Source organism: Moschus berezovskii, chromosome 7, assembly GCF_049115385.1.
Source record: "Moschus berezovskii isolate FMDL1 chromosome 7, NW_MosBer_1.0, whole genome shotgun sequence".
Lineage (NCBI taxonomy): Eukaryota > Metazoa > Chordata > Mammalia > Artiodactyla > Moschidae > Moschus > Moschus berezovskii.
This window is the reverse complement of record NC_142466.1, coordinates 104692610-104764698: the sequence shown is the minus strand read 5'-3', so window position 1 is coordinate 104764698 and position 72089 is coordinate 104692610. Positions and strand designations below refer to the sequence as shown.

The 72089-nt window shown below is 44.7% G+C and overlaps 1 long non-coding RNA gene across 1 annotated transcript; it reads right to left on the bottom strand.

Annotated features, from left to right (window-relative positions):
• Positions 1 to 19136: 19136 nt before the first annotated feature.
• Positions 19137 to 62903, bottom strand: LOC148777490 (uncharacterized). Its single transcript, XR_016037778.1, has 4 exons — positions 62867 to 62903; positions 21890 to 22082; positions 20863 to 21120; positions 19137 to 19384 (listed from the first exon to the last, which is right to left on the bottom strand). It is a non-coding gene; the product is annotated as an uncharacterized LOC148777490 (long non-coding RNA).
• Between the last annotated feature and the right edge of the window lie 9186 nt (positions 62904 to 72089).

The following is a 72089-nucleotide window of genomic DNA, read 5'->3' as shown; positions in this document are numbered from 1 at the left end:
TTTAAGGGAAAGTGTTAGTCATATCTGATTCTTTGTGACCCCATGGACTGTAGCCCGCCAGGCTCCTCTGTCCATGGAATCCTTGAGGCAAGAATACTGGAGTGGGTTGCCATTCCTTTCTCCCGGGGATCTTCCCGACCCAGGTCTCCTGTGTTGCAGGCGGATGCTTTACCATCTGAGCCACTAGGGATAGGTGGCTAATTTTGATTGAAGTATTTGGGGAAGAAATAATTGGGCCATTTCCTTTTCCTTTCTTTGAATCACAGTGGATCTGTACAGTTTTGAGGACATTTGAAACTTTCCTAGGGAGCCCCTGAGCAGAGTGGGAAGTCGGGAGCACTGGCTCACAACGCAGCATAGAACACCCTCTGTGTTCGGATGAGAGCTGGAGTTTTGAGCTGCTTCTTTTGGAATCACCGCTCAGAAGTCCTGGTAGACAGAGCTTGCTGAGTTGGGTTATTTGGCAGAAGTGGGCTTGACAGATTAAAACAAGAGAGAGTGAGAGAGCACACGTCCAGAATCACTGGAACTACACCCAAGACATTTCCAGAAGTAGGAAATGCGAAGATGTCAGGAGTTGAAAAGTCATGGAACTAGATTGAAAGGAGGAAGCAGGCAAGAATGAACAAGAGCTCGTTGTGAACACGACCACGTCTTGTCGTCTGGGGGTCCATCTGTTTATTTTAGAGGCTCCAGGTGAGTCAAAAATCAGATGAGTGCATTTATAACCCCACTTTGAAAAAGTCTCTAGGTCTCCTCCCTGAAACCCTGGCCTTCTGCGTAACCTGAAAGAAAGAAAAGTTCCATAGTGTGAGGCAGAAACCATCGCGCTGACCCTCCTATGCCAGCACCGGCGGGGAGAGAGGTACCCACGTGCTCACGCTCCGCCAGCTGCAGCCCTTGTGAGCACTTACCCACTGCAAAGGCCAGTCCTCAGCTTTGTCCCTCCGCGTGTGGAGACCATGGACTGGAAGCAAGGCAGAAAGGACACGACGTACCTGAGGCTGCGTCTACAAAGAGACTCAAGGTGATTGCTTTCTAAGCCACACCGGGCCTGCAGACCCTGGGCAGAAGCCGCTCTGTGCCATACTGCACTTAGCTCGTGCTCTCCGATTTCATCATTTCTGGCTCAACATGGGCCTGCAATTTTCATTTCTTTATGGGCTTAAGTAATCTATTGCAAATGTCACCGGCAGGCTGTAATGCATTCTTGCTGAGGAAACTGTTCTTTTTCTTCAGTAACATGCTGGTGGATTTGCTTGGCTGGGTAACTGTTTTACATTAGCTATAATGGTGTTTACATTGGATGCACCAGTGTTTAAATCACTGGACATATTTGTTATTAGTAGGGAGGCAGTGGCATTGTTTAGTCCGGGTATCAGGGTTGGGGTGGGGGTAGGGGTTGCTTCTATTAGTATTGATAATATTTTACAAGGGACCTTGCAGGGATGTTTATAATAATAGCAATGCTGTTTATCTTAACAGGATTATGTTGAAGCAACTTTAATTGTATTCGTATTAAACATATCAATGTTAGAACTGATGTAATGTGTTTAGCATTAATATGAAGGTTGCTAAGTTGGGGGCTTTCGCGATAGAATTAAAGGGCCAGGAAGACAATGGGACATATGGAAAGCATTTGGGGGGTTTCTGTTCTTGTCTAACAAGAAGGATTAGTGAGCTTGCCGAAATACAGTATAAGATGTACAGTGGGCTGTAACGCCAGCATGTGTTTTCCTTACGATTGTGTTCTCTTGGCTTGAGTGTGTGCGCGATTTCTCTGGAGTTCTCACTCCTCGCAAGTTCCACCAAAGCCCAAATGTCAGGGATACTTCAGATGCTTTGCAGCTGGCTGTCGCACCCAGAGATGTTTCAAAATGGATTTTGTAATGGCTTATAAAAGTCCCACACTGTGCACGGGCGGTTATTGAGTGTGATATAGTGTGCACAAGAATGCTCCAAATTCCCTCCGCGCTCCATCCATCAATCTGGCTCTATTAGGGCTGGCAGGATAATGGCTGGAGGGAGGCTCTGGACTTTATCTTCAGCTGAAAGAAGCGTCCTAATTATCTTCTCATCAGAGCTACCCCACTCCTGGCTCGGGGAGACCCCTGCCAGCTCAGGCCCCAAAATTCCAGATCATCACAGTCACCAGCCAGGCCCACAAAGGCCGAGATCCGAGATTGTGTCCAGCCCAGCTGGGGAATGGAGGTCCCAACAAATCCTGGAAATCCATCTCACTCCCCAGCTGGAGGCACCGTCCAGTTAACCCATCACGCCTCAGCTTCCCGCTCCTCCTGCTTCCAGTCGAGTTCCGGCCGAGGCTTGGATCCAGTGCAGGCAAGTCAGGAGCCCTGGTTTTCTGTGACACGAGGACAACATCTGCACCTCCTCCCTCCAAAGGCTGTCGGGAGGATTAAATGGGGGAACATGTGACAGCACTTAGCAGAGTAACAGAGCACATCATGCACTTATTATTGGCCAAATAGAAAACTTAGCGGAGCATTAGGACTTTACAGGAAATGAATGATTTTCTTGACAAGATACATGTCCGTTTTCTATTAATAGTAGAATACTCAAATAATACTTATAAAGAAATTTCTTCTTGGGACTTCCCTGGCGGTCCAGTGGTTAAGACTTCACCTTTCAATGCAGAGGGTGCAGGTTCGATCCCAGGTCTGGGAGCTAAGATTCCACATGACTTGTGCCCAGAAAACCAAACAAAAAAAACAGAAGCAATATTGTAACAAATTCAATTTAGATTTTAAAAATGGTCCACATCAAAAAAGTCTTAAAAAAAAAAAAGAAATTTCTTCTTTACCCATTACTCTTTACAAGTATTATCCTGTAAGCTTATATTATTATCATCATTTTCCTCCCTATTTAATTGGTGAAACTAAGGCGCAGAGAGATGAGATGACTTGCCCCTTTGCTCCTTGATTATCTCCTGAACTCCTATGCACTGGCCGTTCAGGCTGCACAGATAAGGGTCCCTACCCCACTGCAGTTACCAAGTGGCTAAGAGAGGTGTAAATACACAGGTTCACCAGCTCCGCATGCCTTTCCCTTCCAAAGCCACCATGCTGCCTCCTTTCCAGAAAGTTCCATGGATGTCTGCAGATGTGAGAAGGGGTTAGGAAGAGTATATGGATAAATAATCATAAGGACTGAGAAGCCATGAGAGACAGTGTGGTGGGATTTAAGATAAGAGAGAGAGAGGCTGATTGGTAAGAGGCAAAGGCTTTGTGGAGGAGGTAGAATTTGAGCTGTGCCTGGGAAATCAGTAGGACCTGAACATGCAGAGGGAGAGAAGGACATTATGGGCAGAGGGGACAGAGTGAGCGAAGACGCAGGGCAGCAGGAAGAACAAGCAGGGAATGGAGGTAGTTTCCCTTGAACTCCAGTGATGGGTATGGAAAGGGATATGGCAAAAGATCTCATTGACTGCTGATGTGTGGTGCACAAGCTTTTCCCTTCAAGAACTGGGGAGCCACGGAAGGTTTCAGAGCAGGAACATGACCTACGTGATCTGTGTATGCCCAGTCGCTCAGTCTTGTCTGACTCTTTGGGACCCCACGGACTATAGCCTGCCAGGCTCCTCTGTCCACGGAATTTTCTAGACAAGAATACTGGAGTGGGTTGCCACTTCCTACTCCAGAGTATCTTCCTATTCCAGGGACCGAACCTTGCATCTTCTGCATTGGCAGGTGGGTTCTTTACCACTAGTGCCACCTGGGAAACCCTGGGTTTTCAGAGGTTTAACTGAAAGTGTGGATGAAGTAGGTGTTAGGGAGAGGGACAGGCTGACCAATGGCACAGCAGTTCAGGCTAAGAGAAGGGGAGTCTCTGAACAGGGAAGAGTAGAGAGGGGCAGAAAATATCCTTCCAGAAAGATCAGATGGTAGAAATAGGACCACAGATGACCCTTTCCTCCCTGTGCCCCTTGGAGGAGCAGGAACAGCAGCTCAAATGAGAGAGGCTGCAGGGCAAGCCCGGTGCCAGGAAGGGTCAGCCCTGGTTGTGTTTCCCAAGTGCTAGTGGGTGCTGTCTTCGTGTCCCACCTTAGATATAGGCTTTAAAGGATGTAGTCGTTTTCTTGAGCTGCCACAGACTAGATAGCTCAAACAACAGAAATGTAGTTGTACACAGTTCTGGAGGCTACAAGTCCAAGATCAAGGCGACAGCAGAACTGGCTTCTTCTGAGGCCTCTCTCCTTGGCCTGTGGACGGCCGTCTTCCCTGTGTCTTCGGATTGTCTTCCCTCTGTACTTTGTGTCCAAAATTCCTCCTTTATAAGGACACCAGTGATGCTGGAGGAGGACTCAACCTAATGGCCTCATGTTAATCTAGTCACCTCTTTAAGGACCGTGTCTCCAAGTACAGTCAGATTCTGAGATACTGGAGGTTAGGACCTCAACAAACTTTGCGAACACACAATTTAGCCCGTCACAGAGGAACTTGTAGATTTCTCCCCACCACATGTTTAGTATCCTGTGAGCCCATCCCAATCCAGACTGAAACCAGGCAATTTCCTGGACTCTCCCCTGTGGTCCAAGAACTCGCCTCTCCCCAGCAGCAGACAGAGCCAGGAACGGGTGGTGGGTGAGCTCTTCAGCCAGCCTGGCTGGGTTCAAGTCACAGCTCTGCCACTCACCACCTGCATGACCTTGCAGGGATTACTTAATGTCTTTGTGCCCGAATTTCCTCTTTTGTGAAGTGGAGTCAGTAGTAATTGCCACCTGATAGGTTTGTTATGAGGGCTAACGGAATGAACGTGTGTATAAAGATCTTAGATGGTGCCTGGTGCATAATAAATGTTCAACACGTCTTAGTTGCGATACCCATTAACACACAGGGTCCCAGCTGGGTTGAGGTGTAGAAAGAGAATGCAAATTGCTGTAAGACTCAGGGAACTCAAACTGGGCCTCTGTAGCAACCTAGAGGGGTGGAAAAGGGTGGGAGGTGAGAAGGAGATTCAAGGGGGAGGGGACTTTTGTACACCTGTGGCTGATTCATGTTGATGTATGACACAAATCAAATCAATATTGTAAAGCAATCATCAATCAATTAAAAATAAATGAATAAAATTATTTTTTTAAAAGAGAGAGAGAAAGCAATGGGTCAAGAAGGGTTTTACCAAGGAAAAATAAGGTCTACGAGCTTTTATCAGCATATTACAAAGACCACAGGCATGTGTGCCTTTATTCTCCGAACGGCTGTAGACACACACAAAAAGTCCAAGACCTTGCCTTGGGTTCATTATTCAACATACCTTGAGTTAGTAGCACAGACCAGGCTCTGGGCAAGGAGAGAGAGCTGGGTACCGATAAGGGTTAGCACAGGAAGGGAAGCCTGAGACCTGACCACGTGGTTTATTAATGCAAATCCACTCTGGCCTGGGTGGAGGGAAGGGTGGAAGGGGGTTGGGGGGATGCAGGTGGTGAGTGAGTATGTGACATAGCAAGTCAAATGCTGCCTTTAGAGGTGTCCCCACAGGGCTGGGACCAAGGGTAAGGTGAGCGAACACTGACCTTCAGGCACAGAATTTAACAGGGTTGGGGGAGGTGCTCAAATTCAGTAATAAAGATTAAAATAATGTTTTAACCAACTCCCTTTAAAAATCAAGGTTAATTTAATGCAAAAAACAAATTCATGATGAAGAAAATATCAAAACTTTAAATAGAGACAAGATCGGACCTGCCCTTGTGTGATGACCTTGCTCACCTAACCTTGATCCTGATGCCAGGATCCCCAGGTTTCACCTGGTCCCCAGGTTTCTTCCCGAGTCCAGCCTTACTCTCTGGGACTTTGGCCTAAGTCTTTGCCTTAAGCTTCTCCTCTTCTGGGGGTAGAGATAGTCTGGCTCTTTCTGAGAATGAAACATGGGGGATTTGTTTCACTTCATCTGTAAAATGAGTCTAGCACCATCTACATGGCAAGGGTATTGTGAGGCTTAAGATAAAAAGGCCTGCATGTGTTATAGCCCCTAGTTCAGTGCTCAGAGCACAATCAGCACTCAAGAAATGCTTCCTGGAGCTAGAAGAATCTTTTTACATCAGTTTTCATTATTATGTGTGGACACTGAGTGGGGAAGTTGATGTCTAAATTCAGTTAAACATCTTCATAAATGGTGCAATGTAACTGAAATACTCTGTAAGGATTTGTGTATTGAAATGAAGTCAGAAATGGAAAAGCAAATATTATATCTTAACACGTATGTATGGAATCTGAAAAAATTAGTATAGATGATCCTATTTACAAAACAGAGTATAGACAAACATAGAGAATAATCATATGAATACCAAGGGGGAAAGGGGAAGGCAATGGGAAGAACTGGGAGATTGGGACTGATGTATATACATTACCATGTATAAAATAGATAACTAATGAGAACCTACCATAAAGCACAGTGAACTCTACTCAATGCTCCGTGGGGACCTAAATGGAAAGGAAATCCAAAAAAGGGGGATATATGTATACGTGTGGCTGATTCACTTCACTGCACAGCAAAAGCTATCACAACACTGTAAAGCAACTATACTCCAAAAAAATTGTTTTAATTTAGAAATTAAAAAATTTAATCATAAGGTGAGTTTGTAAAACTTATAATAGATATTTGAAAAGAATGTACGTGCAGGCTTATTGTATGGAACGTGACCATAATATCAGGAAGTACAGTTTTTAAAAAATGAAATGCAGGCATTAAGTTTGGACCTAGGAGGAGAAAACATGTACATCTAAAACAAATCTAGGGTTCGGGAGGGGGAACTCATGTACACCCGGGAGGATTCATGTCATTGTATGGCAAAACCAACCAATACAATATTGTAAAATAATTAGCCTCCAATAAAAATAAAAAAAATTTTTTTAAAAGCTGAGAAAATAAATAAATAAATAAAAATAAAACAAATCTAAATGACCCCTTCAGACCCACCAAACCTCTGTACGATCGGAGTACCATTTTATGGAGAAGACAGGTGAGGGTCTGAAATGCTTTGTACCCTGTGCCACCTTGCACGGAACATCAAGCAGAGCCAGGAACAGTGGCCAGGCAGAAGCCTGGCTATTATATCTGAGCAGCAGAGTCATGTCTGGGTCCTCACTGGGGTGACATGGTGCTCTGTGTGGGGTTGATGCTAATTCTGGGAGCTGGTATAGGAGGAGCATGGTACATACCGGGGAGCCACAACAGGACAGCATGCCAAGTGGGGTCTAGCTCCAAGTTGCTGAGATCTGACTGCTACCAACCAACGCTGCCGCTCCAGCACAGTGTGGACACGCCTACTGGATCCCCATGAGGGTCCTAGTTCACACTTGCTGTCCTGGCGCGACTGTTAGTAGCTCACAATTTTACTGTCAAACATGTCCTTTTGTGGATGTAAAAGGACCATCACCCTATTTACAGCAGCTCTCAGGCGGAAGACATTGATCCACGGAATTTCCTCCTCCCCCACTAAATCCTTTGCACCTGAATGAAAGCTTCCCAAGGGCCAGCTCTGTGTCTGTCTGTTTCCCCAGTGGTGGCCCAGAGCCTGCCTCGGAGCAGACATGCTGAGAATAATGTGTTGACGGGAATGAAACTGAGTAAGCCAGGTGACTTATCTGCTCTGCTGCAGAGCCAGCCTTCCCTGAGCTCCCCATAAAGGCAGTCATTCCCCAGCACTGACTCTTCCGGGGAAAGGACAAGTGTCTCCGGAGCCCCTGTGCTGGGTGTGAGTCAGAGAGGAAAGCAGAAGCGAGAGCTGGCCAGAAGCACAAGCCCTCCCTAGCCTGCGCTCGGTGGGGAACAGGGCAGAAGGCACGCCCTGCCGACTAGGAACGGGATCCCACTCTTTCCACTACGAGGGGAGACTCCAGCTGTGTTCCTCAGGCCACTGAGGGAGCCCCAAGCCCCTGCACAAATGGAGAAGCACTGATGTGTGGCTTCCTCCATCAGCCACTCAGTGGAGAAAACCACACTGCCAGGAATGGGGGGCTGAGAGGCAACGGCAGGACCCGGGCTGAGAAGAGGACGTGACGGGCATCACTCTGTGCCCAAGTCCGGACTTCCTAGATCTTTCTTTCATTTCCCTCAGATGCTCCCGTCGAATGTGAAGTCCCTCCTTAGAGAAAGTCCTCCCAGGTTGGGGTTTTGCCTCTCCCCTCAGCCATGAAAGGAACCTGCCTTCGTCTCTTGGTTCACCATTATGCTCCTTTCCCAGCATCTCCTCAAGGCCACCTTCCCCTATGTAGGTGGTTTCAAGACTCAGTGCATCAGAGTCACCTGGAGCACCTGATCAGTACAGATCGCCATCTCCCCAACCCCAGAGTTTCTGATCAGGAGGTCCAAGTGGAACCCAAGACCTTGCATTTCTAACAAGTCCCCAGGTGCTACAGCTGCTTGTCCAGAGAACACACTTTGAGAACAAGAGCTCTTGACTTTCTCTGGGAAAAGGCCTGCTCCCTGGGTCTGGAAGATCCCACGGAGAAGGGAATGGCTACCCACTCCAGTGTTCTTGCCTGGAGAATTCCATGGACAGAGGAGCCTGGTGGGCTACAGTCCATGGGGTCACAAAGAGTCGACATGACTGAACGACTCACTCAGCAGCTGGACTGTTTTCTAAAACAGCAACCTTCCATCTGGCCACAGGCTATCATCAGCTGAGGAGCTTGTAAAAGGTCCCACAATTCAGTCCACACCCTGGATCAATTACATTTGGATCTGTAAATGGGATCTGTACAGTGGGACCCAGGCCATCACTATTTTCAAGTCTGCTCGGGGATTCCGAAGTGCGACCAAGGTTAAGAATACTGCTCTCAAGCCTATTTTCTGTGAATCTGAATTTCCTCAGCCCTTCTGCCAATCACAGCTGTCCTTCCAAACTGAATCAAGCGAGTCCCCTTCCTCCTCCCAAGGTCTCAGCACGATAGTTTCCTCATTGCAAAGTTTCCTCACATTTAACCCATCTACATGGGGTGATGGGGAAGGACTGGCAGGATCTTCACTTGTGACACCTTCAAACAATATTCTTTGAAAGTTTGTTTAGCGTTTATTTAATGGGAATGGTGAGAAAATTATTTTTTCTTAATACAAGTTATATTCAGAAACAGCTTCTTCTGAACATTTGCTCCCATGGTGAAAAGATGGTGAATGTTCTTTAGAAAAAAAAAAAAAAAGCAAAAGAAAGAAATTCTCATTTTTCTGTGTTTCTGGCCCTCCCTTCAGTTGTCTTTTGTGATTTTCTGAATCAAAGACTTCTTGGGAGGACTCATAAAGTGTTTATATTTAGATAACGAAATGAATCACTAACATTACGAACACCATATTGACACACTCTTCGTTTTCAGTCTCAGCTGACAGCTCTTGCCCGAGCATGACACAGAAATATGCAGCTGAACAAGGCAATTGCTGGCAAGGCTTTTTTTTTTTTTTTTAAACTCCCACTCAAAGACATTTTGTACTTGGGTGAGAGAGGGCCCAATTTACATTTTGCCAATTATGTAAAGTGTTATACAGAATTTCTAAATAAACTGGCTCCATGTTTCCAATTCATTCCCAGGAAATTTGGCCTGCAAAGGATCGGTGCCCTGGGAGATGGTCCAGCTGGCCTTTCCTTCAATCTGCTTTCGTGTCCAAGTTGTTCTTTCCATCACAAGCATTCACAGAGGTGGATACAATAACCAAGTCGGCTCACCAGAGGGATGGCTCTCAATAAAAATTAAGGGAGAGAAAGCTGAAGCTCCAGAAGCTGTCACCAATGTCCAGTGCTACTGAGAGGCCAGATAAGATGAGACTTTAGAGATATGGAGGGGAAACGATCCATGGATTTGAAGAGCGAATGGCATGAAAGAGTGAGACAGTTAGTTTGGAAAAAGTTCCTTTTTTGTGTGGATTTTTATTTTAACTTTTTAAAATTTATTTTAATTTTAAATTTTTATTACTTTTATTTATCTATCTATTATTTTTAATTTTTTAAAAAATTAGGGAAAAGCTCTTTTGAAAGTTTGGCTTAGGAGAGGAAGAGGGAGATGAGAAAGCTAGAAAGAAGGCAAAGCCCAAGGGGAATTTGGTTTATTTGGTTTTTTTACCTGCTTTTTAAGATAAAAGAGACTTGAATTCATCTTTACAGGTTGCAGGAAAACTGGTACAAGCTAAGAGATGAATATATGGTAAAGAGGATGCTGGTAACAGATGGCATCTTGTCACTCAAGAGATGATGAGGGTGACTTCACTTGCTTTGTCTTTAGTTGCTGCCTTTTTCGTTCTCATGCGCCAGGGAGTACTTTGTCTCTGACAAACTCCCGAGAAGGTACACACTACTAGGTACAGAAGGGCTGACCACAGGGAAAGGGGCTTCTTGGGTTATAATGGCAGATATAACAACCAGGTTTCTAAAATTCTGTCTGGTTTTTTAAAATTTTTGTTAATTTTGTCTTTTCCTTTTTTTTTTTTTTTTGACTGAGTTAAAACATTCAATAAAGTATACTAATCTCATATAGAGCCTGTTGAATTTTTACATACATATACACTCACATAAGTGCCCCCAGATCAAGAATTAGAATACTCCCAAGCACCCCAGAAGGCTCTTATACCCTCTCCCGTCAATACCTACCCTCCATGACCGCTGTTGAGACTGCAGGCACTATCAATTACGTCTCCTATTCTTAGACTTCATATAAATGAAATTACATATAAATGGCTTCTTTTGTTCCCCATAATGTCTGTGAGATTCATCCATGCCTGGCAAGTGTCATTATTTTGTTCACTTATTCATTGCTGGCAAGTATTCTATTCTATGAAAACATTGCCATCTATGTAGCCTTTCTTCTATTGGTAGACATTTGATTGCTTCTGGTTTGGGGCTCTTATGAATAATAGTGCTGTTGAACATTGTAGAACGTCTTTGGTGGTCTTATGTACTTTTTGCTCTGGATGGGAATTCTGGGAGTAGGGGGAGTGGGTCTTAGGTTGGTGTATGTTTAGCTGCAGGAAAAAAGAACAGGATAATTTGAAGTTGTGGGGCTTCCTGTGACTCACAGGATGAGGGCTTTATAAGCAGGAGGACCTTCCATTCTATTCCTCAAGTCTTATTCTCTGAACTTATCTCTCACCACGGCCCTCCTGCCTGTCCAGAGGCCACTGAACATTGTACATTTCCCTCAACATTCTTTGTTATCTGCTGTCTCCATGCCTATTCTCTCTTCATCTCTGTGATGTTTTCTGCCTCTTTTCCTTGTGGAGAACTCCTATTTACCCTCAAAGACTCTAGGCAAAAATTACTCCATCACCAGATCTTTCCCCTGCCTTTCCAATATTTTCGTTTGTGCCCACTGGTCTCCTGTGCTTACGTTGATTAGTTCCAATCCCTGTGTTGAGATTACTTGGATATAAGATGTGACCTCCTGCAAGGCAAGGCCTGCATCCTGGCCATTGTTGTGTTCTCCCCTCATGCATAGGACCTCAAACTCAGAAGTGTCTTAAAAATTATTTTTCCGACTTAATAAGTGAACTGGAATTTTTTTTTTTTTTAAAGAAGATGGCCTACTTTTTCCTCTCCCAAGATACAACAGTAAGAGATGAACCATCCAGTTCTCTAACATTTCAAGTGGAATTGCTTGTCATACCTGCAACAAACAGGGAAAATGAAAGTGAACAAGCAAAAAGCTCTAAAAGTTATGCTGGTGATTCAGACTTCATGTCCCAGAATACCAAACACTTGGATACTAAGTTTTTGTGTCTTTTTTTTTTTTTTTGGCAAGCTATGCAGATGTTTCCAAACATCCAGATGTTCTCCCTGATATAACCCAAACAACTCTGTGTCACATTTTATTAAGCGATTTAATACCATGGAGACACAGCTTGAATTGAGTTGAAAATTCAGTAAAAGTAGAGCCAAGAGCTCACTCTCCTCTAGAAAAGACCTGTGGGGTGTGGCCCAGAGATAAATCCAGAAGAGATACCTGAGATGTGCAAAGTCGTCAAAATCCAACCATTCCAGAGAGTCCCTGGTCCGTGTGCTTCCACACAGTTACGTGAAGGAGCCTCCCAGCTCACTGTTCTGATCCTTCTTGGCCATGCTGAATAGCAGCAGCCTTCTCCAAACACGCCAAGTGCTTGAGACCTCTAAGCCTGAGCTTGCACTTGTTCTTTCTCTACAATGTGCAGGCGTGCTCAGTCACTTCCGTCTCGCCTTACTCTTTTCAACCCTATGGCTTGTAGCCTGCCAGGTTCCTCTGTCCACGGGATTTTCCAAACAAGAATAGTGTAGTGGGTTGCTGTGCCCTCCCCCAGAGGATCTTCCCAACCCAGGAATCGAACCTGTGTCTCCTATGTCTCCTGCACTGCCGGAGATTCTTTACCCACTGAGCCACTTGGGAAGCACATTTCTCTGCAGGGCCTTTTCCCAATTCCTAACCAGCCCAGCCTTTCCCTCCCCACAGATAAAAATGATCTTATGTTCTCTTCTCTCCGTCTCATCTCCCTCCAAATCCTCCTAAGAGTCAGCTGAGAAACCTGTTCCCTGCAGAAAGTGATCTCATGTTCCCTAGATACCAAGTTCTCCCACCACTGTCTGCTCTCTTTGGGGGGATTTACTTGGCATTTTCTACATTTATAGCATGGCTTTCTATGCATAGATTACCACCTCCCACAAATGTAAGCACTTTAAAGGCATGATCTGTATCTGCTGTATATTGGGGCCCCAAAAACTGATTAAAATATTAATTGAATGGGACAGTTTCCACGTATGGCAGCTAGTACATGCTCAGCCATGTCCAATTCCCTGTGACTCCATGGACTGTAGCCCCTGCCAGACTCCTCTGTCCATAGGATTCTCCAGGAAAATGGGTTGTCATTTCCTATTCCAGGTGGAGAAGGAAATGGCAACCCACTCCACTATTCTTGACTGGGGAATCCCACTGATGGAGGAGCTTGGCCGACTATAGTCCATGGGGTTGCACCCAGGGATCAAACCCACATCTCTTGTGTCCCATGCATTGGCAGGTGGATTTTTAACAGCTGCACCACCTGGAAAACCCTTCCATGTATGACTTATAGTCATAACCTGGATGTCCTAAATCGAGGGAATAGAGGAATGGGCTCTGGATTAGAAGTCAGGCTGACTTGAGTTCCACACTGATCTGCCACCACCTAGCTCTATGTTTTTAGATAAGTCCGCTCATCTCTCTGGGCCTTAGTTTTCCCCTCCTTGAAACAGCAATACCTTTAAACCTGTTGTGAGAGGATAGCTGTTAAGGCAGAGTTAAACTCGGTGCCCAATGACATCAACGTTTCTCTTTCCTATGTGGAATTAGGGATGAATGAATATTGGGAAGTAACGCTTTCTTTGTTCACTGAGAAACACCTTCACTGCACAAATTTGACAGAGAAGAAGGACACAGCACAACCAGCTGTGCCTTTGTGTGGAGGTCTGGAATTCAAGCTGACCTATTTCTACATCCCCGGTGCCCTTCCTGGCCTGGCACATGAAGGCCTTAGGTCAATGTTGACTGCATGACTGAAGGTCTTTATCCAGCTGAGGTTCAGAAGAAAGGCAAGGGCATGTCCTAAGGATTGGGGACAGGGAAGGAAGCTGATCTTTTAGAACGGAAGTGTTGGGTCAGGGAATAGCTATCAGCCAGGCTGAAAAGCAGTTCCCAGAAAATGAGACCAGAGCTTTGTAAATCATGCCGGGGTTTCGTTTAGGGTCCCTCCTTAAGCCCAGGACATGGTTGAGTCTCTTACTGGGAGTCACAGGGTTCCAGCTGTTAGGAAAGGCCGATTGGGCCATTCAGGAGTCTGGCCGAGTCTCTCCTGAAGGCAAGTCAACTGCATGTTTCCTGCATGTCCTTTGAGCTCTCCAGCTTCCCTGGGGCTCTGCCTGTCTGCTGAGCGGGGCTTCCTGCCCTCTGACCCTTCATCCCTTCTCTCTCGCTCCCTCTCCTTTAGCTCCTTGATCATGCAATGGAGGGTTACACAAAAGCCGCAAATTCCAAGCTATATGTAGCATAGAGCGGCTGTTTGTCCCAAAATACCACGTCGCTGACTACAGCAAACACAAATTACAAGCTTTATCTAATCACAGTTATGGGACCCGTCATTTTTGGTTTCCAAAAATGACTGCGAGTGGCGTGCTTCTGCAGCTGGTGGTGGCACCGGCTTGGGTTTCAGATCTGAAATGCACACAGATGCACAGGGAGATGGGCATCCCGAGTGACCGATTCAGAAAGGGAAATAAGACAGGGAAGAGAGGAAGTACAACTCACCAGATCAACAAACTCCACTGCTTGCAACCTCAAAAATAAATGATTTAAAATCTTTGCGTTGCACCACCACTGCACCCCTAAGGTTATCAGCCCTCATCTCCCTGGCATCTGGTTTCCTAACATAAAAGGTGACACCAGAGTCATTCTCGAGTGGCCACGCTGGGGTGTGAAGGAAGTGAGGCTTGCTCAGAAATCACTGATGTCTTTTTGGGGTCAAGTTTGTTTGTTTTCTTTGCTTATCTTTTCATCAGGAGGTGGCACTGAGGAAAGCACGCTGAGCTTGGAGTCTGGACCCTGGGTTGGCTTGTGACCATGACCTGGGTCACGTCTCCAAGAGACCTTTTGAATCGAGGGAGGCTGATCACAGCAGCCAGCTCCCAGGGGCTGACAGGAGGGTAAGATGAAGGCGTGTGTGGAAGTGCCAGCTGCCCATTGGGCACATTTCGGCCTGGATGAAAGGGATGGGCCGCTGGCTGGGAGCTGGATTCTCTTTCTGCGCCATTTCATCATAACCATCACGACTGCTTCTTACGCCCACGAGTGTGGGCTTTCACTCACAAGCAACAGTCAGGAGGGGGCCCAACTCCTCTGCTCTCCTGAGGGCTGACCTGGGACTGTGATCAGATAGGGCCACTCAGATTCACCCAGTGTTCCACTGAGATTCCAGGGCACACATGTACACACTCGGAAGGGAAGCACTCTCTCAGTGAGCTTTATATTGGCCAAAGATGTGCCTGAGCGAAGCTCTCGTTAAAGCATAAAAACACCGAGGAAAGCACAGCTCTATAAATATCTGCATTCCTCCACACCAGAGAGAAATAGCACCATCCCACCGTTTCCAGAAGACGTGAGGTCCCACAGCATGCCTCCCCGACAGCCGAGGTCTGACGTCCCCGGGCCAGCAGAGGGGAGAAGGTGAATGGACAATTCCACCCTAGGCTGAAATAAGAACAGTGAAACAATGAACGGTCCAAACTCAAGCTGACTTTCACTTCCCCAAACTATAAATAAACCAGTGCCTTTTTTCCCCCTTGACTTCAATTCCACGTTAGTCCTTCTCATGAATGGGTCTTTTAAGAGAAAGAACTGGAATTTGAGCATCAAATTCTGGCTGGGTAATGCTGGAAAATTCAGCGCTCCCGCTCACTCTGAAAAGAGGATGTTGGATGAGGCGTCGGGGCTCCTTTAAGCTTCAGCATTCTATTCTACGGAGGAGGCCAATCCGTCTTGGGAAGTGGGTTGGAATAAGGATCTTACACAAAGGAAGATGGTTAATTTTTCCTGCCATCATACCTGTTGCTAGCATATTCGGTCTCCCAGTTCCTCCAATAAATGAGTAATCATAGTTTACTGTGAGCGGTGCTTAGTCGCTCAGTTGTGTCCGACTCTTTGTGACCCCATGGACTGTAGCCTGCCAGGCTCCTCTGTCCATGGGGATGCTCCAGGCAAGAATACTGGAGTGGGTTGCTATGCTCTCCTCCAGGGGATCTTCCCAACCCAGGGATTGAACCAGGGTCTCTCAAATTGCAGGCAGATGCTTTATCAACTGAGCCACCAGGGAAGCCCTGGTAGCTTACTAAAGATCATCATTTCTCAACCTCTACCACAATGGAAAAGGGATAGAACTCTGGAACTGAGGCAATTGAAGTGCCAGCCACAGTGCTGAAGGCAGTCGATTTTTTACTTCAAAGCAGAAATCCTAGAAGAAATCACAGTAACAATAAAAATTAGCATTTGTAGAGTCTCTACTATGTGTTACACAACATACTTGAGGGTTTCACACCCTTCATTTCATTTCACCCTCGGAACAGTCCTATCATGTAGGTGTTTCTATTACCATTTTATCAACAATGAAACCGAGATTTAGAGATAAAGTAACTTGCGCAGAGTATTTCTCTCTGTCTCCTGACTGCTAGGAAGTTCAAGGTTAACCGTGGTCAAATACAAGTGCACAGATGTTTGTGCTTGTGGTTTTGTCATTCCCAACTCCCTTTTTTCTCAAGCCCTATTTTCCTGCTTTCTTTCTCCCTCCTCCCTCTTACAAATCATTTCTGTTTCTGCATTTCTCCTCACGATGGCGTGGTCACTCACCTAGAGCCAGACATCTTGGAATGTGAAGTCAAGTTGGCCTTAGAAAGGATCACTACCAGCAAAGCTAGTGGAGGTGATGGAATTCCAGTTGAGCTATTTCAAATCCTGAAAGATGATGCTGTGAAAGTTCTACACTCAATATGCCAGCAAATTTGGAATACTCAGCAGTGGCCACAGGACTGGAAAAGTCAGTCTTCACTGCAATCCCAAAGAAAGGCAATGCCAAAGAATGCTCATACTACCGCACAATTGCACTCATCTCACACGCTAGTAAAGTCATGCTCAAAATTCTCCAAGCCAGGCTTCAGCAATATGTGAACCGTGAACTCCCAGATGTTCAAGCAGGTTATAGAAAAGGCAGAGGAACCAGAGATCAAATCGCCTATGGTATAAAATAACCTTCAATTCTTCTTGGAAAAGAGAGAGGTGTAAATAAATGCAGCAGCAACAGCTGGGCGTTGATTCAGCCATGATGAGAATGCAGGTCCCACTAGATGAGAGAGGAGTTTGGGGGAGCATAGATACATGTATATGTATGAATGAGTCCTTTTGCTGTCCACCTGAAACTATCGCAACATTGGTAATCAGCTATACTCCAATACAAAACAAAAAGTTTAAAAAAAGAAACCTCAAGTCCCAAGTACCTGTTGTTCAGTTGCTAAGTTGTGTCCAACTCTTTGCAACCCCATAAATTGCAGCAAGCCAGGCTTCCCTGTCCTTCACTATCTCCCAGAGGTTGCTCAAACTCATCTTATCCTCTGTTGCCAACTTCTCCTCCTGCCCTCAATCCTTCCCAGCATCAGAGTCTTTTCCAATGAGTCAGCTCTTCGCATCAGAAGGCTAAAGTATAGGAACTTCAGCTTTAGCATCAGCTAATATTCCAATGAATATTCAGGGTTGATTTCCTTTAGGATTCACTGGTTTGATCTTGCTGTCCAAGGGACTCTCAAGAGTCTTCTCCAGCACCAGTTTGAAAACATCAATTCTTTGTTGCTCAGCCTTCTTTATGATCCAGGTCTCACATTTGTATATGACTACTGGAAAAACCATAGCTTTGGCTGTACAGACTCTTGTCGGCAAAGTGATGTCTCTGCTTTTTAATACGCTGACTAGGTTTGTCATAGCTTTTCTTCTAAGGAGGCAAGCATCTTTGAATTTCTTGACTGCAGTCACCATCTGCTATGATTTTGAAGACTAAGAAAATAAAGTCTGTCACTACTTCCCTTTTCCCCCCATCTATTTGCTTGAAGTGATAGGACTGGTTGCCTTGATCTTAGCTTTTTGACTGTTGAATTTCAAGACAGGTTTTGAGTGACTTTCATCTCACATGTTCTCTGCTCCTGAAGGGGCTGTTGCCTAGAAGTGTGCATTTGCAAAGGTGAAACATTCACCAGACATCAAAAAAAACTGCCAGTCTAAAACTACCACTGGATGCTTAGGTTCTAGCTGAGGATGAGGTGAGAAGTACAGACGTGGAAGTCCAACCTGGAATCTTGTGGAAGAACTCAGCTCTTTTCGTGAGCTGTTCAGAGGATGGAGGCCTGCGAATGAGACCCTTGGGGGAGAAAACCGAGAGCAGCTCTCGAATGTTCGTAGAGGCAACCTTCACATGGCTCAGGGAACTGAAAGACTCAAGCATCTCTGCAAGGAACACAGCCATGGCTTTCAGAAACTGTAAGCCTGTGTCTACCAAAAAAATCCCTAAGAACCTGAATAGAACCAACCACCCAGTGATTCACGATAGGGTGGCATGCAAGATAAAAGGGCGATAATCTGTAACATCATTTTTGCATATCAGCAGGAAACACTATGGAAGTATAAAGGGGCAAAGAAGTCGATTTATATGACATAAAAATCGGGGGCAAGCTGAAGATGGCCCTATGAAGCTACAAATTGTGGCTGGGAGAAAATAAAAAGGAAATGAAAATTAAGTGCCCAAATTGTGGCGGGCATTGTGCTGCGTGTTTCACATCCCTTCCCTCTGAGTAAAGTTTTATCATCTCCATGTGGGTAAGGGGGAGTAAGGGTCAGGGTGGTTAAATAACCTGGACAAGCTAGCAGGAGGCAGGGCCAAGTTCATACCCCGGCTCAGTGTCACTGTAAAGCCCGGTTCTTTATGCCCAGCTACACCATTTAGAAGGGATGACGCAAGTTCAGATTCAGTGATCACCCAATAATGGTTGTATATGTTAAGTGGACACCAACCCAAATATCAAATGGCCTCTTTTTAGAACTTGCCAAATTAAAGATCATAGGAAATATAAATGCATGAGAACACATATACAGAAGAAAATACTGGAAAAATAACCAGACATAGAAGAAGGAGATATCCTAGGAGTTAAACCAAATCACAAAGCAGCAAATTTTATAATAAATTTATAATAAATTTTACAGGGAATTCTCTGAAGGTCCAATGGTTAGGACTCTGTGATTCCACTGCAGAGGGCATGGGTTGGTCCTAGTCAGGACCAAAAATAAATAAATACATAAAAATTTAAAATGTACAATATTCAAAAAGTAAAGAATGGGCATTTTTATAACAGAGAGAAGTACATAGCATTATTTAGAATTTCAAGTAAGCATCAATGGGGATAATTAATTCTTATTTAATCAGTTATTTTATGTAACTGGTTTACAATTTGGAGATAATTTCGATTATACTATATATGATATGAAAAAATAAACTCCAAATGGATTAGAAAGTGAACTATTGAATTAAGCCATAGAAATAATGGAAGTAAAATAGAATATTTTTTATAATTAAAAAAAATATTTATTTATTTTTGGCTGTGCTGGGTCTTCATTGCTGGGCACAGACTTTCTCTAGTTATGACAAGCAGGGGCTACTCTCTAGTTGCAGTGTTTGGGCTTCTCATTTTGATGGCTTCTCTTGTTGCAGAGTTCAGGCTCCAGGGCATATGGGCTTTACTAGCTGTGGTACATGGGCTTAGTTGCCTCACAGCATGTGGATATCTTCCCAGACCAAGAATAAAACCCATGTCCTCTGAATTAGCAGGCGAATTTTAATCACTGGACCACCAAGGAAACACCTAAAATAGAATATTTAATCATAAGTTTGGAGGAGTGTTTATTTCATAAATAGCAAATAAAAGTACAACTTCCAAAGGAAGAAAAAATTTAACTCTACAACCACAACTTCTCCTCAAAAAAAAGTCTCTTCAATAAAAACAAATGCCATTAGAATAAAAGGAAAGCTATTTATTTCTAAAAAATATAGCACAGATGGCTTCATTTAATACCTCTGATGCATATAAATAGCTAATACAATCAGGACCCAATAGAATAACGGATAAGTATCAATTAACGCAAGGGAAATATGGAGAAAATAAATTTATTTCCAACCTCAGAAAACAAAAATGTAGTAAAGCACAATTTGATACATATTTTCTGCTGGCACTATATTTTGGTTTCCTTTTAGAGAATAATACAATAATATGTAACAAAATCTCTAGCATTATTTGTACTCCTTGAGCCAATAAATCTATCATAGAAATTTCATCCAAAGGAAATAATCCCCCCAAAATAAAAATTTGTAACATATTTCTTTTCTTTGTATCTAGATAGAAGCTGGACGTTAGCTGAACCTATTGTGGTCATCATTTCACAATACACGTATATCAAAACACTATGCTGCACACCTTAAACTTATATCATGATATGTGTCAGTTATTTCTTAATGAAACTGGAAAATAAATTCTAAACACAAAGATGTTCTTTGTAACAACATTTAGATGAGTAATAAAGAAAAAAACATAATCGCGATTAATGACCTAAAAAAGTGAAATGGTGAAATGGCTGTGTTATAAAGACCAGGTGGAATATTAGGCGACGATATAAGATGATGTAACCACGGAGAGTCGGACACGACTGAGCGACTGAACTGAACAGCGGTATTGGTGGAGAAAGGCAGTCACAAGTGTGAGCGAGGGCGGAGGCTGCACAGACAGGCACGGTATGTGAATGCAAGTGTGCTGCCCGGGGCCCCGGACGCAGGGACGTTTACGAAGGAGGGATGTGATGAATGCTTTCCATGTTTTGAATTCCCCTCAATGTTGTTCTGTGAAGCTTTAACCGTAACTTAAAATCTGGTTTTAAAACAAGGCATTATCGAGGACCCAAGGGACACCTAGCAATGTGCTACAGATATTTCAGAAGAATGATTCTGGACCTTGCTGCCAGGAGATATTATTGTTGCTTAGTCGCTAAGTTGTGTCCGACTCTTTTGCAACCCTTTGGACTGTAGCCCGCCAGGCTCTTCTGTCCATGGGATTTCCCAAGCAAGAATCCTGGAATGGATTGCCATTTCCTTTTCCAGGGGATCTTCCCGACCCAGGAATTGAACTCTGTGTTACAGGCAGATTCTTAACCATCTGAGCCACCAGAGGAGCCCCTCTAGGAGAGGTAGTCCACCTCAATTTACTTCAGGTAAGAGCATAGCTCCTGGGACAGGAAGATAGGCTAGAAAGACTCGCAGTCCCTTCCAGCAGTACGTGTCTGTGTTAGTTACCTGGGGCTGCTATAACAGAGGGCCTCAGACTGGGAGTCTTTGACAACAGAAGCATCTTCTCTGGCAGTTCTGGAGGCTAAAAGTCTAAGGCCAACGTGTCGGCAGGGCCAGGATCCTCTGGACTCTCTGGGTAGATCCTTTCTTGTCTCTTCCTGGTACCTGATGGGGGCCCAGAATCCTTGGTGATCCTTGGCTTGCAGCTGCATCACTCCAGTCTCTGCCTCCGTCATCACGCGGCATTGGCTGTTTGACTTCATACTATTTTACGAGGACATCAGTCATATTGGGTTAAGGGCCCACCCTAATGCAGTATGACTGCCTTGACTTGACTAATTGCACCCACAATGTCTAATGCCCAAATAAAATCACATTCCATAAGGTACTGGGAGTGAGAACTTTCCACACATCTTTTTTGGAAACACAGTTCAACAGTGTCTAAGCCCATGAGCTCTCAAATCTGACCTGCCTCATCTCCAAAACCACCAGATGCTTTTCCCATTGATCTGATATAGGCAGGAAGTAGGAGAAGGCAATGGCACCCCACTCCATTACTCTTGCCTGGAAAATCCCATGGACGGAGGAGCCTGGTGGGCTGCAGACCATGGGGTCACGAAGAGTAGGACACGACTGAGCGACTTCACTTTCACTTTTCACTTTCATGCATTGGAGAAGGAAATGGCAACCCACTCCAGTGTTCTTGCCTGGAGAATCCCAGGGACGGGGGAGCCTGGTGGGCTTCCGTCTATGGGGTCGCACAGAGTCAGACACGACTGAAGTGACTTAGCAGCAGCAGGATAATAAGAGTTAAATTCGGGAATTCTCTGACCCTGTGCTTCCAACGCAGGGGGCTTAGGTTCAATCCATGGTGGGGGAACAAAGATTCTGCCTGCCTCACAGAGCAGCCAAAAATTTTTAAAAATTTAAATTTTATAGTAGCCATTTGGGGGAGTGGGTCAGCATTTTACACCACAGACACTTCTTGCCGGAATTGCCTTGAATGAGAGATCTGGGTTAAACAAGTACTGACCTCAAGGAGGATTTTCAGATGAGCTCTCTGACTTGGGGCCTGAGGACTGTTGAGTTCCATGTTGTTTTCCATGGTGCTCTATTAGTCTTGTCACCTGGGCTCAGCAAGACTTAAAGTGTGCCTGGAATTCTCCCAAGGTATATGCCTATTGTGACTGGCTTCTGTCACCCTTAGCTTGGGGGACTTTAGAGGCCTCGGTGTGGAACAAAAGACAGAGAAGAGTCATCACAACGTGGCCTGGCATGTGCAGAGGCAGAAGCAAAGCAAATCTGGGGGACACGCCCAGATTCAGAAAGCCAGAGTGTTCAGCGAAAACATAGAATCGCTTAGGGATGACTTAAATAACAACTAGGGGCAATTCACAATGTTCGAGATAAACTTGAAAAGGCTTCCAGAAGGAGATTCTTGAGCTCTGATGGAAGTAAAGTTCCTACGCTATAATCTGTGCAGTTTCCCTTTACTGATAAGATCAAGTCCAAACACTGTTGCATGCTCTCATGGTTTGTCCTCAACCAACCTCTCTCACCTCATATTTCACGCAAACCTCAGTGCTAGCTTGACGTCTCCGACACTGACCTTCTTCTTTAGTACACCCATCACCTTGCCCAAGTACTCACCTGGAGAAGGGAGCAGCTGACACTCCGAGATTCTAAGGTTCCAGCTCAAAGAGCCCTCCACTACACTGGCCTGTAATCATTCTCTGCATTTGCTCCACTCAGCCATCAAGCTCATTCAATATTCAGTCAGCCATTGAATATGTTAGTATTCATTCATTCACTTATTCTTCCCGGGATGACTCTGCAGAATTCTTCCCACCCCTTCCTAGCTCCTGGAGGTTGCAGGCAGTCCTTGATGTTCTGGAGCCTTTCAGCTGCATCACTTCAGCCTCTGCCATCAAAGGGTGTTCATTTCTGCCATTTCTTTGTGTCTCTATTTCTCTGTCTCAGCTTTCAATCTCCCTCTCCTTTCTCTTATAAAGATACCAGTCCTTGGGATAGGAGTCATCCTAATTCAGCATGATTTCATCTTCATTCTGGTTTGTTTGTTGTTGTTGTTGTTGTTTTTCAGTTGAGGTGTAATTGACATACCCTTGAATATCTGTTGAGAGCTGACAATGTGCCAGGGACCACGTGTTGCAGGTGAGGAACCAGTGGATGGTGAATGGATCATGGAGTTCTGCTTGTGGACAGAGTTGGAGGTTTGACTGGCGAGCTCTATGGTGTTGAAATAAGGGACAGTTACAGACTCCATACAGTCAAGGCTGTATATTGTCACCCTGCTTATTTAACTTCTATGCAGAGTACATCATGAGAAATGCTGGACTGGATGAAGCACAAGCTGGAATCAAGATTGCCGGGAGAAATATCAATAACCTCAGATACGCAGATGACACCACCCTTATGGCAGAAAGTGAAGAAGAACTAAAGAGCCTCTTAATGAAAGTGAAAGAGGAGAGTGAAAAAGTTGGCTTAAAACTCAACATTCAGAAAACTAAGATCATAGCATCTGGTCCTATCACTTCATGGGAAATAGATGGGGAAACAGTGGAAACAATGGGCTCCAAAATCACTGCAGATGGTGACCTCAGCCATGAAATTAAAAGACACTTGCTCCTTGGAAGAAAAGCTATGACCAACCTAAACAGCATATTAAAAACCAGAGACATTATTTTGTCAACAAAGGTCCATCTAGTCAAGGCTATGGTTTTTCCAGTGGTCATGTATGGATGTGAGAGTTGGACTATAAAGAAAGCTGAGCACCGAAGAATTGATGCTTTTGAACTGTGGTGTTGGAGAAGACTCTCGTGAGACCCTTTGACAGCAAGGAGATCCAACCAGTCAATCCTAAAGGAAATCAACCCAAAATATTCATTGGAAGGACTGATGCTGAAGCTGAAACTCCAATACTTTGGCCACCTGATGCGAAGAACTGACTCATTTGAAAAGACCCTGATGCTGAGAACGATTGAAGGCCCGAGAAGAAGGGGACGACAGAGGATGAGACGGTTGGATGGCATCACCAACTCAATGGACATGAGTTTGCCTAAACTCCAGGAGTTGGTGATGGATAGGGAGGCCTGGCATGCTGCAGTCCATGGGGTCACAAAGAATCAGACATGACTGAGCGATTGAACTGAACTGAACTGACAGACCCCATGCTCGTTCCATGACAGTGGGCAGTGTCTCCGTTAGGACAGCAGAATGGCTCTGTATTCCCAGAGCAGCCTGTCCTCTCTGTGTGGACTGCTGCAGCCTGCATACAAGAGGTACCCTTGAGATGGGAATTCTCACACCTCAGTTGAGAGTCCGAGAACAGAAGGTCTTCATGGGCCCAGCCTGTCCCCATCTGCAGCAGTGGCCACACCAGGTGGCCTGAAGAGGAACACAAAACCTCTGAGAGCAGCCTCCCCATCCTCCCATGGGAAGCCCCGAGTCCCTTCCCCAGGGATACAGGCACCCCAAGTGCTTTGCCTTTGGCAGTTAGCAAGCATCACTTCTTGAGCTAGGAGCCAGGTCCCGGTCCCCTGAGCCCAGTTCTAATGGGAGAAATATTCCAACTTCCAAAGCACCAGGGAAAGTTACTCATCATCCCTGGTCCTTGTAGGGCTGCTCTGTGCTTCTGTTAGATTAGAACTTTTATTTCCTCCTCGCTCCTCTATTTTTGATTGCATGTACTTCCTCTATTTGCTGCCCCAATGGTCCAAGCCACCCCCTACATATCACTTCCACAAGAGAAATAAGCAGAGGTAAGTGAACCACTTCTTCCTCGGTTCTCCCGCAGGGCTCTCCCTTCCCTTCACCACTGCAAAAGCCACAGCTTGTGGGGACTCCCAGGTTCCTTGTCTCTTGGGCCCCTTGGACTGTGAGCTTCCCAGGGCAGGGACCCTGCCTGCTTCTTCTCTGCCCACCGAGGAGAGCCCAGTGCATACGGCACACCTAGGCACTCACTGCACCGATAGAACAAAACAAAGTTGATTATGCCTCTGTGTTCTGATGTTTACCTTGATTTCTTAAAGTCTCTCTAGTTAGTGTTAGTTGCTCAGTTGTGTCCGATTCTTTGTGACCCCATGGACTGTAGCCCATCAGGCTCCTCTGTCCATGGAACTCTCCTGGCAAGAATACTGGAGTGGGTAGCCATTCCCTTCTTCAGGGGCTCTTCCTGACCCAGGGGTTGAACCTCAGTCCCCTGCATTGCTGGCAGACTTTTTACCATCTGAGCCACCAGGGAAGCCCAGAGTCTCTCTGGATAAATACGAATGGAAAAAAGTTATATTCTGACGTCTCTTGCTGTTCTCCCCAAGCTGCAGACTTTTCTATTTCCAGACCTGTGTTTAGAGGGACAAACTGAATGAGTGAGAAGGACAAGACTGGAGCATATTTTAGAGGTCAGTTCAACCGACCTCCACGACCAGAGGGCTTCCCAGGTGGCTCAGATAGTGAAGAGTCTGCCTGCAATGCAGGAGACCCGAGGTCATTCCCGGGGCCAGGAAAACCCCCCAGAGAAGGGGCATGGCAACCGACTCCAGTATTTTTGCCTGGAGAATTCCATACAGAGGGGCCCGATGGGCTACAGTCCTTGGGGTTGCAAAGAGTCGGACACGACTGAGCAACTTACACATTCTCTTCATTTCTATGACCGGATGGACCCTGAGACTCAAGCTCTGGCAGTGAGTCCCTGGCAGACCCAGGAGGAAAATGTAAACCTATATTCTCAGGCACAGTGTCTCTTTCCACACATCACCTCCTTTCTCAAATCTGTTCAAAGATGTCCAAAATATAGAGCATCAGGGTGGAGGACCATCTTCCCGCTGGGTACTCAGCTAGTCCCTCCCTCCCCATCTGTGCGCTTGGCAGTGCCCAGGTGTGTCACCGGCTCTACCCAGGATGCAAGCGATTTCCTAACAGGACCAAACAATGTTTGCGAAGGACATCCGAAAAAATGTCAGGAGCACGTGTACGAATGAATGCAGAGAGCTCGGTCTTGCCAGCCTCTTTGCTTCCCTGGCCCAGGGCCACCCCAAGTTGGTGCTTCTTCCTACCCCAGGAGGCAGAGAGAAACCTGAAGTTCCTGCAAAGAGTTGGGCCACAAATGCAGGAGGAACACTTTCCTCACTGATATTTCAAGACTATTTCACAATCGCCAAACCGCCAGCCACATGCAATCACTGACCAAAAAGCAAAAAGTGCAAGTTTGGATTGTGTGTGTGTACGTATTAAAACACAAATAATAAGGTTTGAAGGAAAGTCAGACAGCCAACAGAATTCCTTGTGATGGCACTGTGGCTTTTGGCTGTGTTTAAGGCGGGACGAAGAGAGGCTTATTTCAGACAAGAGCCATTTGTTCGATCACCAGATTTGGGGAGAAAAAAATCTCCCTAAGGCAAACACAGAACGTGATATACAAGGACAGAATTGTGTTCTTTAAACACAGATAAATGTTGAATTAACAGAAAAGCTGGAACTAGTATTGTTTTTACCTTCTGCATTGAATATTTTGAGTGCTATGACGTCACAAGTTGAAACATCAAAAAGGGGAGATTTCATCAAGATAACAATACCAAGATGCTAACCAGGTTTTTTCTGTTGCTGTTCATTTGATTCAGTTTTTTGCTAAAGGAATAGAGAGGGAGGGTTGCCAAATAATGCCAAATAAAATACCAGGCATTCAGATAAATACTTTTCCAGCCCCATGGAATCACTGACCAAAAATCAAATACAACAAATATACAACAAAAAACAAATATACAGCAAATACTTTTTTGAGTATGATATCCCAAATGTCCCATGGAATATACTTATACAAAAAAAATAATAATAATACTTGTTATATATGTGAAATTCAAATTGAACTGAGTAGCCTGTATTTTTACTTGCTAAATCTGGACCCTTACTGCCAAGCCACCAGCCAGTAAGTACAGGTACTTTATTTTGGAAGACTGCAACATTCTCTGTGCCCCCTACAATATCTTTTTCCACAACATCAGGCCTGGAAGCTGATCAAGTTCAATGTCTCCGTTTTACAGATAAGAAGACTGAGGCCGGAGAGAGGAAGTGTGTGACCTTGCTCAAGGTCACACAGAGATTCAGTGTAACAACCACAGCACAAACCCAGGCTCGGTGCCCCAGGTTGATTTACCACAAATGACAGAGGCGCGAGTTACCATAGGGATGTCTACAAAGATCACCCAAAGTTCCAACCACTCCAGGATCAAGTGAATATAAGAGTGATTTATCTAAGGCTCTCAGGCTTATTCACTTGGAAATGTTACAAACTGGAGAATTATGAATTTCAGCATGTTCATCTGCCCAGAACCTTTGATTCAAATGAAATTGTACATGAAGTCCAGTATATAAAATAAAGTGACACTAAAACTGCTATGCTTGGGACTCCCTGTTGGTCCAGTGGTTAAGACTCTGTACTTCCAGAGCAGAAGGTATAGGTTTGATCCCTGGTCAGGGAACTAAGATCCCACATGCTGTGAAAAGTGGCCAAAATATATAAATTAAAAATTTTAAACTGCTATGCTTGAATGAGGGTTAGGGGGATGGCCCTTATGCACCTCACTTTCTCTGCCAAAACATCCCAAAATGACATTTGTGGATTCTCTTGGGTTCCATCAAGCACCATGAAATAACCACTAGTGTGATGAGACAAGCACAGGCTTCAGATTCAAAATCACCACCACTGTGCTTGGGTCAGACACTAACTTCACTGAGTCTCAGTTTCCTCATCACTCAAGTAGAGACAATAACAGTTACTAATACCAGGATGGCATAGCCTGTACTGACATTTATGTAAGTGCATCAGATGCTGTGGAGGCTTCCGAGGTGGCACTAGTGGTAAAGAACCCGCCTCCAATGCAGGAGACCTAAGAGATGCAGTTTCGATCCCTGGGTTGGGAAGATCCCTTGGAGAAGGAAATGGCAACTGACTCCAGTATACTTGCCTGGAGAATCCCATGGACAGAGGGGCCTGGTGGGCTTCAGTTCATGGGGTCTCAAAGAGTCAGCCACTACTGAAGCGACTTAGCATGCACACACATCAGATACTGTAACATTTAAATAAGTGCATCGGATACTGGAAGGCAGTGCACCAGGAAGAGCTCATCCAGGTGTTTGCTTTTATGTCAATGAAAGGAGAATTAGTAGAAAATTGGGTGGACTTTTCATTAGCCCTATTTTTATCAACTTGTCAATCCATTCATTTACCATTTTTTCCTATTACTCCTGAGAACTTAGGGATAGGTTCTGGCAGGGCTATGGTGGCTTTTAATAATGGATTCTAAAGTGTTGAACAGATTACGACTGCAGTGTCCATGAAGGCTGGCCAGGGAAACAAAAGCTAAAGTTACGATGGATCTTTGGTCTTTTCGGGCAGCCAGGATCACATTCCCTGACTAGAAACTCAGCTGCTGCAACCCCTTGACCCTCTGGTGTCTCACATGAGTTTGTCCTAAGTTCTTGGTTTCTAGGAAGACATTTGGATGTACTAAGAACATCTGGTACATACTGAACACAAGACTGGGGCCCCGAAGAAGGCCACCCTCTGACTGATCTGCCAAGGGGGGCTTTGCCCAGAGCCATGTCTAGTGATGCTCTGCTTGTACCTTGCCCCCCGCCCCCAGACTGCTGTCTGGCCATGTGCTTTCCACCTCATCCCAGGCTGAAATCTCTTGGACCTTATCCTTCTTCATTTCCAGTCACCATCTGTCATCCTTAAGCATTCTAGATTCTAGGCCCCTGCTTCCTAGGAACACAACCTTAGGGAACTCCTGAGAAGCAAGAAGCCAGGAGCGTTGCCTTGGCCTAGGGTGGTAAATAATTTGTGTATCCTCAGGCTGGTCCAGTCTTCTCTGCGTGCTTTGGTTTCCACAAGCACGAAAGGTTGGGAGAACGTGAAAACGATGGGCATGTGTATCAACAATTTGTAGAACACTATTCAGATATCAGGTTTATATCTCTACCAGAGAGTTGAGGCTTTAATCCACTCTATATTCTCCTTTCCTAATGCCTGTAGAAAGTAACTGATCTATAAATACATGATCTCATGGCAGTGAATTCTCGATGCTACTCAGATTAAAATATTTGTTGAAATACATTTAAAAAGATGGATATTTTAAATCACCTGTCTCTTGGATGCTCTGAGTAATTAAATCTGCCCTTGTCTGGAGTACCCCAGTGGGCATGTCTTTTCCACAGGGAAAGTTTCATGGTCAGAGGACCTTCTCTGGTGTGAATTTCTAGTACAAATGAGAAAAACATAAAGGATTGTATTGCATTTGGCAGCAGAAGCAGTGGGGCTGGGATAGCCCGGGCCCCAGTGGGACTGGGAGGAGGTCTCAATGTGGGCGAAATTGTTTCTCCTCAGTAGGTCAAATAGCCAAGACTTGATCAGACTGAGAATAAAAAGAGATTTGTCTAGAAGCCTCTACTGAAAGTCCTCCGCCTGGCTCTCTGCAGCTTACATCTCTTACAAAGCCACCCCTTACATATGAGGAGCCCCTGAGTGTTTTTCTCAGGGCACATTTACATTCAAAGGTAGGAAAAAATATGACTCCAATGGCCTCAGTCTTTTCCAGTAAACAACACAGACCTGCTCTTCTAGACGTACTTGTAGACAGGGGACCAGAGCGTTCACGAGGAAACTTGGAGGGAGGGCCACGTGAGATGACTGTTGGCAAATTCTTCGAATTTTGAGGTTGAGGAACCGGATTCACAGAAATATCACTCCTTTAGCAGACGGTAAAGGGGCACTCGTGAGAAAACATTGTGAAAGCAAAGGAGAAACAGAGAACATGGAGAAACCTTGGTCTTGTGTAAGCGTTCCCATTTCAGATTCTTCAACTGTCCTAAGAGGGGACCTCATTCCATCCCACATGCCTGTCTGAGCATCACTTCATTCTCCCATCAAATGTCAAAGGGCACTAGAAGCCTGTCCAGGATGGCCTTGGCCATGGTGCCTCCCTGCATGCATGTTTGGAAGTTTAGAAAGAATTCTTCCCATCCATGAACTTGCTTTCTCTTCTCTGTCACCCTGAAACTAAACATATGATCACACCCACTCTTCAGATAAGAAGACCAGCCATAGCCTGCCTGCACAAGAAGGAGAAAAGCCCATCTGCAGTTATGAAATAATATTTTAACTACTTAGGGATAAACGGAGTGAAGAAATTTCCTGTCACACTTATGCTTTTGGAAAATAGCATTTCCAGAGAGTAAGCAGAACCAAAACTAAGTATTAATTGCCTAATAACCACGGTTTTAACTGGATGGAATTTTATGAGATGCCCACATTGGTCATACCATGTTTCTAGGCGAAAGGACTGCAAAATTGTCATTTTGATTTGTTTTTCTCAAAAGATTCTAGTCCTTTCAATAATATTTGTTAATGGCATGGGTAGGAAATGGAAAGCAAGGCCAAAAGGATGCATAAATTCCTCAGAATTAGAGAAACGTGACATATAAATCCGAGTTCCTTCACCACCCACCCCAACTCCTACCAAAGTCTGTCTTGTTTAGGCAATAGAATCATTTTTCTCCATTAAGCCGGCTCTATTGAAAATGTCAGCATGGAATTGCAGCCACTGTAGGCAAGCCTGTGTTGTAAGTGCCTGCAAATAAATTGTTCTGAGCTGAGGCACTTCTCCTTGGAACAGAATGGAGAGGCTGTGTGGTCGCCTGGCCCCAGTGTGGGTGCAGGCTCGGGGCATGGATTTCTCCAGAACACTAGAATCACCAAAGTGCTTATCCACCCCCTCATTCTACAGATGAGGAAACGGGGGTTGAGAGGCTGAAAGGCCTTCATTGGTCCTGGCAGCTCCGTGCGTGTGTGCATGTGTGTATGTGTGTGTGTGTTGAGGTGAGAAGCCAGGACTAGAAAAGGATTTTTTGAAGGTGAAACCTAGATGGGTCTCCCATGCCCAGCAGAGGTTACATGGGTAAAACAGAGAATAAATACAAAGTGCGAGAAGTCTGGGTGTTTGAAGGGGTTGCAGAGAATTCAGTTTGTCTTAGAAGTGAGTGGAGATTGGGAGAGAGAGGGCAGGAGCCAGATTAAAGACTTCTACATTCAGGCTAACTGCCTCTGCCTGCTCTGTGCCAGCCGCTGACTCTTGGAGAATGTGGACAAATTCCCCCAGACATCCATCCTTACCCTGGGGAGCTTACCTGCTGTCAGCTGCCTCCTGTCCATCAGGAGACCTCTCAGATCTCTGTCTCCATCTAGATCTCCCTCTGGTGGCCCCCACTCATCTCACACCATCCGAAATCCCATAGGAATAGAAGAACATGCTACCAGACATCTAGGGTGAAGAGAGAGGAGTGGGCATTCCCACACCTTTGAGAGAGTCATGGTGGACACTGGGCACCCCTTCTTCCTGTCATTTTTTTTTTATCCACAGTCTCAGGAAGGTGGAAGCCAAGGGGATCCCATGAACACCATTCCTGCATGGCTGAACCTACTGTGAGGAGGATGGTCATGCCAGGCTAAGGCATCAGCACTCAATCCCTGGGTCATTGGGGTTGGACCACCAGTGAATACAAGGAGTTATCTGGAGCTGAGGGTTGCTCACCACTCCAGGAGGGCCCCCGTTTATAGAAAAGGTCTTCAGAAATAGACCGTCCTGCTGACTTGAGGAACAGCAACATTGTATTGCTCTCTGTCTTTGACAACTTGAAACTTTTGAGTGGAAGGAGTTTGATTGCTTCGGAAAAAGTTAGAAAAAGCCCGTCATTGGTTCCATCCATGGCTGGAGCTGGCTAGTGCTGGCTCACAAGAGCAGAAGCTACACATCGGCTCCCAACTCTATGGTCAATGATGTCAGCTTGGTGGCTTGTAATCAGTCCTGGCCGGAGTTTTTGCACCATGTTGCTGTTCATCATTTGCTCAGTCATGTCTGAGTCTTTGCAACCCCACGGACTGCAGCATGCCAGGCTTCCCTGTCCTTCACTATCTCCCAGAGTTTGCTCAAATTCATGTCCCTTGAATCGGTGATGCCATCCAACCATCTCATTCTCTGTCACCCCCTTCTCCTCTTGCCCTCAATCTTTCCCAGCATCAGGGTCTTTTCCAGTTAGTCAGTTCTTCGCATCAGGTGGCCAAAGTATTGAAATTTCAGCTTCAGCGTCAGACCTTCCAAAGAATATTCAGGGCTGATTTCCTTTAGGATTAACTGGCTGGATCTCCTTGCAGTCCAAGGGACTCTCAAGAGTCTTCTCCAACACCACAGTTCAAAAGCATCAATTCTTCAGCGATCAGCTTTTTTCACAGTCCAACTCTCACATCCATACATGACCACGGGAAAACCATAGGTTTGACTAGACAGACCATGGATAGCAGCAAATACTTCTAAGTACCACTGATTTCTCCTCATACACACACAAACCCAACACTCAAAGCAGAAAGCTAACTTCTTTATATAAGTGACCTGCAGAATTCTAGTACCTTGGAATGGCCTGAAAAAAGTGAGAAACATCACACCTTTAACAAGCATTTACCTGACGACCTTCAAACAAATACAATTTTTAATTTGCTTTATTTTTTGCTGCAGAACAGGGATTCTTTCTAGAGTACAGAAACAGGAGACCTGAGTTTGGAACTGGAAGGTCTAAGTCTGAGCGTCACCATCGATTAGATACACATGCCCTTGGGTTAGCCTTTGAGCCTCAGTTTCTTCATCTCTAAAACGCAGTTGCCAAATGACTTCCCACCCTGATCATGAGGGCTGAACAAATTAATAGACATTAAATATAAGGATTCTGGACAAGCAGCAGAAAGTAAATAAATAACAGGGGCTAGAAAATATGGAAACCTCTTGCCAATTGAATGAAGAGTTCCTCTCTTTCTTTATGGGAAATTCCATCACCCCCGGGTGAATTTAATGTTGCTCCAGTATTCACTTGGCATGTTCATCTGCAGGAGCCACTGTGATCCGTGCCTGCTCGGTAGAAGAACTGTGAGGGCAAGTTAGAGAGTCTCCGCTGCCTTGTTCTGCCCTCTTGGCTGGTGGTACTGGTAATGACTCCCTTAGGTTGGGAGGCATGTGAGGGAAAGCAGAGTGTGTCACGCTGGCATATTGATTATTTTGAATTAAATCTACTTAAGAGACAGCTGGTGCAAGGACACTCTGACCCTTCTTCGTCCTCCTTAAAGCAGGGAATAAACCTTCCATGTAAAATGTACTTTCCCTGTCCAGGGAAGAAGAGAGACAGCCTTCTCATAAGAGACAGGGAACTTAGGGTGGAGAAAGCTGTATAAACAACACTTGTTACATCACTAATTTAGTGTCCCAAGCCCAAACCCCTTGGTCTTGTCAACTCTTCACAAATGTATTATTTCTTTGTCTAAAAGCTGTCTGCTTTGGTCACTTCTTTGAGTCTCATATTTTTCCAGACTCCCATACACATGAAATTAATTTTTTTCTCCTGTTCTATGTTGGTTTAATTCTTAGATAAGCAAAAAAAACCTAGAAGTCATGAAAAGAACAGTTTTTCTTACCTACATGTGACAAGTTCTGGAAACTTTTCTAGCTATAACATCTTTGATCCCTGTGAATCTAGGCTCATGAAAAAACAAATCTTATTAACTGTGCCATGCACACACTTTCTTCCCTTAAGATCTCTGGAGAAAGAAGGGCCTGTTGCTGAGAATCTTAAGAGAATGAGCCCTGGCAGAAGGTCTGAGGGCAGTGTTCTGTTTACTGCTGCTGTGTAACAAAGTATTCCAACACTTAGTGCCTTGAAATGGCCATTTTTGTTTATGCACAGATTCTGTGGGTTGGGGATTTGGAAAGGGAACAGACTTGAACCTATTTCCCAGTATCTGAAGATTTGGTTGGGAAAACTCAAAGGCTGGGGGTGACTTAGCAGCTAGAGATTAAAATCATCTGCAAGCTTCTCCACTCACATGTCTGACTGTCGGCAAGGATCTCAGCAGGTGCCGGTCAGAGAACCGGCACACGTCCTCTCCTGTGACCTGCGCTTCCCCACAGCATGGAAGCCTTGGGTTTCGTAAATGTCAGCTCAGGACTCCAAAAGCAAATTGTCCAGCTGCAAAGGTGGGGGCCTACCTCCCTTCCCAGCCCCAACCTTTGATGACCTGGCCTTCGGCAGTTACTCAGATCACTTCTGCAGCATTCCATTCCTTCTGAGCAAGTTGGGAGCCCTGCCCAGATTCAAGAGGAGGGTGATTAGACTCCACCTCTCTTTTTTTAAATTTATCTTGGCTGCATCTGGCCTTAGTTGTGGCACACAGGATCTTCAGTCTTCTTTGCAGCATGCTGGATGTTCAGTTGCAGCATGAGAACTCTTCACTGCAGCATATGGGAACTAGTTCCCTGTCTAGGAATTGAACCCTGGGCCCCTGCACTGGAACACAGAGTCTTAGCCACCGGACTGCCAGAGAAGTCCCTAGACTCCATCTCTTGATGGGGAAGTGGCAAGGCTCTAGAGGAGCGTATGGAATGGGATGTATAGTTGCCACCAGTGTTGGAAAACACAATTGATTGCAGGTGGCAACCCACTCCAGCATTCCTGCTTTGAGAATCCCAGGGATGGGGGAGCCTGGTGGGCTGCTGTCTACAGGGTTGCACAGAGTCAGACATGACTGAAGCAACTTAGCAGCAGCAGCAGCAATCACTGTTTCTCATGAGAGGCCTTTACCTTCCCATCTGTATACTGCGGACAGCTACAGCTTGGATGTCTGCCCTTGGCCTTTATAGGGGTCTGCTCCTCTCCAAGCCCAAGGCAGGGTCATTTCTTCATGATGTTCCCATTAAAAGGATTTTGCAAGCAGCTTGGGGGCCAACTCCATGACTTGTTCGTTTGGAATCTCCCATCCACATGCTGCTCCTGGCACAGAGCAAAACCTGAAAATGTTTATTGAACTGGGATTTTTAGGTTATTCAGGTCTTATGGAATCTATTGATAATAATTTTAATAAATGCTTAGGCAGTGCTTCCTATGTGACAGGCACCACTCTAAGTGTGTAGAAATATTATCTTATTTAGCCCTCCAAGAAGTTAGAGAGGTAGGGACTAGTGTTATCCCCATTTTACAGAGAAGGAAACTGAGCCACAGGAAGGTTTAATGACTTGGGCAACCTTGCCCAAAGTCACTCAGCTAATAAGTGGCAAAGCCAAGATTTGAGCCCAGCAGCTTGGTTCCTAGAGCCTATATTCCTAATCACTATACCACACTGTCAAATTTAACAGGTTGTTTAGGATCAGTTGCAATTCTGCCACCTCCTTGAGTGTATATAAATAAGTTCTTGTCCCTTTTCAGGTGTTCATGCCTTTACCAGTAACTCAAAGGGGCTAGACTAGATTTCTCAGAACTCCCAGCCTGCTGTGTAGATGGTGTCTTCATAGGTGGACTAATCCAAGCGCTGAACCTTTTATGATACAAACTTTTATGGTCCTCTGGACAGAGCATAATGAGGACTTGCAAAGGTTATTGAGGACCCAAAGTTCTGGGACTGAAAAATGCTGTAAACCAGAATACAGAATTTATTTCAAGTCATCCCTCCTAGGAACACATGCCAGATGCAGTGTCAGGCAGGGACTGTCACAATGAATGGGACAGACTTTCCCGGGGCAGATGAGTGGAAGACTGCTGACCACAGTACAGAACAAGGAACTGCAAGGGTGTGAGGGAGATAAGCTTGATCCTCAGGGCGCCATGAGCGGGCAGAACCCCGGGATCTGGCTTTGAGAGGAAGAGCCCAAAGTACATGATTCTCATTTTGTGATCCTGGCCAGCTCTGAGACTTTGTCTTCTGGGTTTGCTCAGAGCACTGCAAGGGAATCCCCTGGGATGCAGGCAGGGTTCCAGCCCACGCTGTCTCTTCTTGACATCAGATGCTCACCCGGCCTATTCCTGGCCAGGCCAGTGGAGACCTTCAGGGTAGATAGGGTAGATGACCCCAGAGTGATATTTTGAACCCCTTCTTATTTCAGTACTGCAAAACCAGTGCCAAACCAGAAACCCATTTCTCCCCTCCAAACGGCCATCACCAAGTGCCTTCCATTTAAGAAAGGTACTCAAGGAGGGCGGCGAGGGGCTAGGGAGGTGGGCCAGCAGTAGAGAAGCAACGGGCCACGAAGAGGCTATAAATTGGCTCCCGCCAGACAGCCTGGGTGCCTGCAGTTGGCTCTGGTGCCTGAACTGACTGCCCATCAAAAGCCAGCGCAGGGGAGAGCTGGTGAAAGGTAAATGCCTTCCATTTGTTCTGCTCTATGGTGCTATTAGTAGCACACGGAAAGAATTTGGGTGTCAGATTTTTATCCCGAAAGCCTCACTCAGATAACGGGGCGTTTTGCTTGCATAGCAATCTTCTTCTGCTGGGATTTCCCTCATGTTTTTAAAGAAGTCTCCTGCCTCACGCCTCACCTAAGCACAGCTTCGATTTCTTTTTCTGTATCCTTTCTCTCTCCCACCTTGACAACAATGACAGCCACCGTTTTCTGAGCTCCTACTGTGCAGAGGACCCTCCCCACTCTTGGGAATTCTGAACATCCCTTTGGAGATCACAATCATTGTCCCCCCTACCCCCATAGATGAGTCTCTGCAGATTCAGAGAGGCAAGGCCACTGACCCAAGGGCACCCCACCCAACTGATGGGTGGCACACCAAGGGAGGGTCCTGGTTGAAGCCACGAGGGCCCACCCCTCCGTGCTGCCCCCACCCCCTAAGTACTTCAGAAGCTCTAAGTCACTAGACCCTTTGCGTTTCACACAAGTGGCTCCAGTGTAGCCTCTGTGCTTAATCACTCACTACAGATGTGCTAATATTGGTTTGGGGACATTTTCAAGTCATTCTGGAAATTTCTCTAAAGCATGTTTGATTTTCCCTGAAAAGGGCATATTTCTAAGTTGAATGTAGAAGCAGAGATTTGTGGCCATTGCTGTTCTTTCTGCTGTTATTTAATATATAGTGGGGGGTGGGGGGTGATTATCCTCTTGTTGTTTTATTTGGTATCACTGAGAACTTGCTACATCTACTTCAAGGGAATAAAATGATACCAGAATAGATTTATGGAAAATGAAAACAGGAACTGGCCAAGTCAACGCTATTTCACAATTATTTGTTAAAAGAGTTTGCAACACTCAGATTTAGTTGCTTTATAACTTTTAGTTGTTGTTCTGTTTCAAATGAATGATTAGTCTGAATTTAAGACATTTTGAACTTGCTAGAATGCCACGTGCCCGGGGGTGGGTGTTGGGGAGGGGAGGAGAATTCTATGAAAAAATCCAAGTATTAGAAACTTGGTGAGATCTTCTCTGCTCCAGTTTCCCCTAAACTGGGAAGCTGATTTCTCTGTAACCTCAAGGAGCCTGAGCTGCCTCTTTAGAGAACAGAAAGAACGATATCCCCTTTTAAAGAGAAGCTGTTCCAGCCAAGGTGTAGGGACTGCCCATCTGCTTGTCAATGGACAAAGGCTGGTGAGCCTTTAAGAACCTTGGTGTCATCTCTGAGCCTAACGCTCAGAGTCTTTACCAAAACAGCCACCGAGAGACTGATCTGTCCCGCGTGAGACAAGGATGTGAAAGAGCTTTACATTCCACACAATTGAATTCTGCACAACCTCACGAAGGGGAGTGCTCCTTAGAGCCATCGTCAGGATCCAGAATATAACTTGATGCATAGGCACAGCCCTCACAGCGCATCCCGTTTCAGTGACACGGTTTCAACAGAACTAATTCTCATCCAAGCCTGGCAAGTGTTCCTTTTTCTGAGTGATTCCAGGAGTTCGAGTTGACTCAGTCAAGTGCTTGGTTTAAAGTCCCTTTGATACTGAAGGTGGGGGTCGGGGGTCAGGGTGGGGGGACAACTCACTCTATCTTTCATTCATTCAGTCAACAAACCTTCTTTTACAAAGAAGCTCAAACAGAAGACTTCCCATAAGGAAGAACTGAAGCATTTTTAGGGACACCATTTACACAGGCTTTTCACATGTTAAATATTCATTTACCAAGACTAGGTGGGAAATTGCTCTGCAAACTGTTAAGGTTATAGAAAGATGAGGCACTCACTTGATAAACCATTTTGACCTCCTCTTTAAAGCACCTCCCAGAGATGCCTCTCAGTCACCTTTGGATCACCTAATTTAGGTGTGCATAAGGAGTTTTAAACTGTCAAGCATATTTTAAAGTTATGTACCATATGTATCAGGGCGTCCCTGGTGGCTCAGAGGTTAAAGCGTCTGCCTCCAATGCGGGAGACCCGGGTTCGATCCCTGGGTCGGGAAGATCCCCTGGAGAAGGGAATCGTAACCCACTCCAGTATTCTTGCCTGGAGAATCCCATGGATGGAGAAGCCTGGTAGGCTACAGTCCACGGGGTCGCAAAGAGTCGGACAGGACTGAGCGACATCACCTCACCTCCCCATATGCATCTGTGACTTATCTATTTTGTCTAGTTCTTTCTCTGCCACTAAGGTTTTGCAGTGAATGGAGACAGAGTGGAGGCCGGGATGAACAGAGGGCTTTCCCAGTACAGATGCACATGTGTGTGTTCAGTCGTGTCTGACTCTCTGTGACCCCATGAAATGTAGCCCACCAGGCTCCTGTCCCTGAGATTTTTCCCTGCAAGAATACTGGAGTGGGTTGCCACTTCCTCTTCCAGAGGATCATCCCAACCCAGGGATCAAACCCACGTCTGCTGTGACACCTGCATTGGCAGGCGGATTCTTTACCACTGTGCTGCCTGAGAAGCCCAGTGCAGGTACCTAGAAACAAATGATTTGCCTCTTTTGCAAAGACCTGAGTTTCCTGGGGCGGGGTGGGGGTGGGGGCGGTGAGGAGGGGCAGGGGATGGGACCGGGCATGGGTGACTTTCTAGGGGCTGATCCTTCTGAAGCTTGATTCTTAGAGGATTGGGCTCTCCCAGTCCCTCCCTGACTTGTTCTGCCTTTGCTGGCACAGATCATGCCTTTTTCAGGGGGAGTTTGCTAGGTCTCTGGAGCCCCATGAGGCTTCTCCCCACCCTGTCTGATTCCTGAGTGGGGAAGAGATGCGCTGAGAAGAATTTTTGAGCAAGTGAAACCACACACCTCAGATGGGATTCGAACCCAGGGATTGAAACTCAGATTGGGAATTGAACCCACTGTCATTTTTTTTTATTCCAAGCAAGGCTTTTTCGGGGCCCCTGCTGCAGCAGAGGGGAGCGAGAATCAAACCCACTATCTTTTAATTAAAATCACACACCTGGCCCCAGGACTGAACCAAGCTCAAGTTCTTTATGTCTCTGTGCAGAAGGAATTGAGCGAGAGGCAAAGTGATAGGTAAGAAGTGGACTTACTTAGGAAGTTCCATAGACATTCCACAGACAGAATGCAGTCTGTCTCAAAATGTGAGCGCGGCCTGAAATATGGGCTTCCTCGGTGACCCAGTGGTAAAGAATTCGCCTGCCAATGCAGGAGACGTGGGTTTGATCCTTGGGTCAAGAAGATCCTCTGGAGGAGGAAATGGCAACCTATTCCAGTATTCTTGCCTGGAATATCCCATGGGCACAGGAAACTTGGCAGGCTACAGCCCATGGGGTCACAAGTGTTGTATGTGACTTGACGACTAAATAACAACTTTGTCTGGGCTGGGTAATGTCATAGGCTAATAAGAGGAAGGATTATTCTGACTATTTAGGGAAGGAGTGGAGATTTCCAGGAATTGGACCACTGCCCTTTTGACCTTTTATGGTCAACCTAAGATTGAAGGCAGGAGGAGAAGGGGATGACAGGGGATGAGATGGTTGGATGACATAACCAATTCAGTGGACATGAATTTGAGCAAGCTCCGGGGGTTGGTGATAGATGGGGAAGCCTGGCATGCTGCAGTCCATGGGTTCGCAAAGAGTCACACACGACTGAGTGACTGAACTGAACTGAGAAAATGTCATGGCGCCTGTAGGTGTGTCATTTAGCTGATGCGCTGCAGTGAGCAGATGCTGAGGCTCAAGGCCCCCTGGAAGTCAACTCTTCTGCCGTCTTGTACCTAATCGCTTCTCCTCAGTTTTTGTCATATCCTCAATGACTGTCATTCTTTTAAAGGTCATGCCCCCCTGCCCCCTTCCCACCTATTTCACCAATAGATGCTAGGATGACCTGCTCTTCAGACGGGTACCCCCAGAGTTTGGGGAAAAGCTCTTTCTGGAAAGGACATTGAGAACTAGGGTAGCCAGAATATAAAGAGGGTGCACAGCTTTCTCAGCTTTATCAGGAGACAATGGACACAAAAGAAAAAGAGCACATGCTCCTTGGAATTATGTTGCAAGGTGCTTATACTGAACTCTTCTTATACAGTTCAAGCTGATTAACCCCCGTAAGCCTCAGTTTCTTCATCTGTAAAATGAAGAGGATAATAACTCCTGCAGGTTTACTGGGAAGACTAAATAACATAACTACTCTCTGCAAAGTAACAAGCACTCTATCTTTGAAGAAACGTGAGCCTAAAAAGAATGGTCAACACTGTGGCTGATCATAGGCGCTGTCAGAAACGCTAATGCAAGCACGCGACATCTCGAGCCACTGGTCTCTTTCAGAGCAGTGGAGGTGATGGTACACGAGCGCCCTGCCCAGAAAGCTTCCTGCTCTGACCGTTTCCTCCCATTCCTTGCTTGTCTTCTCAACTTCAAAGCTTGTTGGAGGCACCATCTGCCTCCCACACCAGAAGTCGTCTCCCTGTCTTCTTTCTACCCTCCCTGCCAAGTTCTTCTGAAGGTTATCAGACAGGGGCCTCCACCACTGTTCTCAATGAGCCCATCTCATGCCCCACAGGGGTACCCTGCCTTAAGACCATCTATCTCTCTCCTCAGCTGAAATACTACCCCTTCTCTGGTCTCTGTGTCCTGCCCCTTCTCCATCTCAACACCCTCCATCTCAACAACCCACAGATCTTATCAAGCCTCCTGTCTATAATCTCTGGATTGGGGTTGATGTACCCCATGGGTGGTCAAGCTGATCTACTGAATTCAGAAGGACAAACTTTATTCACACATATTTTATATCTCATTCGTTTTCCCTTCTATTCATGAGTATATTTTACATTTTGAGCTAACATTTATTGAGTACTTACTATGTGCAGAATCCCCTTGAATTTATCCTATGAACTCAGACAGTCATCACAGCAACCCTGAGTTATCATCTCCACTTTAAAGATGGGGAAATTGAGGCACAGCTCTGTTAAGTAACTTACTTGAGGTCACACAGCCAACAAGGGGCTGAACTTGTACTCTTAAAATTATTCCAATAAATATATATTAATTGGGATAGAATACTAAAAATACAGTTGTATATTTTTTATTTGATTTAATTTAATGCTTTTAAATCGAAGTGTAGTTGATTTATAATGTTGCGTTAGTTTCAGGCATGCAGCACAGAGATTCCATGTTAACAGTATATTCTTTTTTAGATTCCTTTCCCTTATATGTTATCACAGAATATTAACTAGAGTTCTCTCTGCTATACAGTAGGTCCTTGTTGGTTACCTATGTTATAAGTAGTAATGTGTGCAGAGTTAGTTAGAGCTGACTTCAGTTCAGTAATAGTCGCTCAGTCGTGGCCAACTCTGCGACGCCCCCTGCCAGGCTACTGTCCATGGAATTTTCCAGGCAAGCATACTGGAGTGAGTTTCCATTTCCTATTTCAGGGGATCTTCCCAACCCAGGGATGGAATGCATTTCTCTGGCATCTCCTGCATTGGCAGGTGGATTCTTTACCACTGTGCCACCTGGGAAGCCCCAGTGCGTGTATGTTAATCCTAAATTCCTAATTTATCTCTCCCCTCGCTTTCCCCTTTGGTAACCATAAGTTTGTTTTCTGTGTCTCTGGCTGTACAATTTTAAAAGTTTGGACTACATCTCTACTCTGTATCTTGGCCTTGCAGAGCCATTCTGACCTGGATGCTGCTTCCCTCTGTCCTCTTCTTATTAGTGCTTTCCTCCCTTTGCAGAAACACCAGGCTTCAGGATTCCAGATCTTGACTGGAGCTGTTATCTCTGCCCAAATGCCCTTCTCTCCAGACCTGTCAGCACAGGTGAGATTCCAACTGCAGGGGAAAATGTGTGCTTTAATGGGAAACTCTGTATTGTTTAAAGGATGTCTTCCAGGTTTTCTGATTGATTTCATGGGAGCTATTTTACAACTCTGGAAATCATAGATGACTGACTGCAATGCAAACTAATTTGTGTTTCAGTTCAGTTCAGTTCAGTCACTCAGTGGTGTTCGACTCCTTGCGACCCCATGAATCACAGCATGCCAGGCCTCCCTGTCCATCACCAACTCCCGGAGTTCACTCAAACTCATGTCCACAGAGTCGGTGATGCCATCCAGCCATCTCATTCTCTGTCATCCCCTTCTCCTCCCGTCCCCAATCCCTCCCAGCATCAGACTCTTTTCCAGTGAGTCAACTCTTCGCATGAGGTAGCCAAAGTATTGGAGTTTCAGTTTTAGCATCAGTCCTTTCAATGAACACCCAGGACTGATCTCCTTTAGAACGGACTGTTTGGATCTCCTTGTAGTCCAAGGCACTCTCAAGAGTCTTCTCTTTATAGACATGTAAATTCCGCCCTGTCCACAGGGCTGCGACTGACTCCTCTCCGGACTGTGAGAGAAGCTAGTTCTGCCTCTGTCTGCACACTCGTTGCCATGCTCCCCATCTGTCCCTGTGTCAGTTCTCTGGATTCTCCTTTGAACTGGCTGTAAAATCTGCTTGGTGCCCTCACTGATTAATGAAATAAAGGAAACCTTTGGCCCATCTCTACTTTCTACTTGGATGAAAGTCACGATGCTATCCTTGTCTGAAACTATCCTTTAGTAACAGAGAACTCTGACCCCGAGCCTGTCTCATTCATTCACTGAAAACCTACTCAGGTGTTGGGTCCTTGGGATCAGGGATGAATCAAACACTGTCCCCACCACCTCCTGACTCCAAGTCAGGCTAGAAGGAGAAGGCATAATGACATGGAAACTGTAATCAAAGTGAGGACCTGAGCCTCTACTGGCAACACAGAGAAGGGTTCCTGAGAATCAAGGCAAAAATTAATGCAATGAACTAATCCCATTACAACAAACACTAAAATTCCATCCCCCTAGATTGCACAAAATATAATGTTATGCTGAATATTATTTGAATTAAGTGAAGTAAACCTTGGCAATATCTGGTTTCTCATGAGATAGGTTAGTAATGATATTTGGCCAGCACTTGGCTTGAAATAATAACTATACTTGAAATAATACTATATCCTTTTCCAAAGAACATAGTTTAATGTTTCCAAATCCCCAGGACAAAACTGATTAGTCAGATTTATTTAAACAACAGTCAATCATCAAACAGCCATCCCCATGGAAAGGAAAATACATACCTACACAACAGTGGGATCCTGAAGCTTTCCTGACACAAAACAAAAGGAATGGGAACATGTGTGAATCTGAAATTAAAGTTAAGACAGGCATATATTTAACTGAACTTTGGATTGGTTATCCATATACAAGCTTGTCTCTTCACAAGTCAACTGATTTTATTCATCTTGGTATTCAAAGTGTCTTGTGCAATTAATCTATCCATTCATTCATCCATCATTCATTCTAAAATCTTCACTGAATGCCTGCTTGGATCTATAGGCCCTCAAGGAGATATATGATGAAAAAACAGACTCAGCTCCTGTTCTCAGTCTTGTGGCTATTGATGGGGGAGGGCCCATAGGTAAACACTCATAGAGCAATTTAAAAAAAATTATTTGCCTGTGCTAGATCTTAGTTGCAGCATGCAGGATCTTTTGGCTGCAGTGTATAGGATCTAGTTCCTTGACCAGGGATAGAACGTGGGCCCCATCCATTGAGAGCACAGAGTCCTAACCACTATACCACCAGGGAAATCCCAATAGTGCAATTTAATTCATGCTCCAATATAAGTTATATTCAAAGTTCTATTAAAAGGAAGGAGATGGGGAGAGTGAAAGAGGCAGGGAGAACTTGTGAAACAGAAGGTGTTTTGAGGAGGCCAAGAAGCCTCCACCAAAGGAGACACACAAGATGAGGCTGGGCTAGACAAATCCAGAGTGACAGCTCACTCGTGCTTCCAAGAGTATGTGCATCAAGAGTGTTGTTAGAGTATAATCTTCACAAAGCTAAAAACATGACTTTCCTACAAATATAAAATGGTGTCCAACCTAGAGGGGTGGGATGGTGTGGGAGGTAGAAGGGAGATTCAAGAAGGAAGGGATGTATGTATACCAATGGCTAATTCAGGTTGATGTATGGCGGAAACCAAGAGGATGTTGTAGAGCAATCATCCTCCAATTAAAAATAAATAAATTTTAAAAATTAAAAATAAATAAATAGAATAATCAATAAGGACCTACTGCACAGCACAGGGAACTCCCCTCAAGACTCTGTAATAACATATATGGGAAAATAGTCTGAGAAAGAATAGGTGTATGTTGATGTGTAACTGAATTACTTTGCTGTATACCTGAAACTCACGCACACTGCAGATTATTTATACTCCAATATAAAATTAAAAAAAGAAAAAAAACCAACAGTGTCCAAAATGTTTTTCAATTCTTTCCTTAATAAGATAGTAAAACAAGTTCAAATGAGAATTCAAGGAACTAGGTATTTGTAGGCAGTTTAATCAAAAAAATCCCAGGTTGAATATAAAATTGGCTAATAAGCAGTCACTTTTTGATTGTTGACAGAGGGGATCCTGACCTCTCTGAACCCTATCCCTGATTCAGTGAACTGGGCTAAATGTCCTACTAAAGACCTGTCAGTCATGGAATTGTGGGCCTCTCCAATCAAGCTTGAGATGATCCTGCAAGGATAATGTTAGATGCAAAGGGTCTTATCTACACTTGTTTTTTGGATTCCTTTTTCCTATATCTTATGTATGGGGTGTGGTGGAAGTTTGTAGAAAAGCAGTATGTAGGCAGTTGGTGTTTGGAGGAGGAGAGCACTCATAGTTTAAGGTCCAAGGTATCACAGTGTCATAAAAATTATCTGAAACGTGAAATTGGCTAGAGAGTTTACTGGTGGTTTTTCAGTGCAGTTCGGGGCTTTGACCTTTACTAGCTTTCTATTGATGAAGCTACTTTAAATCTGTAAGGGCTGAAGTTAACGTGTAGATTTTTTCTTTTTGTGTTTTTGGTGTTTTTTTTTTTTTTGGCAGAGATGCAAAATTTCTGACAATATTAAGCTCACAGAGTTCACACTGCGAGGCCCTTTGTGGTGTTTCAATGGCAGTGGGTTTACCCAGTGTGGGCTTCTTTCTGTTCAGTTGCAGAAGCAGGGGTAGGACCAGCGGGATGAGGTGATTCGCCAAATCCCACTGAGGTCACGCCTCCCCCGCGCTTTGAGACGATTCAACCAGCACAAAACAAGAAAGAAGCTGGTGGGTGTTTTCAGGAAACAAGAAGTTTGCTATGACAGACAAGTAGTCTGGGGGCTGGGGAGGATGGAGCAAAGTGGTCTGAAGAAATCAGTGAGCTGTGTTAAGGAGAGCGTACGTTCCCCATTCTAGACTCAAATGAAAGGCACGCGTAACCTGCAGAGGGTGTGAGCCACGGAATGACACCGTCTAGCAGGAGTGCTCCAAAGACTGGAGTCAAAGAATGAACAGGAGGCACAGGAATTGTTCAGAGCTGGATGAGGAGGGCTCAGGTACTTTAGAGAAATAGCGAAGTGGCAGGATTTACCGAGTTGGTAACGAACCATGTGAGGAGTTAAAGAGAAGTCAAGAATCTCTGTTAGTTTTCTAATTTGAGTGTCTGAGATAAGGTGTGCCGTTTTAGAAAATTAGTTAAAAGCAGGTTTAGGGAAGAGGGTTGAAGATGGTGAATCTATTCCTTGAGATGGTGCTGGCACTCTCAATGAACAAGATACAATGCACGGAGCCCTTGGGGGTCTTTGTTTTCCATGATGGGCCAGCCTCGAAATAACATGCACCCTTGAAAGTGTTTACAGAAGAGACATCCTCTGAGGCTCACACAATTCTGGCACAACGAAAGGCTTCTCTCATCCTTGTAGCCAATCATTTGTGAGGATCTGAATACCTCTTGTGTGTTGGGATGAAGTTACTCAGACAGGTTCTTCATCTTCTGAAAGTTCTTTGTATCTGAGAAGTGAATAACAGCAGATGAGGTGGAAGGTGGGGAGGGGACTTGAGAGTCACAGGAAGGAGCCCCCTCCAGCTCTTGGGTGCATGCAGCCACTCCCTCCGGGGACCCAAGGCCAGCTGGTCACAGGGTTTCTGTGCCGCCCTCATCTGATAAGAAGTCACTCGCAGGAGGAAGGGGAGAAAGTAACTAAAAATAAAGCGGTTTCTGATGCGAGTGTTTTGCAACCTTCTTTGGGTCATTTTAAGGAACAAGACCCTGTGTTCTTGTAGGAAGAACTTGGAAATCAACAGCCATAGATGATCTGAGTCATAAAATGTTTAAAGGCCTGGACCAGGCTTCTGGAAATCCTTCAGACATTGCTTCTGTCTAAAAAGAAGAGAAAACGTAGTTTTCCTTTTCCCTTCTCTCTTCTCCCTCTCTCTCCCTCCACCAACCATCCCCAATCTCCCTCTCGTATTCTCTTCCTCCCACACACATCCATCCTCCTGTCACTCTCAACCCTTTCTCTCTGGAATGCAGGTGCTAAGAAATAAATTGATTTGATGTCTTTACTCCCTGGTCAATAGCATGATGTAGCCATGGGATCAGGTTCAGGTACAAGGTCTCATGCCTTTTTAAGGCTGCATATCTTTCCCAAAAGCCTTTGTTGGAGGGAGGCTGCTGCTGCTGCTGCTAAGTCACTTCAGTCCTGTCCAACTCTCTGTGACCCCATAGACAGCAGCCCACCAGGCTCCTCTGTCCCTGGGATTCTCCAGGCAAGAGCACTGGAGTGGGTTGCCATTCCTTCTCTAATGCATGAACGTGAAAAGTGAAAGTGAAGTCGCTCAGTCATGTCCGACTCTTCGCAACCCCATGGACTGTAGCCTACCAGGCTCCTCCGACCATGGGATTTTCCAGGCAAGAGTACTGGAGTGGGGTGCCATTGCCTTCTCCTGCTGCTGCTGCTGCTGCTAAGTCACTTTAGTTGTGTCCGACTCTGTGCGACCCTATAGACGGCAGCTGACCAGGCTCCCCCGTCCCTGGGATTCTCCAGGCAAGAACACTGGAGTGGGTTGCCATTTCCTTCTCCATTGTGTGAAAGTGAAAAGTGAAAATGAAGTCGCTCAGTTGTGTCCGACTAGTAGCGACCCCATGGACTGCAGCCTACCAGGCTCCTCTGTCCATGGGATTTTCTAGGCAAGAGTACTGGAGTGGCTTGCCATTGCCTTCTCCGTTGCCTTCTCCTAGATTCCCTAATTATCCATCTCTCAACCTGTCAAAGGCTGCCCGAACCTTCTCCCAGGTGGATACAATCCTCCTTGCTTGAGGCTCACACAACACTTGAAGAGCGTATCTCTTTCTGTTTCTTCTAATAGCAGCCTGCCACAGTTTCAAGAACACAGCAGATACCCAGTAGTCTTTGCTGAATGCAGGAATTTGCCACCGGATCCTCAGTACCTATCATGGTGCTGACCACTTAGTAGGCTCTCAATAGTTATTGGTTAAATGTATGAACATAAATTCAACTCTAGTGACTCAATGGTAAAGAATCTACCTACCAATGCAGGAGATTTGGGTTCAATCTCTGGGTTGGGAAGATCTCATGAAGAAGGAAATGGCAACCCACTCCAGTATTCTTGCCTGGGAAATCCCATGGACAGAGGAGCCTGGTGAGCTACAGTCCATGGGGTCACAAAAGAGTTGGACATGACTTAGTGACTAAACAACAACAGCATAAACATAAGTTCATCTTTTCTCTCTGATTAACAAGTATTAGGTGAGCCATTGCTCTATGATTCCTGTTCCTTCCCCATATCACCCCCACCCCATCCCAACCCATGAGCCAAATTTAGCACTTTGTACATGGCTAGTATGTTCTTGCCTGGAGAATCCCAGGGATGGGGGAGCCTGGTGGGCTTCTGTCTGTGGGGTCACACAGAGTCAGACACGACTGAAGTGAGTTAGCAGCAGCAGCAGCAGCAGTGCTGGGCACATATTTTTTTAAATATTTTTTTCATATTTATTTTGCTTATTTATTTATCTCACTGGGTCTTAGCCGTGGCATGCAGGATCTTTGATCTTTGTTGCAGCATGCAAACTCTTAGTTTTGGCATGTAGGATCTAGATCCCTGACCAGAGATTGAACTCAGGCCCCCTGCATTGGGAGCACAGATTCTTAGCCACTGGACTACTAGGAAAGTCCCTGGGCATGTGTTCTTAAAGTTATTTTGACAAGGAACTCTCTGTACTATTTTCACAATTTTCATGTAAATCTAAAATACAAGTTTATTTTAAAAATTAATTTGATCTTCCTTTGAAAATTTTATTCTACCAGTAAACTACCAGAACACTTTGGAAGTTCTTTTTATAGCTCTTTTCATTGACAACCATGCCTTTTATTTCACAATTTACATAGATTTATTTGAAAAACATTTATATCATCACGTGCCAAGAGCCCCTCTGGGTCCTTTGTAAATATAATTCATTGAATCTTCATAACAACCCTGCGGTATAGTTATAAATAGTACAATTCTCTGTCTACAAATAAAGCATTGAAGCATAGAGAAATTAGGTAGCAGTCATCAAGAGGCGCAAAGCCACATGAGTCTGGTCATCTTAGGACGTTCTTCCTTCCCTGAGTCTTCTTTACTCGTGAACTGAGAGATGGTCTTGTTCCACTCAGCCTAAAGAACCCATCCTTGAAGTTCCACCCCTGGAGGTGACAACATCACGCAGCTCGGAGAGAAAGGTCACTATGTTTGCTTTCCCTGGACACTTCCCAAAAGAAAGAAAGATCTCTGTTCCCATCAGTCTGCACGTGAAGTCAACTTCATGTCCACCCTCAGCTGCTGAGACCAGGTCAAAGCCAGCCAAGCTGTCAAGTCACCTTGTTGGTATGAACAAGAGCCTAGCTCATCTTCACACCACATAGGATATGTTGTTCTAACTTTCTGAGTCAGCTCATCCATTCCCAAATGTTTTGCCTACTCCTTTTATGCTGACCACTCTCTCCAATTTCTGTCTTCAGACACCTGGCCTTGCATATCCCTCTGCCTTGTTGGGTACTTGAAACTGCCATCCCCTTGGTTACCCGCAACTCCTCAGTACCCTCTGCACACCCTCACCTCTTTCCAACCTGTAGCCATTGTTCTCCTTTCCTTCTTCCTGAAATAAACTCTACTTCCTTGCCCATCTGGTGGATTCCTACCTATTTTTTCATAACTCATCCCCAAATATCTCCTCCTCTTGGAAATCTCCCTTGACATTATTAGAAGTTGCCTCTGGGGCCCCACGGACTGTCAAGCTCATGGATTCACCATACTGCAAGCTTATTTCTAAGTCTAGTCTTGAATGATTCTGCACAACTTTTCTCAAGTTTTTTTTTTTTTAATTGACAAATATTTATATAACTGAACTGCACAGATCTTAAGTCTTTAAATGGAGAAAAGAGAGAGAATGTGTGCTCAGTTGTGTCCAACTCTTTCCAACTCCATGGACTGTAGCCCCTGGGGCTTCTCTGTCCATGGGATTTCCCAGCAAGGGTACTGGAGTGGATTGCCATTTCCTTCTCCAGGGGATCTTCCTGACCCAGGGATCAAACTCACTTCTCCTGTGTCTCCTGCATTGGCAGGTGGGTTCTTTACCACTGAGCCACCTGATGAGTTTTTAACAATGCAGACACTCATGAAATAAAGACATCAATCAAGATTCAGAGCACTGCCAATAGCCTGGAACATTTCCCCATGCCTCTTCCCCATCTCTGCCCTCATAGGCACCATTGCCAATATCTCTCACCGAAGATTCAACTTGTGATCTTCAATTTTATATAAATGGAATCATACAGTATTGCTTTCTTTTTGTCTAGCTTCTTTCATTCAGCATGTTTTTGAGATTAATCCTTATTTTATATGTCAGTCATTTATTCTTTTTTATTGCTGAGCAGTATTCCATTGAATGAAGATACCATATGTTGTTCATACATTCTTCTGTCGATGGACTTTTGGGTTCTTGCCAGCTCTGAGCTGCTATAAACAAAGCTGTTGAAAGCATTCATTTACAAGTCTTTTGTAAAACATAGGTTCTTACTTTTGGATAAATATTCTTTCAAAGTGTCTGATCTTCCCGGGACCAACTTATCATTTTCCCTCTTACACATTTTCAGTGTCTCCATGTCTTAAAGGCCCGAGACTTTTAAGGACCGCCTTCACAATAAGTCTATGAAAAAGCCACAATTAACCCCAAAACTCGGAGGAGCCAACGGACTTGCCCAGAGTGTTGCCCAAGGGGCAAAACAGGACAAGAGAGAGACTTCTAGACTCAGAGCCCTAACACTTTCCTTTCTGACAAAGATATGTTGCCACCAGTATGTGTATTTAGGAAGCTCCTTCAAGTTAGCCCATTTTTCCTCCCACCAGTATTCCAGGGCCCTTATGTGAGCCCAGAATTCAAGGGTCCACAGAGGACAGGAACTGCAAGTTCAGAACTCTTTTTATTTTTGCTTTGTCTTCTTGCTACCCTCGTAAGTAAGTATCAACTGGACTGCTCTAGATATTCCAGGATTCTCTGATAACTATGCCCTGGAGAAGAGGAGATAGATATTTGAGGCATTTAGATATAATTCACATGGTGCTGGAGTCAATTCAATGAAAACTTTTTTTTAAGACAATTTTTAAAACATTTTTATTCATTTATTTATTTTGAATGTGCTGGATCCTGGTTGCTGTTCTCCAGCTTTCTGTAGTTGGGGCGAGCAGGGGCTACTCTTCACTGCGGTGGCCTCTCTGGCTGCAGAGCACGGCCTCTAGGTGCATGGGTTTCAGTAGTTGTGGCTCATGGCCTTAGCTGCTCCAAGGCATGTGGGATCTTCCCGGACCAGGGATTGAACCCATGTCCCCTGCATTGGCAGGCAGATTCTTATCCACTTCACCACCAGGGAAGTCCTCAGCGAACACTTGTGAGTGCCTATTTTATACCAGATGCAGAGAATATGAGAATGACTAAGGTCTAGTCTGAGTTACAGGGAACTCACAGTCTAGTGAAGTAGATAGATGAGCAATATTGGAAAAAAGCAAGGCCCTGGCACAAGTGCTGATTGTGGACAAGACCCACTCTCTAGAGAAATTGAGATTGGAAGCTTTCTTGGAGGTAACAGCACTTGCATTAACCCTTGAAAATTGACTAATTAGATTGCTATGCTTGGAAATGTATGACTCAAGTCTTAAAGGTGGAAAAGTACAATTAACACTTTATTGATTGGTGGATTTTTGCAGAAACTAATGCCTGTGGTCTGCAATTTGTTATGTAAATGAGTATCAATAATGTTCAGGTAATGAAAGGCATATTAATAATACAGATTATTAATTCATCTCCAGTCAAATAGTTGTTAAGATAACATGGCAGTGCCCAGAAGAATGTGGCTGGAGCCTAAAGCTCATTCAAGGCCATCGTGAATGACTGACTGGGGTGAAGGTGGCTGGTTGGGACTAGGTCACCAAGGGCCCCAGTGCCAGACTGCACAGAGTTTGACTTTCCCTGATGGGGATCAGCATATAGACCCAGGTTTAAAAGAATGTTGGAGCATTGAGAAGATGGACTGTGGAAGAGGAGGAAAGAGAAGGAGTCATCAGATGAGAGATGCTGCAGGCCTACGTGTGGAGCAGGGACAGTGGGGGACAGGCAGAGAGAGATTCGGCAGAGAAAGAGGGATGTCTTCAAGGACAACGTTAGCAGAGCAGAAAAGAAAGGGGCTACAGAGCAGATCTGCAGATGGCCGCCCGAGGGGCAGAAGCACTCACATTGGAAAGTGGCGACACAGGACCAGCTAAGGGCAAACTGGAGACGAGCAGGGCTTTGGGGGAAACTGGCAAGAACAAGGAAGTCCAGTGCACTGTGCCACCGGCTCCAAAGCCAACACACCTGACAAGGCTGGTCAGAATGTTGTTTCCTTTTGTATGTGTTTGGTTTTTGCTTTGTTTTGTTTATGTCTGTTTTAGGCAAACAGCAGCGCAGACTCCTAGGAGCAGAAACAAAGGGAATCTCTCCGAAGGCTTAATCAGCCACTGCAACAGAAATTAAAATTGGGAAGAGGGGCTCTTCCCCTTCTCATGGACCTTCTCCTAGTGGAAATGGGGCTTCCAAGGAATTGGGAAACCTGAGCTTCTGTGTTGCCCTCTAACTGGGAGACCCAAAGTACATCATTGTCTACCTTTTCCACTTTCATCTGCCCAATTCCTGCCTTCCCATCCTCACCAGCTGGTTTTGAAGATCAAATAATACTGTAAATGAACGAAGTTTATGCAAATGTAGCACCATGCTAAGCCACTTCGGTCGTGTCCGAATCTTTGTGACCCCATGGACTTTAGCCTGCCACGCTTCTGTGTCCATGGGATTCTCCAGGCAAGAATACCGGAGTGGGTTGCCATACCCTCCTCCAGGGGACCTTCCCAACCCAGGGATTGAACCTGTATCTCTTAAGTCTCCTGCATTGGCACGCAGGTTCTTTACCACTAGTGCCACCTGGGAAGCCATGAAAATGTAGAGTGCTATTCAAATAGGAGACAGTCTCATTCCTATCACCGTTTTGGTATGCCGTCTGCCAGGAAGAAAGAGGTCCTGATGTCACCATCCCTTTTCATCAGCACCTAGAAAGGTAAAACTATCGCTCACCAGATCTTGTTTGGTCCAAGAAAATTTAAATGTCACTGCCCCCAAAAGGATGACGCATTTCATAGCATTGTTTCTAAGTAGTAATTTTCCATGAAGAAGAACAATGCCACTTGGCTTGAGGGTTTTTACCAAGACTTACTTATTTTTTTCCCTCTGAAAGAACTTCTAAGGATTTCTGGAAGCACCAAATCATCCTTGAATCCTTTCATTTCCTACTAATTATCCACAAAAGTACTTGTGACTAATATAATAGGCTACAACATCCTGAGTAGCATCAAGCATTCATTTGGAAAAATGTGTCTGGGTGACCTAGACAGAGCAGGGAGCGTGAAGCCAAAGGGACTTCAGAGGCGCCCTGTCCTGTCCTCATGTAGGATCCCCACCTAAATGGTCTTCTGACATAGGGGTTTTTTTTCCAAGGGGGCAAACTTCTCATGGAGAAATAAAACCAGGTTAGGCAGGTGCTGAGGGTGGAAAGTTCTTGGCTATGTCTGCACTGCACACTTGTTGAGTACATCCCCTACCCCACCATCACGACCCCCCATAAGCCTGTGGTCCATGCACATGGAAATTAAACAAGGTGCCCATGTCCCAAGAGCTTGCAGACTTTCTCAGGGTTACTGAAAAGCAAGTTGTTGACTGTGCAAACATGCTAAGATGCTCCAGTTGTGTCCAACTCTTTGTGACCCCATGGAATGTAGCCCTGCCAGACTCCTCTGTCCATGAGATTCTCCAGGCATGAATATTGGAGTGGGTTGCCAGGTCAGGGGATCTTTCCAACCCAGAGATCGAACCTGCATCTCTTATTTTGGCAGGTTCTTTGCCACTTGCGCCACCTGGGAAGCCTCAGCTATTGACTATCTCTGATCAGAAGAGCCTTTGTTGGGACTTCCAATTCGATTTCATTATCTGTCTATGAGAATGTGACTTCATTACTTCAACATCAGTTCAATAAAATCATTCTGTCGCTTGGTGCCAGACACACTGTCCTAGGCCCTGGGGAAACAGGATGTAATAAACAGCCCTTGCCACAGGGTATGCTTACAGTCTAGTGTATGAAATTGACCGGGTTCAACAGTAAGGAGGGACCCGACAAATGAATGGATAAAGAAGATGTGATATATATACAATGAAATAATGATGTATTTCCAAAGAAATAATACTCAGTCATAAAAAATATGAAATAATTCAATTTGTGGAAACATGGATGGACCTACAGATTATCATACTAAGTGAAGTAAGTCAGAGAGAAAAAGGCAAATATATGATATCAATATATGTGAAATCTAAAAAAATGATATAAATGAACTTATTAACCAAACAGAAATAGATTCACAGACATAGAAAACAAACTTACGGTTACCAAAGGGGAAAGGTGGGGAAGGGATAATTTTGGGGTTTGGAATTAACATATACAGACTGCTATACATAAAATGGACAAACAACAGGACCTTCTATGTAACAAAGGGAACTAAGTACATCTGAAACTAACACAACATTGTAAATTAACTCTACTTTAATTTAAAACATGGTTAAAAATTTTTTAAGACTATAGGATGGGACCATTGAAAACCCTTTCCATTTTCAAATTCACACTTTTTGAATGACATATGTCTAACATGTTTTTTCCATTTGTTTGTTTTTAGAAATTATGGTTACTCTTCTGTCAACCTGGAATGAAACAAGGAACTGAGAATGAATCGGGTTAACCTGACCCATGTGTACAGAGACGCTGGACATTTAGAACTCCTCAGATCTGCATAGGAGCCAGGATGTTCTGTCCTGCAGCCTATAGTGGTCAAATTAACCTGAATCCATCCGAAAGCTGACCCTCCTCAGCCAACTCAGCAGAGGCTTCAAGTTACAGCATAGGGGAAGGCAGAATACAAGGTAATGCTATGATACGGAAGAGTTTGGTGAGAGCTGAGAAAAAGAGGAAAAAAAAAGCATTTTAAGTGAGCATTGGGCAAACTCTGGCAAACTCCTACGAAACATACACAGGGGAATCCTTCTCAAGGTTGAATTGGTGACTAGACCAATTTTACCCTCCCTTAAAAAAAACTGGCATTGATTAGTGCGTGTGACTTGAATGAGCTATTTGGAGCTTTAGGTTTCAGTCCAAGAACCTGGCAGCGTCTCTCACCACTGATCTCCCTAAATTGATGGATGGTAGCAATTATATAGAGTTATTTATGTAATGTGTTGTAATAGCAGCACACGCTGGCTGTCACTTTGACCCAGACACCCCCTTGCCCAATTATAAAGAAACCCTATCACAGAACTGCCTTCAACAAGGGGGCCAGAAGAGAGAGAGAAAGAAAAAAAAAAATCTCTTCATTCCACCTCCCACCTCTCACAGAAATAGAAACTTTGAAGCTGTTAGAGGAAATAATGTCCCTTCTATAGGGATACTTAACAAGTATTGTTCAGTATTAATTTGTCTCTGTGGTTTATCAGTCCATCCAGGCACTTACCCTGCTTGTCCTCGGAGCAAGTGAAGATTAAAGAAGACTGAACGCCATTCTTTCACTCAATGAGTTTTTAATGACTGCAGGAAATGCAGAGTTCGAGACTGGTCTCTAGGATGTAAAGGTGAACCAGCGCTCCTGGGCTCCGGAAGCTAGGTGCCTTGTGTCTCCAAGATGAGAACAGGAGTAACAAGCATAATAATCATGGCTCTCACTTATTGAGCACCTGCTGTGTGCCAGGCCTTGCATTAGACGCTTTAACACACAATCTCATAGTCTCCGGTGAGGCCGTCTCCTCTCTGGCCCCCCTGCCTTCAATCACTGATTTCTTCGTTCTTCCTTGAACATCTAGGTGTGCTCCCACCTCGGGGTCTTGCACCATTTCCTCTCTCTGAACTGTCCTTCACCCAGAAACCCACGTCTCATTTGCTCACTCATGCAGGACTTTGTTCACATATCCCTTTATCTGGTGGTCCCTTCCTGACCGCCAGCATCTTCACCCTTCCACACGTATTTGTCTTCATAGCACTTAACACTTCTAACAAATCAGAGTTCCCTTTGAAACTGACCAAGAATCAGATAGTGGTACAGTCACACAAGCTTGCTATGTGATAAAAACCACTGAATCATGCATTTTAAGTGGGTGAATTTTATAGTGTGTGGATTATATCGCAATATGGCTATCTAACAAACAAAGTAATAAACTGAAGAGACTTTAGTGTCTCTTCCTCCACCTCTCAGAGGCAAGCAGGACTTTTCCCAGTTTTATTCTTGGGGCTGAAAGAAGCATCAAGCAGAATTGTCATTCAATAAATATTTGCTGAATGAATGAACTTAGGAGAAGGGATTTTGAAAAAAGCATTGATTTGCCACAAGTATGTCAGTATTTTTATTTTTCCCCATCAGTGAAGATTGATTTCTCCTAGAAGTTAGATCAGAATAACTCCTGGCACCTTTTGTCTGCTTCTCAAAGCATTTGTTGGGCTTCTAGATTCCTTTTTTTTTTCTTGGTCAATTGCAGAGTCATCAAACCGAGAAGTGAAAAGCACACTTAACTGATATACTATTCTAGATACACACTAGATTCATACACTGGTCCCACTTTTGTAGTGTATGTCCTCAGTGAAATCACTTTTTTTTTAACCTCAGTTTTCACATCTGTAAAATGGGGATCATAAAATCTTATACTGAGTTCTTATGAAGACTGAATAACAGAAAATACATGGACTATCCTAGTAGCTTTTGGGTATATCAATATAATAAACAACCAAGAAGCTAAAGCACCTTGAGGATGTTCATATTTAATCCGAGGGTGCAAAAGTTTCACACACACACAAAAAAAAAACCCAGAAAATCCCACATCTCAAGACAAATGAACCTAGATTTTAAAGCAACAAGAAAACGCCATGACGGCTCTTCTGCTGGGTGTCTAGTTTCATGCCCACCTCACCTCCTATCATCATGAATGCAGACCTCTTGACTTCTGTGCCATGGGCATTGATCAGCACAGCAGAGTGGAGGAAGTGCTGGCTGACCTAGGTTTGAACCTGAGAACTGCTTCTTTGTAACATTGAGCAAGAAGCTTTATCACTGATTCTCAATTTCCATTCCTAGGAATCACATGCAATTCTCCTTTCTCCATCCCCTCTCTTGTTGACTCAAGGTGGAATGAAGTAACAGACGCGCAAACACAGCTCACATTCCTAACAATCGAAGTGCCTTATATTCCCTACCCCTGCTCACCAGATGTCAGCTTTAAGGACTGTTCAGAAAGGCTTTCTTTCATTCATTCCTTCAATCATTCAATATTTAATGGGTGCCTCCTCTCCTGAGCTTTAAGGAATCAAGGATTTATAAGACAGACTTGATGGTGTAATACTCCCCTTGCAGAGCACAGAGTCTGCAAAACCCCGGGTGAAACAACCCTCTCCTCTGGCTTTGGGACATATTCCAATTAGAAGCAGTGAGATTTGGGTTCCGGGGCTTCCCTGGTGCCTCAGTGGTAAAGAATCCACCTGCCAGTGCAGGAGACATGGGTTCAATCCATAGTCTGGGCAGATCTCACATGCTGTGAAAGAACTAAGTCCGTGGACCCCAACTACTGAGCCTGTGCTCTAGAGCCCAGGATCCGCAACCACTGATTGCACATGCCATAGCTCCTGAGGCCTGACTGCCCTAGAGCTCATGCAATGAGAAGCCCGCGCACTACAAAGAAGAGTAGCTCCCACTGGCCGCACCTAGAGGGAAGCCCACACAGCAACAGAGACCCAGTACAGCCCAAAATCAAGTAAACAAACACAAGCAGCCCTCTAGTCCTTCCTCTCCTTCCCTCTGCAGGGTCTCAGAGCTCTAGGAGTCAAAATTCCTAAAAGGAAGAACCTTTAGTCTCTCCCCCGGATCACACAAATGAACTAAGGCAAAACTTCTCTCTAGTTTCCAAGAGTTCTGGATTCCTAGAAAAGATAAAATCTGACTCCTGGCCCCAAAGACCAATGGTACAAGACGTTGGATTGCCATTAGCCCCAGTATCAGAGGAACATCAGATAAATCATCCACACTTGAAAATAGTATCCTGCTATTATTGGGATGATATGTGGATGGTACATGGATGCACCATTTCAGTGAACTTTCTCTGCAACACTTAGATTTTCATAGAATAAAAACAAGTGAAGATTAAATGAATTAACCTGTGTAAAGTGCTTGGAAGAGTCCCCAGAACATAGTAGGCCCTTCATAAATGTGGAAGCAGATCAAGGTGGAACGGTTCCAAGAAAGTTGGGGTGGATCCAAAAGATTTGTTTATTGAGAGACTCCTCCTTGTCCCCCCAGACTGACTCCACTCTTAAAAGACACCCTCCCTTGGGTTAATCTGCCACTAGGAAGTCCTTTGCAGGGGGCTGCGGGTTGGGGGGGGGGGGTGACTCCCTAAGTCCCTGTTGTGTTTTCATCCTTGTAAGTTAAATTCCCTCACCCCACATTCTAGAGCTGACTAAGGCCCCCTTTCCCACTCCAGTCTCCTGATCCAACTTGACTGAGAGCTCAGTGTAGCTTTCTCCACTTTCCAACCCGAAACTATCATTTAATTTTCTTCAAATAGTCCAGGACTATGGTGATGAAAAAAGGAAGGCATTTCAAGAACACTACATGTCTTTCTGCTAAGACAGACAACGAAATTCAACATGCACACACTTGTCTGTATTTAAAATCTCTTCCATCGTATATCTGAAAACTGTGACAGCTTTTCCTGCTCAATATTTAAAAGCAGCTTAATCCCTCTTTCTAAAGAAAAGCTTCCCTAAGGACCAGCAATTCACTGCAGTGTCAAAATGAGGTGAAATAAGAAAATATTTCCAACTGGCAGTACTTCCTCTCAACATAATGTTGGCTACCCAGGAAAGTGTGGCGAAAAGAACATGGATTGAGAATCAAAAGACTCGTCTTTTCAGATCATTGTTTCCTCTCTGTTTGATTTGCTGTGCGACATTGGATATGGAACTCTCTCTCTGGGACTCCACTTTGCAGTTTCAAACTCAGGGGCTTAAAGTGTAACAGTGATCTCTCCCTGCCTCTCTCATTTCCTTCCTAGTTTCCTTTCTTCCTTCCTTCTCTTCCTCTCTTCCCATCTTCCAAGTCCTTTCCCTTGTTCTCCTTTTTCTTCTTTGATCTTTCTTCCTATTTTTTTTTTTTTTTTAATTTCAAGTAGTAGAAATCCCCTTCCTCCCGGTAAATGAAGTTTCATCCACTTGGCCAATATCTTAAACATGAAGATAGAGTTGCTCTTTTGATGGTCTTCCCCTTGCCTTTAGGAGTGTATTGGTAGCTAACTAGCAACTTACATCTCCTAGAACCTAGGCTTTTTTTAGAAAAAAGAAAAAAAATCACTGAATTATAGGATAAGAAACCACGTACTACAGTGCAAGGTGCACGCATTTTGGCAGAAGACTTCAGTCCAAATTCCTACTCCTGGCTGCTCTTACCAGGGCACAACTATGCAGGAGTCATTGTACATGAGTTACTCCTTGAACCCTCATCATCTGTAAAATGGGAACACTGTCTAGTCAATACAGTTATTATGAGGATTCAAGGGAAGACTTAATAAAGGATGAGTTAAATTATTAACAGGGGCTCAATAAATATTGAGGAGACCAAATGTTCCACCCAACACCTGTAGTCCTGGAATCATGACTAATAGCACACCCTTTCACCCTCAAAGGTTCTGGTTTGGACAATAAATCATATGGCTGTTAATGTCCTAAAGTCACCTCTCCAGTTTTGATTCTGGGGCTCTCAAAACATGCATGAGTCTATTGGTTGAGTCTTAGAATCCCACAAGGGACTACAGACCACTCGTTAATGTTAAGGCATGAGGATGTGGTTGGGGTCCCGGCAGAGGTAGGCGGGCAGCTCACAGACACAGAGGAGACTTTTGTTTGATGCTTTTCTGCTTCACCGGGGGGGGGTCCCCTCACCCAGTAACTGGCAGATTCACAGGCATCCACATTTGGAGTCAGAGTGGACAAGAGTTCTGAAGGAAGCCAGTTTTCCAGGAAAGCCAGCCTTTGCTCGTAGTAAGAGGACATGTGTTTGGAGTCAGCAGTCTCTTGTTTCATGTTTCCTGAAATCCTGGTGTTTCCTTTCCTTGTTGAACACAGACATGCATGATTCACTCACACTGTTGGGAAATAAAACACTTGAACTATAAATTCAGAGCTAGGACGAAGCGAACACTGACCTGAAGAGTATATTCTGATATACAGACAATGTGCGTGGGGGCGGGGATTCTGTGCGATTGTGTGTGTCTGTGGTTGCTGCTGCTGCTGCTGCTGCTAAGTCACTTCAGTCGTGTCCGACTCTGTGCGACCCCATAGATGGCAGCCAACCAGGCTCCCCTGTCCCTGGGATTCTCCAGGCAAGGACACTGGAGTAGTTTGCCATTTCCTTCTCCAATGCGTGAAAGTGAAAAATGAAAGTGAAGTCTCTCAGTCGTGTCCGACTCTTCGCGACCCCATGGACTGCAACCTGCCAGGCTCCTCCATCCATAGGATTTTCCAGGCAAGAGTACTGGAGTGGTTACAAGTAAGTAAATCCATTACCAGCCAACAAACACTTGTGGACTTGTGTGTGTGTGTGTGTGTGTGTGTGTGTGTGTGTTATTGATTCTGTTCGCAAGCCATTGGCTTATTTGTAGAACTGAATAGTTTGTTCATGGAAAGTGAACCACTTCAGAACTGGGTTTTGGGCTTCTACAACAGCCTTGACAACAAGACAGTTAACACAAGTGGCACTTATCACTCAGGCAGGCTCTGCAAACAGCATTTTGCAGTGTTAACAGCCCTTAATAAAGACTCTCACTGGGGTTGGTTAAGCAAACAGACAGTGAGGTGAGGAAGGCACTCAGTGGTCCATCTCCATATTGGCTAGTTGCTGTCCTATTGGCCTCGGCTGACACTCCGGCACATTCCCGCCCCAGCACCTTCTGATGAGAGCCAGTGGTATTCGCCACCTAGGAAACAGAGGTTTCATTGTTTAAACCTCTATTGAAACAGGTGGCTGTCGACAGACATTGTGCCACTTTCAAATGTTAGAGGTAATCTGGGGATGGAATTTGAATGTTTAAATATTATCATTTCTGGGATAGTTTCATTACTGACAGCGTGAGTGGGGCAGAAAGTTTAGAAAAACCAATGACCCTTAGTATCTGTGAACAGCTTACTCATCTCCTTGGGAGGGAGGAGAAGGGAAGGGTGGGCAATATAGTTTTTGTGCAAATCACTGTGACATTTTAGAGTTGGATCTGCAGTTAGAGCTGGGCTGCTATTAGTTCTGTCTGAAGTTAACTGGAATTTAAGCAAGGGTGATGTAAACTGTCTGTACTCCTCTTTTTCCACAATCAGTAAAAGCCCACCCATTCTCCCAGGTCCAACTCAATCAGCACTCATCTCTCTAGGAAATTTTTTCCCTCACGCTTCCCTTCTCTAACCCCATCAGGGGAAATGATCTCTTTCCCTCTGAATTCCCGCAATACAAATGTCAGCTGCACATGAGTCACTAGAATTGTTTACAAACAAGGGAAGTACCTCTCTACTCCAACAACTGGAAATCCTGTTTCCAGTTTTGAAGCCCTTGAAAGTGAAAGTGAAAGTCTCTCAGTCGTTTCTGACTTTTTTCTACCCTTCAAACTGTAGCCTGCTCCTCTATCCACGGAATTCTCCAGGCAAGAACATTGGAGTGGGCTGCCATTCCCAGCTCCAGCAGATCTTCCCAACCCAGGGATCGAACCCGGGTCTCCTATATTGCAGGCAGGTTCTTTACTGTCTGAGCCACCAGGGAAACCTGAATAATACTCTCTAAGTGACTTGTATAGGCAGACAAAGCTGAGAACCAACCACTGCTTTTCTCCAAAGAGATTCTGATTCCATTATCTGGAGTAGGCTACAGGAATTTTAATTTTTTTTTTTCTGTAGGAATTTTAATTCTTAACCAGCATCCTGGGATTTGTTCCCAGTTCACATTTGAGAAATATTGCCATGGCCCCTGGGCTCTAAATGGGACCTGATAGTTAACAGCTTAACATTGCTTTATAAGGCGTGTAAATCCTGGAAACTGAAGGATCCTTTGGTCTTCTAAGCATCACAATGCTGTCTTCACATACAAGAGTGGAGGTAAAAGCTGAGGCAGAGGCGAATTGTTCGATTCATGGAAGAGAGAAGGCTGAACACATAGGGGTGGGGAAGGGTGTCGGGGTGGGAGAGGGGAATGGGGGAGGGAAACTGGGGTGGGCAGGGCTGAGGAAGAGAAAGCAGGAAACCCTCGACTGGGGCACATGACCGCACCCCAAAACCAACGCTGAGGAATGAAAATATTTCAGGAGAATAAGTGAGTGAAAGGTGCTCAATCTTTGTGATCCCCATGGACTGTAGCCAGGCTCTTCTGTCCATGGAATTCTCCAGGCAAGAATACTGGAGTAGGTTACCATTGCCTTCTCCTGGGGATCTTCCCAACCCAGGGATTGAACTCAAGTCTCCTGCATTGCAAGCAGATTCTTTACTGTCTGAGTCATCAGGGAAGTCCTAATTTGTCAACTGTTTGCTCCAAGACATGCAAAGCAATCTCCCTCCTCCATCTCCCATTATAAACCTTGAATAAAGAGGTGTTGGGGACCTTTTCCACACTGGCAAAGGTAGGAACAGGGAGACACTCAAAGAAGCAGAGGAAGAGGAAGAAGGACAGCTCACATCTGGCTGACATGTGTGTGCCTCATCGTTGCACGAAACAGGTGTTCAACAAGTATTTGTGAAACAAATGAAATGACTGCTGGGAAAAAGTTGAGAAGGAAGACCCATGGTTCTTAACACCAGGATTGACAAGGGTAGAAAGAGAAATGAAGTGGCCTTGCCTTACCTTACCGGTTTGCAAAGGCAAATCCTAACTTTCTTAACTTCAAGTTAACACAGTACACGCGCATCTGCCAAGAAAGAGCAAGCAAGTTCAAAGCATCTAGTGCCAAAGAACCATCCATGTGACATTAGCTTGGCTATTGTTATTGTTTTGGAAAATCTGGGCAAGAAAATTAAAGGAGGCAACTGAAAATACACAGAGGAAACAGCACATTCCACGTCTCCTGGTGTGCATGGCACTGACCTAAAAGCAAGCAGAGCATGAAACGTCCATACAACCCAGCTGGTTGAGTGAAATTTTGCCCTGGGTCCCATCTGTTCTAAGCCAAAGCGACAGATATAGCCTGGGGCTTCTACTCACGGTTCAGATTCACACAGCTCAGCAGCAACTCTTCCTTCTTCTGCAAGTCATGTTACTTGGCTTGGAAGCTATATTTATCTCTGAACTGACAGAATTCACCTGATGACCTTAGAGCAACTGTCCTAGGACTAGCACTGACTCAGAGAGAGATCTAAGCAAGAACCAGAGGCAAGTACTTTCGTTTTCTAGGGCTGTCGAGGTGTAGATATCCTTTGTTGCTGTCAGTCCAACACCCCTCCTGACTGGACAACTCTCTTCTTCATTCTATGTCATCCCCAGCAGAACTACCGATCTCCACATCCACCAGCATCCCCTTCCTGACCACAGGGGTAGGTCATGTGACTCCAGAGTAGCCAATCGCAATGCTCTGGGCCCCTAGCAACAGTGGTTGATCCAGGTGTAGTTGTCTGTTCTAAGCGAGGCCACTCCAAGTCTTACCTGGATTGCTAAATGGGTATTGGAGTTTAACAGCCTGGAAAACATGTGAATCTGGTGACCAGAGTCAGTCCTTGGGCTGGAGCCAATAACCAGAAGGACACTGAGCTAAGGGGTAATGAGAGGCTGGGCCTTGGCATCACTGTTGGAACCCCTGAATCCAGCTGTACCTGAAAGTAGGTCATCCTGGGACTTGACCAGCTCATGAAATTTCATTTTGTTTGTTCATTTATGCTTAGGTTAATTTTAAATTGGGTTTCTGTAACTTATAACGGAAAATATTGTAATGAACATAAGTGAATATAAAATGGTTATGTTCAAGCTACTTTCATGAAGCAAAATGGAATCATCTCTTTAGTTATTGGTCAAACACCCATTCAGAGCCAAGACCTATACCAAGACAGGAAATGTATACCTTGTTTGAATGTCCCACTTAGCACACGTAGAACTGAGACTTGGAGAGGTTGCTTGTTGATGACAAAAATCACTGAGCTAATCAGCGGAGGAGTGGGTATCCTCATCTGCACTCAGCTGACATTCACTTTGCTCCATGGATAGGGCCATCTAGTTATTGGGGATTAATTAGCAACTCTTTCATGCTGATTCAGTTAGCAGAATGCCAGACTTCTCTGTGAAGCTAAGCCATCAGTGCAGCTCCTTTCGTCCTACACAAGGCTCTGAGTTCCCAAACCAAACTCTTGAGGGAGGCAGAGCTCAGCCTGAAAACCCGATGACCACCATACTGGTCAGGTGGGCTGCCCGTGCCACACCCCAGGCCACCAGAAGAGGCTTACTGTGCAATTAGCACTTTCTGGCTGACAGCTGGGGGGAAACAAACACCAAGAAGGTGAGTTTCATCTAGGACCAGCCGCTTTCTTGGTCCACAGTGAGCTCATTCAGCCTTTCCTGAAGTGGAGAAGCAGAGGAGTTGAGACAGTTCTGATACACACACAAAAAATGAAGTGAACATAACCAGGTTCATCCCTGACCCCATATGTGACTAACTCTGTGCATCCTTCCTCTCCTACTTCCCCTTGGAAGTGGCAGGGGAATCACAGCCTAAGGAACACATTCCAAAGGCTCATTAATGAGGTTTTCCTTTGTTTGAATGTCAAATCCCATTTCCAGTTTTGAAAAATGCATGATTTCCCCTATTTAGATTCTCATTCTGTGTTTTGAAAATGCATAAGCATAGCCTGGACTTCCCAGGTGGCTCAGTGAAAGACTGCCTGCCAATGCAGGAGATGCAGGTTCGGTCCCTGGGTCGGGAAGAGCCCCTGGAGGAGGCAACGGCAACTCACTCCAGTATGCAGCATGCTTGCCTGGGAAATCCCATGCACAGAGGAGCCTGGTAGGCTACAGTCCATGAGGTCGCAAAGAGCTGGACACGAGTGAGCTACTAAACAACAACAAAACATTGCCCAGCACCACCATTCATTGCCTCTGTGACTCTGGGCAGGCTGCACAGTCTCTCCAAGCCTCAGTTTCTTCTTCTGAAAAATGGGTATGATGCTGCCTACCCAAACTTATCACAGGAATTTAACAAGGTGATGATTGCCATCACTCCCCCTGGTGCCCGGCAGGTGGTGAAGTCACTGTAATGGTAAATATTGGCAGGGTTTCTCCTGAGTATTCACAGGAACAAACTTCACGTGTACCAGACACTGGCTCCTCTGCCTCATTTTGAGTTGCTGCCTATTAAATAGCCAACTTCCTCCAACTGAAGCAGGAAGCGAGTGACAGCTTTTCCCATTTGCCATATTCCGTGACCCTAGAATCCCCACAAATAATTGCTGGCCAAATAATTGTATGGGAATAATATTGTCTGTCTTACAGTTGATGCAAGGGCTACATGGCTCATAAGAAGGAGGTCAAGAAATGATGGCTATTGACCATTATTCAGAGTAATTAACTTGAAAATATAACAGATTTCTCTCCTCTGTATAGAAAAAAAACAGGAAAAGAAATATGACTTGTACACTTGAGTGCTAGCTCTAAACTAAAGTGTTTGAGGTCCATAGTATTAGGCCAATTTCACAGAAGGGGAAACTGAGCCCAGGGAAGAATAAGGGACTTTAATCCAAGATCCCAAAGCTGAGTAAGAGGCATGGACCAATTGCATCTGATTCCAAAGCTACATTCTTTCCCCACCACCTTGCCTCTCCTGTACCCTGCTGTGGGCAACCTACCCCATCCGAACACAGTACTCCACAGTCAGAGGCTCTGAATATTAGCTGTCAAGGCTCCAGCCCCGACTCACATCCAGGCCCTTTCCTTGGCTGTGAAGCTGACAGCCTGTTTACAGGACACAGGTCTGGGATGGCAAAGTCTCACTGCCTGTTTGTCTGCTTCTGCCTTCTCCTCTCACGCAGACCTTTAGTGAGTCAGTTATGGTCACATCCACGGACGATTTGCACTGAGCTCACTCCAGCTTAGGGAAGGTGTCTGAAGCCCTGAAGGTTACTGGGTGAAAGTGCCAAAGCAGACAGACAGATGACCTCTTGCCTCCTTGCCGGAGGGAGCTGTTTGTTGAGTAAAGAGTTCAAGAGCATCCTCTCCAAGTCCCAAACAGTCCTGAATCACCACCCCCACTTTCCAACCACAGATGTTTTCTTGCTCACAGCCAGGTTCCAAATGAGGCAGGCCCTGCCGGACGGAGCCCTAGAAGAGACTGCGAGGCTTCCCTTGCAGCGGGGGAGTGTGAATCAGACACGTTGTTTTCACCACTCCAAACCCGACATCCTGGTCCCTAGCCCAGTCCCGCCTCAGAATTCCCCCTTCTACAGCAGAGATGGCTACGTGCTCCCAGAGATTCCTGCACCACCCTCCTCTCCCCAGAGTGGAATTGCCAATGGGACATGGCTGCCCTGTCGGTGATGCTATTTCCCAGCACACCTTGCTTCTGGTGGGGGTCGTGTGACCACTTCTCACCAACAAGCAGGCGGTGTGTCTCCCTCCTGGAACACCGCACATCTTTTTTACCCTCATTGTAGACAGAAAGAAGCCACAGGAAGAAGAAGCTTAGGTTCCTGACTCACCATGTGGAAGGTGTCTGAGACTAGGAACACCCATGGAGATGGAATGGTGATTGAAAAATAAACATTATTTTGAAGCCAATGAAAAATTCAGATTTACTGTTGAAGCAACTAACATTACTTTTGTTAGCAACCCCCAGGGTTAAAATAGCAGTATCTACTCTGGACACTTGATCTCAGTGATAAATTTCACACTTCCTTTGCACCTTCCTGCCGTGTACTGCTTTTAACTCCCCTGATAGAAGCTTCCCTGTTCTATCACAAGTCCAAACCTTAACCATCTTGTACTAATGTCAATACAATCACTTCTAGAAATCCTTTCTTGAAATCTGCAACTGGGACTTCTGTCTCCCTCTCCTGAGCTCAGGCAGCAAGACTTCTTAAGGCCATGATAGCTTTGAAATCTGTTGATTCATTACTTGATCCCAGGTCTTATCTCCCCTCCCAGTTCCTTAGAAAAAGAACTCCACCTGCTTCAACTATGCCTTCTCCATTTCAAGTGTTGAATAGAATCATGTCTGGTACCTGGCTTCCCTGGTACCAGCTCACCTGGTAAAGAATCCACCTGCATTGCAGGAGACCCTGGTTTAATTCCTGGGTTGGAAAGATCCCACTTAAGGAATAGGCTACCTACTCCAGTATTCTTGGGCTTCCCTGGTGGCTCAGATGGTCAAGAATCTGCTTGTAATGCAGGAGACCTGGGTTCGATCCCTGGGTTGGGAAGATACGCTGGAGGAGGGCATGGCAGCACACTCCAGTATTCTGGCCTGGAGAATTCCCATGGACAGAGGAGCCTGGCAGGCTATACAGTCCATGGGTCGCAAAGAGTCGGACACGACTGAGCTACTAAGCATAGCACATGCTGGTACAAAGGTGGTATTTGGAAAATTTACTAAGTTAATTCAAAATTATAAGTCAACGAAAGATTCAGAAAAGGCAGATGATAAGAAGAAGTCTTCGAGTAAACCACGATGAGGGAACAAGTAAACACTGATACTCTGTTTAACACAACACAGTGTCCCTCTGACTCTACTCACAGACCCTCAGGGGTCAGGCAGCTCCTAGAGCAGAGGTCCTCCAGTCAGTAAGGGGGGATCCAGTTTCCTCCCATCCTGAGTCCTTTGCTTCTAACTGTGCAAATATGGTTGTGAGATCACAGAAATCTGCCCGGGATATTGTGTAGGGAGGCTGGAACTGGTGTACCCTCTCAGTGCTTGAACTGTTGTGTATGAAACCAACAGTACTGGCATCTTCTGAGAGCATGTCGAAACACAGAATTGTGGGCCCTTCCCTAGACTTACTGAATCAATCTGCATTTTTATAAGATTCGCGGGTGATGGATATGCCCATTACAGTATGAAAAGCACTAGTGAATATCATTTCTGCCCACATTCCACTGGCAGGAACTCAATCTCAAGACCCAAACCAATTGCAAGGAAGGCTCAAAAAATTTCCCTACCCTGATGCCTAGATAGAGGAAGTGGATTTTGCTATATGCTGTGTGGAACAGCATCATGTAAGAAAGAAAGGGTCCATTCCCACCTCCAGGTCAGTTAAGTCATATAGTAACTCTGTATGTTAGTCACCTGCTCTGCAATAGCCAGGGATGGATGGAGCTTCTATGCCTGGCTGAATAAGGGACAGGCTGTTTCAAGATGGCAGAATCTAGCGGAAGGGCGGAGACTGCCAACATATCTGGAGAGAGATGGAAGCCCGGTGAAAAGTCACATTAAAAAAAACCTCTCGGCTAATGACATTGAAAAGAGCATTTAAGCAGTTAGTGTGCCCTGAAGAAAAGATCTCTCCATGCTCCCACCAGTGGTCATTCACCAGTGCAAAAGGCAGTAAGCAGCCACAGCTGCAAGTTGAAACAAGCCATTGTTATTTTCTGTGAAGTTTTGACCTGTTAGATGCAACTGTTCTCACGGTTTCCATTGGTCATTGTTTCTCATTGGTTCTCATTGTTCTTATTAGTTGAAATTTGTTTTAATTATCCTGTGACTCTATTTTTTCAAGAACACAAGGTTTTGAGGTCCACATACTTTCATCTTTTCTTTATGGTTGGTTAATTAAGCAGCACTGAGTGGAGCATGCAAAGTGGAGAAAATGTTTAAAATCCTTTTCATGTAAATATGCAGACCACTTAAGAAAGCTCAGAGGTCCTTCGTAATATTTGTTCTTGATGGTGTTTTACTTGGGAAATGATGGTAAGCCAGCTCTGATCTTAAGCTTTAAAGCATTTCATTAAAATTTTAAAAAGAAAACAGAAAATTATTTCATAATAAGATTAGCTTCCATGTGCTAGACATGGAAAAAAAAAAATCAGCCCTGAAACAATCAAAATTTCTCCATCAACACTGAGCATATAACTTTTACAGCAGAACATCTCTTGTCCAAATATAATGTATTTTTATTTTTAAACCACAGGGAAATAAATTATCAAATGGCAACCCACTCCAGTGTTCTTGCCTGGAGAATCCCAGGGATTGGGGAGCCTGGTGGGCTTCCGTCTATGGGGTCACACAGAGTCGGACACGACTGTAGTGACTTAGCAGCAGCAGCAGTAGCAGCAGCAGAAACTCATTAGGAGAAAAGAAATCCTTGAAAAATATGTATCATGAAAAACATTTCTGGTGCTGAGTATAACTTAGCATTTCATATTCACTCATGATTTTTCTTAAAGTTTTTATTCAATTTGTTACTATGTTGTTTCTGTCGTTTATATTTTGGTTTTTTGGCCCTGAGGCATGTGGGATCCCAGCTTTCTGACCAGGGATCGAACCCTTACCCACTGCATTGGAAGCAAATTCTTAACCACTGGACCACGAGGAAAGTCCCTCACTTGTGTGATTTAACTTTAGGAATCAATATGGTGTTACCTAATTCATGAGTGAGCTTCTAGTGTGAATAAGTAATGTACATATGCATGCCATCACTTATGGGGAAACGCTTGCATTGTTAAAGGGCTTTATGTCTTTTTCTCTTCCTTTTGCTTTCATTTTTCTTCCTCGTGCTTTCATTCGAGGCTGGACCACCTCTTTAGACAAACCGTCCCTCTCATGGCTTCAACAGCTGAGTTGGTGACTCCCAAGTCTTCCTCTTGAATCCACCCTGCTCTTGAACTTTATACTTATATGGCAGATTCAATGTTGGACACTTGTTTCCAGGTGACTTAGGCCAAATGAAACCACCTTGGTTGTCTATCTTGTTAGTTTAACAGTTAGGTAATTGACAGTGGACTTAGGTAAATAACCTTAGTAAATACCTAAATTAACCTTTCCTTGATGACTATCTGCAAAAGAGGAGGTAGGCAAAGAATTATCTTCTTTCCATGGTCTTTTCTGCTTCTCTGATTCTAATGAGCATCCTAAAAGGAAATGCTAGTCCTGTACAATAAAAAAATAAAATCTAAAGATAAGTAAAATTCCTAAGTCAAGAAGTAGAGAGAAAATATGGGGAAAATACTTCAAAGAATCCCCACAATACCTCTTGAAGGAGGTGTTAATAACCCAGTTTACAATAAGAAAACTAGACTCATTGAGATTAGAAAGTTCTAGCACTGGGATTCATAGTCATGTTTGTTTGGCTCCAAAATCAACGTTCTCCCTATAGTCCACAGTAACACACACAAATGTTCTCTTTGCATCTAAGACCCTGAGTTTGCACTAAATTCTAAGAATACTTCTGGTTACATTAATGTTGACTTCACAGCGACCCTCAGTCTCCATCATCCCCCACTTCAAGTCTCCCCCAGTTACTTGGGATCTCACCTGTGCTGAGCACATAAGTATCAGTTCACCCGCATTATCCTCCTAAGTGGGTCTTGTTACTCTCTCCCATTGCCAGAGGGGGAAATTTACTCAGAAAAGTGAAATTGCACCTCAAGTCACATAGCTGGATGAGGTGGATTTCAGATTTGAATCTTCAGCTGTTGGATCATAAAATGATTGCTATTACTGATTGTAGGACCATCAAGAATGGTGACCACATAAACAAACAAACAAAAATCTAGCAGTTCAGTGCCTTCTTGATGATGACTAGTGAGATCTATCTCAGGCCACTTTCCCTCTCCTGGCCATAGTCTTCACATCTGTAGAAGAGAAGCCTACTTCAGTACCACTTGCAGTGTGGTTATCAAATGATCAAATCTGTTATTAAGTAATCAAATCAAAGGAGTCGCCACAAGCATTAAAAACAAGAAGAAGAAAAAAAAATCAGAGCAAAGATGGACATTGTTTCTGGACAAATACATACACTCATGCACACACACAAGCATACATAGGGGTGTGTGTGTGTGTGCGTGCGTGCGTGCACGAGCACTAGGTCATGACGTGAGGTCAATTTGCCATTGCCACTGTCAATTTGTTGCTGTCAGGAGGTTGAAAATTACTGCTTTAAGGTACCTTTCAGACCAGGCACTTCGGACTGAGTCAGTTCTGACAATTTTTGAATGCAAACCCACTAGTTTCCTGGATACTCTCTAGACCAATAGACAAAGGAAAACCTTAGAACCAGAGAGACACGGATTTGAATTTGAACTCTTCTTCTGACTTTATGCCCTTGGGCAAATCACGTCATCTCTTTGGGCTGCAGTTTCATCATCTATAGAATTCAAGCAGTAATGCCTGTCTTATAGGATAATAATGAGACTTAAAAGAAAATGCAAATACTTAGCAGAATTCATAGCACATAGTAACGCTCAAAATATGTTAATTACAACCATTATTATTAACATAAGTATTTTATTATGACCATTATCATTATTTTCAAATTGCATTGAAATTGTTTATTTACACATGTCTTCCTAAACTAGACTTACAAAGAAATTCCAGGTATTCTTTGTCATTATATTTTCAAAGCACATTTTATTCAGTGCAAACTGATTATGCAGACAGTTCCTCCAAAGTTAGAACTCAAACCAGAAGATATAAAAACCACTCCCCACACCCTCCCACAAATTTATGATAGAATTTTCACTCAATTAAGGGCTCTTTGAAAAGACAATGTGGCCTTGAAAAGTAGCACCAACAAAGAGTAAGCACAGTTAGGCATTTTATCCTTACACCATGATATCACCCACGTCATTTTAGTTCACTCTCACAGCCTCACTGCAGGGGAAATAGTCAATATTATTTTCCTGTCCCACTACACAGACGTGGATGCTAAAGCTCAAAGAGGCAGAATGACTTACCCAGTGCCGTAGACCCAGCAATACTGACTTTAAGCCATATGTTCTTTCACTTGTCTCACTGACTTTTTAAAAACTTGAGTTAAATTAACATATAATGTTATATTAGTTTCAGGTGAACAACACAATGACTCAGTATTGTTGTACATCATGACCTGATCACAGCAATAAAACCAGTTATCATCCATCACCATACAAACTTGCTACAATGTTATTGACTACACTCCCTATGTGTACACTATATGCCCATGATTTTTATACCTGGAAGCTTGTACCTCTTAATCCCCTTCACTTTCTTTATCTCCCCTCCCCCTCCCCTCTAGCAACCACTATTTTTTTCTCTGCATCTATGAGTCTGTTTCTGTTTTGTTTAGTTGGTTTGTTTTTTACATTCCATATGTAAGTGAAATCATGTGATGTTTGGTTTTTCCTGTCTGACATTTCACGTAGTATAAATTTCCAGGTTTATCCCTGTTACCACAAATAGCAAAATATCATTCTTCCTTTGGGTGAGTAATATTCCATTATACCTATGTCTTGTGCATGTGTGTGTGCTCAGTTGCTT